We start from the raw sequence: 72,089 nt of genomic DNA on the forward strand, positions 1-72,089 counted from the left end.
TTCTGGAAAGGAGATGGATGGGTTTCTGAAAACAGGGATAGTTGGAAAATACACTTGTGTGATCTTTTGTTTCCAAATTTTAATGCATCCCCTTTCAAAAGGGCTTCTACTCATGAAATTTAGTAAATATTCAATTTAATTTACTTAAATTTAAAAAGTTAACAGACTGTTGGTGTGCTATCACCGTTAAACAGCAACTTATGTGTGAAACAGAAGAAATACCTTTTTTCCCTTCATCTCACTGGGGACCTGGCCTTGCCCTCAGTGCTGTGGGGGAAAGGGGCACTGGCATTCTGCAGGAGCCCGTGCCAGCACTTCCTCCCATCCCTCGTGGGAATTGGGCCTGGAGAAGAATGAGATGGGCTGCATTATTCTGTTTGCAGACCCTCTTTGCACCCCAGGTATCCCTTCAACTCTCCCTTTGGAATTTCCATCGAAGTTGCCGACATTGGATCCATCCTCCCAAGCCACAGACAAAGATTGGACTCTTCACCTGTGCCTTCAACACAACACACTGCAAATTCAGTATAAATGCAGTGTATTAGTGGTGAAAAATCACAGGGACTCCTTGGATTGGTAAGCAAATGCACCAAGGTGTGAAATGCAAATTAATACTGGAATGCCTTTTATCATTTATAATTAATCTATCCTGCGTCAACCTAAATATTTTTTCTGTTTGTGCAAGAACGGGCCAAAGGAAATGACTGGGGGCTTGTTTTGACCAATGTTTAACTCCAATCATAGTATTTAGTAAAAAAAAAAAAAAAATAAAAAAAAAAAAAAAAATATATATATATATATATATATATATGTATAAAAGCACCCAGAAATGATATAAGGATATTTATAACAAAATGGTTTTATTAATTGATCTGATTTTTCTTTTTCTGGTCTTTCTGCAGTGGAAAATGGTGACGTAATTCTGTGATGAAGAAAAAAAACAACCTCTATTAAATAGACAAAGATCATAAAGTCTCTTTTGCTTGAACTGCTTCAGTGCACACAACTGAAGGCCTGGCAAGTAGTGAATTCTTTCAAGAACAATTTATTTCAAAGTTACAAGGCTGATGAAGGCTTTAGAGTTACAAATTCCTGTTTTTCTTGGAGCAACATCTTTAAAGATATGCAAAGAGGGATTTCTCAGCACTATTCAGAAACTAGTCTCTAGTGATTTGCCACTTTGGAGTACAGAGATTGTTTTCTAATTCAAGCAAACATTTTGAAAAAAAAAAAAAAAACCAACCCAGAAAAGGATGTGAGAAAATGCTCATTAGGAAAACAACAGCGAGAATCTCAGCAGAAATATTTAACCAACTTACCTGATTTCACAGTTGTGATTTTAGGTCCTGGAGCAGGAGCAATGCAGAGATTTTTTATATAAGAAGAAATGCAAAAGCCACCACTGAAAAAATGAAGTTTTGAAGGGTTTGAGACAGGCTTGGAAGAAAACCCCAACCAAAGGTCCACTAAGACCATATCCCCAGGATGAAGTTACTGCTGGGACTTAAATTGTTATATGTTCTTTTTCTTTTTTGAGGTGCTATTTTGGGTGCAGCATGCTGTGAAAATATATAGGTTACCCTCACACAAACAGATATTTAGAATTAGATTACATCATAGATGGACATTTTCACAGGAAACATTTCATAGATGCATGCAGAGATCCGAATTCTCTGGTTTGCTGATAGAAGAGCTCTGTGCTATGCATAGAAAATTCCCTCTGTGTGGGTAATGTATATTTGACTTCACCTTTTGCATACTGATCACTTCCTGACTTGCAAATCCTGAACCATGTGCAAGTGTGCGTAATATGAATAACTTTATTCCAAACTTGCATGTCTTAAGCCATATGTTCACCGAAATATGAGCATAAATCTACTAAAATTTACTGTCCTACACTGCAGATCAATAAACCCTGCAGTATTTCAGGAGTGCTGGATGAATATTTTGTTTGATGGCTTTGAAAATGCATATTTCCAGCTATAATTATTTACATATAGGGTCCAGGACCAGGAGATAACCTTCAGCTTTGGTAACATTAACACTTGCAAATAATCATCACTACTCTATCACTCTCACACCCCATAATCTGCTAACATATGTCTACATTTTCTATGTGTTTATGTAGTACTTTATATGGAAATGTTTCATTACTGCCCGCAGCAACATGTGGCATTTCTTCAAGAACATTTCAGCACCTTTTAACATGGTTTCTTCAAACGTCTCTCTAATTGTGAGGATTTCATTCTGCAAATGTTATCACTGCTCAAGCAGATCAATTTTCTTAACTGCTTAATATGCATGCTCTAGGCATTTCCACAAAAATGCAAAATATACAGTACGGAATTAATATAAATAAACTACTACCGGGCTATTATGGAGCAGATTTAAGGCAGCAGGGTTGTAGATAACTCCACTTCCAGACGTGCAAGTCTTCTTATTGTGGCAACATGTCATCTAAAATTTTTGTTCAAGATATTAAAAAAAAAAAAATCCAATTAATTCTTACAGTACCATTTTCTCTAAACCAAATTATGATATTCTTACTTACCAACACAGTGACTGCTGGTGCAGAGAGGGTTCATGGTAGAAATTTCTGTCACAATTCCACATTTTCTGAGCTATGGTTGATTGTTCTCATATTTCTGGCTGACCAAGCATCTTCTAAAGCTGCACAAAACCCACTTGGGTGGAGAGATCTCCAGGCAGGCACAGATGTGGAGAAAAATCATCTCACTAATACAAAGGCTGGTGGCTGCCACTGATGCTTTTATGTTGAGTTCAGACAACACTTCAGCCTTCCAAAATTAAGGGACGTGAAGTTCTCCAGGATGAAGGGCTCCCAGACCAAGCTTCTCTCAGTCAAGGGCAGGCCTAGACTAAATTTGAAAGAACTAAAAGCAGGTGAGACCAATCCAGACCCCATTAATGGATTGGAGACATTGTGAATCTCAGGAAACCATTGCTGGAATGTGTCTTTCCAACATCCTGTTCATATTCCATCCAGGTATCGACAGTCTGGTTTGATTTTGGGGAGTGCTGGCAAGAGAGGATTGGTGGTGTACTCTTGGTTTTTACATCACTGCCCTCACCTTGGCTGCACAGAGGTTCATCAGCTGCTGCTGTTCCTGTGGGTGATGTAACAATTAATCTAATTACATAAACAGCTTTAGGAAGAAGAGCGTGGCAGAGGAGCACAGCAGAGTCCTCCAGACCCGAGCTGTCCATCCCAGCCCTTTCCCCTGCCCTGTGTGCATTCATCCAGCCCTTGGCAAGCTCCACAGAAATTTCCTCTTTCAACAGGGAAACAGAACAGAGCAATCCCTCTGAGAGGAACAAGCCAATTTCTTCAGGAAGGTCCACAGAAGTTTTCAAAGCTGGAAGAAATGCAGTTTTCCTGCTGTGAGGTTTGGTACCGATGCTGCTGGAGGGATGAGTCATTGTTTCTTTCATATATATCATCCGAGTACCTATAACTGTCTCTCATCTAAATGTTAATTGTATCCAACAGAATGACTTCAAATGAATACTCTGTCAATAACACTGTTATTAATGTTCCTTGATAGGCATGGTTGGAATATTTTGTAAGATTAGTCTAATATTTCTTACAGAATCTGCTTCATGTGTTGTGTTATTGCGTCTACTTTGGATCAAAACCTGCTCGTAAAGCCTTGGGTAGCTTTTTTTACTCTCCTCTCAAGAATTCCCACATCACCAAGTTTTGATAGGAACCATTTTACTACAGGCACAGCAGTGATCCTCATTCCTCTGGACCACAAGCATAAGTTTAGGTGTTAAATTGATATTTTTTGATTGCTCAGCAGGGCGTTTTATTGCCTTCACTCGGTGCAGCTGGTACTGTAGGAGCTGATGGCATTAGGGGGGACAGAGTTAAGCTTGCTTTAGCCATGTGAATATTCTGATTTATGCCAACTCCACCTCTGCCTCTCCAAGCGACCATGACAGGAATAATTTGGCAGCAATTCCTCGCTGTTGGCCGCTCACCTGCCTGAGACAAAGCGAGGCAGAGAGGAGAGCCCAGGTGTTTGACTGGAAAGGGAGACAGAACAGCTTTTCCGTGGTGCCCCGGGTGCATCCCTGCCTGGATCCAGGGGAGCAGCAGCAGTGCCAGGAACACCTGAGCAACAGGTGGAGCCTTTGATGGGGCTGCTTTGCCGGCAAACCCTCACAAGTTTAAAGCACTCCCAGCCCACTTTGTTTGCAAAGAGCAAATAACTGATCCAAAGGCTGAAAGCCTCTGGGTTTTTTATCTTCTTCCCTCCCTCTCATCTCCTTTTTCTTTCCTCCTGCTGTTCCCTCAGATTTAGGCCTTTTGTTTCTTCTCCTCCAGACATCTGTCCTCTGCCTGGGCTGCTGTTCCAAGAACAGATATCCCACCTCAGGTCCAGCCCACTTTGATAGCTCACAATGAGACACCAAAGCTGGAATAAACACATAGCTGGGGGGGGAGGGGGGAGGGGAAAAGAAAAAGTTAAATCCCTACTTGAAAACCTGTTTTGTGTTTTCTTATTTCTTAAAGTTATTTTTAAGTGTTTAAACCAGACCAATTATAGTCAGAAACTACTTCACTTAATCCATTCCTTTATCTCCTGGGAAAAATCACCAAAGCAATTCTCAAAATGTTTAAATCCCACAGTGTGCATAAAAGCAGCAAGTAAATCTGCTCCTTCCCAGGCAAACCTTAAGGATTTCACTGACATCTTTAATTAAACCAGCAAATAGGTCGGTTTCTCTTGTATTCTGACCAACACACTGTCAACAAGGAGGGGAAAGAAACTGAAAAGGAGGATTTGTACTGAAAAACAGCACCAGAAACATTTGTATAATCATGATCATGGACTGGAACAGGAATGTAATCAGGAATTATTAAACATTATCAACTACTTCCTGGCAACGTATTGCTTGGATAACACTCCTGCAACTACAGGAGAGTTAGTTATGAAATAATTAAACTGCAAAATTGGAAATAGAACAAAAAAAAGCAAACACAAAATGCATGGAGCTGTGCAAAAGAAAAGTATTTTTATGTCTGTGAATTTATAAAGATGGATTTAATTCCAAAAGGGAGAATTGTGCAGTTGTTATTAGATCAGTAATAAGCACAGATGGCTGCAAAGGAACCATTCCCCAACCCATCCTGCCATCTCTACCCTGCAGCACTTGTGGAGGAGAAGGAAATACAAGAGTAGGGAGCAGCAGAACTGGGAATTTAGTGGTTTTAAAGACTGAGTCTACATCGTCGTGTGTTATTCATTATCAGTAACATTCCTGGTAAATTCACCCAACACAGATTTTAAGACATGATTGTCTAAGCTCCTCTCAGAAGTTAGACCCGATGCCACCGGGCAGCTTGTCACAATCTTCTGTCGATATCACCCCCTTACAGAATTTTTTCTTTTCCTGCAGGAGGAAACTGATGTTCCCAGGGATGAAAAGGTTGCATGCAAAAGCAGGATCCAAAAAATCCTGCTCTCAGCTCTGTGGAAGAAGGATTTATGATGCTCAACTAGCAAAGATAGCAATTAGCTGGAATACTCAAGAGCAGAGAGCTTGACAATCTGATGAGTTATTCTTTTGAACTGGGGCAGCAACTCATGCATAAATTTCCTTGTAAACAATTATTACAGAAATGCACTGTAAACACAATTAATCATCTCAAGGTGTTATCTCTAGGTATTTTCCCCACAGATTATGTGCCACTTGCTCAATAAATCAAATTTTAACATAAAGACATCAATAGCTGGTATTATTAATATTCCCATTCAGCCAAACATGGTTGGGTAGAAGCTAACAAGCTTTGATTACATTTTGAAAACACAGAAAGTATTACAGAAAATGGGAAAAAGATGTGAATTGTGAAACTTTGAATGAAAATAGGATTAAAGAGGAGACATATGAATCAGAACATTGGCTCAGATAAAATATGAGTACTTTGTAATTTAAAATGCATTTTCACTGATATGAATTGGAAATAGTACAGTATGCCTTGTTAATAGGAATATTAAGTTTTACATCATCTTAGATAGGTTCTTCTTATGAAACAGTATTTACAAGAGCCTTACAATAATAGGCTGCCTAATATTTCCATATGATTTCTTCTTATGATATATCCCAAGCACATTTTTATCCATTGTTGGTAATTATCAGCCGGGGATTGGAGTAGCTGGCAAAGGGAACGAGCACATCTCGCTCCGTTTCATCTCCCACGGCCCACAGAGCACTGAACAACCTCCACTCCAGATTTATTTGAAACCCACCCCTTCACACACCAAGCCTCCTTTGGAGATCATCCTATGGACTTCGGCAGGAGTTGAGAGGAAAATGTGGCTCAGAAGAGAGGGGCGACCAAGGCTGGGTAGATGGGGAAAGGAAAGAGGAGTGGTTGGAACAGGGAGGAGGGGAGGAGGAACATAAGAGGAGGAGGATGCTGGAGAGGACCAAGAAAGATCTCTCCAGCCAGTCAGCTTTGAGTAGTTTGCAGCATGGTGAAGATAGAAGAGGCACAGAAATAGAAGCACAGAAAATAGACACTGGAGGGGCTCACAAAGGTGCCCACAGGAATTTGCCACCTGGAAAGGGGACAGGAGCAGTGCAGAAGAGCTACCAAAGGAGTTTGAAAGACAGAGGGAAGAGAAAGCATCAACATCTGCAGTTTCTGCTCAGTTATTCCTACTTACCTTCCAGTCAACTTAATTATTCCTGTTTACAAAAGAACGACATGCTTGCTTAGGCTGCTGCTGCTCTGCCCAATGGCTCGTGCAGCTGGTGACACAAACACGTCAGCCCAGTCACACAGGTGGCTTTGGGAGAAGGGCGCTTGTGCTCCGTGGTTTCCATGGATGGGAATGAGTTCTGAACTATCCCCTGGGGAAGGCCACAGGTGATACCTGGGAGCAGATCCCCTGGAAGAGATCAGAGGTCATGGCATTCACCTTGTCTTCACATGTGAAGCCAAAGACACTGCGGGAAGAGGGACAGCAGAATTTGCATCTCCTCAGGTTCCTCTGCTGATGGTCCTTTGTTAGTTCCCAGAGTTCTGTGGTTCTGCAATGTTCAGATCCACCAAAAGTAGGGAGTCAGGACCCAGGGGATCAATTCCACAAGTTTTTCCACTTCTCAACATCTAACCTGATGCAATCTTTCCTCAGATCATCCTATATTTGGAATCAAGACCACAGGAGATGGATACAGATATTTCAAAGCCTTTTCATACCAATCTGCTTTATTTCTTTCAGGTCATTAATTTAATTTGGCAGCCTCCAGCCTCTCTGTGGCAATGATCTTCAAAATTTTAAGAAGTTCGGTCACCTCTTCCGTTCAAGAAGCCGCCTGTTTTATGATCATGATGCAAGGTATTAATTTTCTATTCACTTCCTGAGCAGGATGATGGAAAGTGGCCAACAGACAAATCACACTAAAATATTGACCTCATGGTCCCCAAGATTTTTAAACTGACACTATTCACCCAGGGTAGGAATAATGAATGTATTGCATGTAGAGAGATTTATTGATTGATATGGGCAGCAAAACAGCACTGCTCAATAATTACTTCAAAGATCAGGAAGTCTCCTTGGTATATTATTCCTGGGTTGTTGCCAATTTTTGTTACTGTCCACTTCTGGTGTCCTGTACAGCCCTGAAGATAACTTGGTGTCTGCAAAACTCTCATTTGCAAATGCAAGTGAAAATCAATTAAAAGCAGGGGCACATCTGTGTGTGTACAGAAAAGGGCCATGTTTGGAGACATTTGTCCCTTTATGTCAGGGATAGTCCTTACACAGCAAACTTTATCTCACCCAGCACTGGAGAGTGGAAGGGAGGCAGCTGAGAGCCCATAAAACACGAACAAAGGGGAGCAAAATCTACTTGATGAGCCACCTCAAATCACCTTAATAAGTTCTCGTCGTGGCACTCTCTGGCACTGCTGATGTGCTGCACACCATCAGCACCGAGTGGCTCAGATGAGTTTTCTGCTTATCAATGGCTTCTTTTTCTTTCCATGTCTGGCAAATTTCTAATAGTGGCTGATTTCCTGTATGCAGATCCCATTTATGGTTTGTAGCACTGTATTATGATGAATTTACACTATCAATGAACATTGCTGAAGGGCCTCATTAACTTGTGCAGGCGGTGAATTTGTATTTTTCAAAATGCCACTCTTTCTCTAAAGAAATCTCGCTGACAGTGGCAGTCAAGTACTTGACTGGTTAATAAGGCAGCTCAAAGGAAACAGCTTCACTTCACTGCGAGTTTTTGTCCTTGTTTAATTTCTCCTCCTTTCTCGACAGGTTTGGAGGATGTGCGAAGATAATATATTTCAGTTTTTAATCTCGCAGTCCTGCTGACTACGATGATATAAACAAAAGCAGAAACACAGAAAATTATAGAGATACACTTAAAACAGAACCAGTAATAAAAAACCTGGGGTTCTGGCAGAGATTTCACTCAGGCACTTCTCTACTTGGCATAATTAGGAAGTTTCTTCAAATCCTGCTAAATCCCAGCTCCGTTTTTCCATGCCTGCAAAGTGAACAAGATAATCATGCCCATAATGCGGGGCCTAAAAACCTGAAGGCATCAGCACCCAGCCCTCCAGACAGACTGCAACCTGCAAACAGTTCAAAAGCAAGCTTGTCAGACTGGCTGCGACATATGGAGCTCCAACGAGAGTATTTCCAGATATAGGAAATACCAAGCATTCTGTAAACAGAGTCGTTGGGAGTAGTTTTTTTGCAGGGATATTTTTACGACTGGTAAGTTGCAAGAATCTGTTCACAATATCTGCGCTCTTGGTTACCACCTGTGTTTTTCTCAGCAGAACGTGGGTAACATGCAGGCTTTATGATAACAATTTTTTTTTTTTTTTTTTTCAATCCAGCACTGTGTCTTCCAATACAGCCTCAAAGCTTTGTGGAACCTTCAGGGAGTACGTGGAAATCTTGTTCTTTGGATATGACAATATTTAGCTCTCGGAGATCTTTAAACGTAGCTAAATGTTCGCGAAGGGCGTTGCGGGAGGGAGGTCTCTGGGGGTGGGGTTTTAGGAAGAATTTTGGGCACTAAGGTTGGCAGAGCTTGACCAGTGAAGCCCGGAGGAAGAAGTTTTTACAATAAGAGTGGTAAAACTCTGGCACAGATTGTCTGGAGAGGCGATGGATGCTCCATTCCTGAGAACATCCAAGGTCAGGTTTGATGCAGCTCAGAGCAACTTGATCTGGTTGGAGATGTCCTTGCTCATTGCAGGGGGTTGGACAAGATGACCTTTAAAGGTCCCTTTTCAAGGTTCCCTCCACCTCAAACCACTCCATGACTGATTCCACAATCTCTCCTGCAGAATCCCAGTGGCTCAAGAACCACTCCTGCATCATCCTGCTCATCTCACTGTGGTCTGTGCTGTAGGAGGGTGGAAATGGGATATCCCAAATATTTTAGGTATGGCTGGAAAGGCTGGGCCGGGTCAGAAAGACGTGCAGGAACCGGGGCTGACCCTGCAGAAGAGACGTGCTCAGTGTTGCCTGTGCCATATGGGCAGCAGGAACCACAAACTGTGAGGTCAAGCCTGGGAAATGGCAGCAACAGGCGAGACAAAAACGCATTTTCATTCAGTCTTAGGATCCAAATCTTAACACAGAGCGAGTATTTTCACTCTTTCTTTTAAACATACATGAACACATATATAACAAATATGTCTCTCTCCATACACACATTCCCATATAGATGGAGGTGAAATAAATCTGTAAAACATGAGAAATGACATCCACAAAGGTACATTTTTAGTAACATAGAAGAGAAGTGATTGACAGAACAAAGCATATGGAAACGAAGAAGAATCTAACCCACATTTAGATCTAAGAAAAAAATATTTGCCTGAAGGGAAAATATTAATTAGTTTGTCTACATGCAAGATAAAAGTCTGGAAGACATATCCATCAAAAGGCAGCAGAATAAACAGCAAAATGGAAATTATTTGTAAATTGACAGTAAACTTGGCAAACATTGAGGGGGTAAACAAGTTATTTGGCATGCAAAGCACTCAGAAATCACAGCCTCTGTCAGGAGGCATCTGTGCATATATTCACTTATTTGACAGAAATTAACATTTTGCAGAAATCTTTGTTGCATGCTAAAGATTTCTTCACCCTCCTTAATTATTTTAATTGCTGCTTCAAAAATGTTCCATATAAACATGAAAAAAGACATTAAAATCCACCAAGTCCAGTCCCATGTTATCAATAACACACAGTCCCTCTGTACAGGAGTTTAACACAAAACCCACGGAGACAGAAAATATTGACAGAAAAGAGCCACATTTGTTTTTTCTCGATTGAAATTTAAGAATCATGTGAAGACTTTCTCAGTGTCCTCCCAGCATCGTGAAAGGCTTCAAAAACAAAACATTGTCTCACAAACAAATTAATCTAACTGCTGAGAGGCCCGGGGTTATGGAGATCCTGGTTTTCCCATTATCTGGGGGAAAATGCACATTTGTGCACCCATAATTCAGGTGGAAAGTGGAAGTGACTGCGCCATAACCAGCTCTAATGGTGGGCACTTTAATTCAAGAATAATGCAAATTAATCTACACTTCAGATTACACTTCAATTCCCTTTCTCCCCTGCAGGGTGGGTGATGCTGAAGTCATCATAAGCCCAACCAGCAACTGGATTCTGGCTGTTTGAGGGAAAGATGGATGAGAAGATGGATAATCTGAAGGTGTTAGGTTCAGAGGAGTCCTGGCACTACCCCTGAGGTCAACAGAGCCTCAGGACACCATTAATTGCACCAAGAAAGCACCAGAAAAATTACAAAATCCTTGAATTTGGGTTGTCCTACAAGAATGGGGACTTGAGCCAAGTTCCATCAGCCTCCTGCAGCAAAACCAGGCTCTGCTGTCGGTGCACAGGTTGCCACAGGTGTTCTGGTGGCAGGACAAAGAGTTTTAGCTTGTTTTATACTGAAAAAGAAGCTGATTCCCCAAATTATGCCAGATTTCCTAAGTATGGCAGTGGTACTACACTGCTAATTATAGCCAGGGATTTATGCAAGAAGCTACATTACAAATTCAATGTAAAAATAGGTTTTTCAAATAGAATCTGAATAATGTTTTCTGCAAAATGCAGACCCACATATTGCACTTGACCCTCCCCAAGGGTAAATTCACATCGTTCCAGCAGCAGTTGGATATCAGAGGAAGCTGTAACCCTTAAAACACAAATTAATTCTCTTTATCACACTGGAGCCATAACAGAATCCACCAACAGTTTGCAAAACTGAAGAGGTCCAAAGAAAAATCACAACTTGATAGCAAGAGCTGGCCCTTGATGCACTGGCTCCTTCTCCCAGTGCCACTGATTTTTGCCAGCCCAGTTTGATTAATACAGCAGAAGCAGGAAGAATTCATTCAAACACATCCAAGCACTGAAGAAAACCTCATGTGAGCCCAGATTAAAACCCAATCAAAAAAAAAAACCAAAAAACCAAAAAACCAAAAAAAAAAAAACAAAAAAACCCCAAAAAAAACCCCAACCAAACAACAGAAAAAAGCCTCAAACTGTTCAACTTTGCCAAATCTGAGACTGTTTGCTCCTTTGCATTAAAATGAAAAGCAAGTCAAATACTCCACTTCTTCCAGGAATCCATTTCCAGGTCAGCTTCCAAAGCCAAAATGTCTTGTTTCCGGCATTATTTTTACATTGTATTGTGGCATCAGAGCAATTTGAGCAGTTGTCAGGCTGGATGCTGCTGATTCCAGGCACTCACAGCTATGCCAGGGCTGTGGCTGCTGCAACTGGGGCAACAGAAAACCCTTGGAAAGGTCTCAAAAATGCCTTTGCAACTTTTGATATCTATTTGTGATATTTGGAAACAAAAAATGTGTAGGAAGAAGTCCCAAAATACAACACGACATAATGAAATCAATGGGAAATAAAAAATAAGCCAAAAATTATTTGTATAGCCAGGACAACTCTGTAAATACTGAGTTGTAACAAGTTTCTGGGTTTTGAACGTAAAATTTCTGGACGTTCAGTGACTTTAACAGGCAGGAATTTATAATGGGACTTTGGGAAGGAGTTTAGCAGGCTTTGGGGGGAGCTCCACTCATGGATCTGAACGTGCAGGCAGCTGTAGGACACCCCTTCCTGCTAAGAGCAGTGACAGCAAACACTCACCTCAGATATTCTTTGCCCCAAAAAAACAAGTCCAGTGTTAATCCACAGGATCACGAAGGTTGGAAATCCCTTTAGGATCATGACCAGCACTGCCAGATCCACCACTGACCCGTGTCCCTAAACACCACAGCCATGTGAGTTTTGAACATTTCCAGGGGTGGGGACTCCACCACTGCCCTGGGCAGCTGTGCCTGGGTTTGACAACCCATTTTGTGGAGTTTTCTTTTTCCTTCATATCCAACCTGATTCTCCCCTGGCCCAGCTCAAGGCCATTCCCTCTCCTCCTGTCCCTGTTCCCTGAGCAGAGCCCGACCCCTCCCTGGCTGTCCCCTCCTGTCAGGAGCTGTGCAGAGCCACAAGGTCCCCCCTGAGCCTCCTTTTCTCCAGGCTGAGCCCCTTCCCAGCTCCCTCAGCTTCTCCTGGTGCTCCAGACCCTGCCCCAGCAATGTTGCCTTTCTCTGCACACACTCCAGCAAAATTACCCCTTTTATCCAGGAAATTCCTTTCTCCAGTGCCAGACCGTGAGCCATTGCTGTGTTCAAAGCAAAACCTCAGAAATTTCTCACCTTCAGAGACTCAGATTGTAGATCAGAGATATGTCCAGTGAGCTCAGGGGGAATCCAACCTCGTATCTCTGCTGGAAGGCGAGCAAAGCAGGAGCAATTCCCTATGTGAATTTCCTAAAACAAACCAATATTTGTTAAGTTTTTTTAAATAGCTGAAAGCAACAGTAGGCAAGGCAAGGTCAGTCCTCCAGGCATAATGTCCCTCACACTGAAAGTATCCCTCAGAAATTCCAAGTTGCCAGCAGCAGGAGAGCTCCTGCCCATCTGAAGGAACATCCACCAGGCAGGTCTAGGTCTCCTTTAACCATTCACAATTATATTGTGTGTTATAAACAATCATTTCAACTTCCCAGAGGATGGATTAGGACCTTCTGCCCTCACCTGGGACTGGTTGTCTTCTGCTGTTGATGCTGAGGTTCCACAGCACCACCACAAAGCAAAGCCCAGGGATGTCACCAGGCTTAGGAATTGTTTAGCATACTTTTTTTTTTTCTGAAAGGTTTTAATGTGTAATGAAAATTCGATGTGATTTTGCTGCATTTAGAAGAAAAAGGATTTAAACTGTTCTCCAGATTTTTCCTTTCTTGCAGGAAAGAAATCTGAACAATTAATTAATTTATTAGATAGACATGAGAATATTTTTTACTCTACAAATTTTGCCCTGGCTGTCACCTGGCTCTCTGCTACTCCCTGGGGCCACTGCTTCTGTCCCACCTGGCTGTAACTCCACCTACCCAATTCCAGCCTTTTCAGAGGAAAGGAGGAACTTTTAATATGCCATGCAGCACTAGCAGTTACCACTTTTTAATGAAATTCTGAGCTGACAGCTCTTTGCCCCAGATGTTTAACTCTAGGAATTGTAAAACAGCACTGGTAATCCAAGCTCCTACCTAAGTTGAAAGTCTAGGCATAAAATAATTAAACTAGTTCTTTCCAAACCTTTATTTAATGTAAGTTACAGTCTTTCTCTGCTTTCTGTGATGGTCTAAGGGCAGAGAGGTGAGGTTTGGAGGGAGTGTTATGACTTTTATAAGCTCAAGCAGCCTGGCTGGAAGGAGAGGGACAAGCTCCCAGGCACACAAGGACACACACGCTCTAAATAATTTATAAGTGTGTTGACAACTCCAAGTTGTGCCATGTGTTATTTTGATACCTTCCTCTTCAAACGTACAATGCCCCTCTCTGTCAACTCTCAAGCGCTCCTGTGCCCCAAAGCTTGTTCATTTTTTCCACCCCTAGCAGCCAGTCTAAGAAGAGATCGTCCCTCACCCTGCAGATTTGGCCTCTTGAGAACAATGTGGGCTTCTAAATGTCACCTGCCACTGGTCACATTTAGACCTTGGCTGCTTTACAAGGCCAGCCCGAGCTGTAAAGAATTTCCACTGCTAGGGGGCTGCTGCTACTGCTCTGTGCAGAAAATAAATGCATAAAATACAGGAACACTATCAAATATATAATGGCTTATAACTGATTATGGTTTTCTTTTCCATAGCAAAAATATCTTCAATTCATAAGGGAAATATTTCTATTAGTGTTTATCCTTTAAACAGGGCCAAAGAAAATATTTGGAGAGAAAAATCTCTTGAAGACACCACAGTTCTTTTGTATCTTTAGTTTTCAGCCCGTCACTCACATTGTTTCTCCTCAGTCAGCTCAACAGACTAATTCTATTTAATCCTTTTCTTTTTATATGTAAAATGATACAGTTTAATGCTCCACAGTTTAATATCTGTGAAGTTTTATCTTTATTTGTTTGGGAAATTTGAGTCAGATACTCACCTACTGTAATTTCCCAAGAACAAACAAATGAAAAAGGGCAGTCCATTTTCATGCAAATCCAGCCAGCTGTTTAGCTCGGCCTGCCCTTGCCTTCTGATGTGAGGATCTGCATAAAAACCAAAGTGGAGATATGATAAAATATAAAAGGCTGACAATAACATGCAAATCGAAATCAGTCATTGGAAAACTGTGGACTCATTGTCATCAAAAGAATTAGGTGGCAGAACAAAACAAAAGAGCCCGGCTGATAAAAGTAACTATGGCACGATGGCTTTAAAATCTACAGATTTCTTATACCACAAAGAAAATTGAAATTAAACACCTCTCTAGACTGCCTGCTTTTAATCTCTTCCTTCTAAGCTGCTTCCTGACATATTCTCTGTTAACTTTTTATCAAAGGTCATTTATAATCATATTTCAGAGATAAAATAAAAATAAAATTGCATTTATTTCCAAAGTTTTAATCAAGTGCTCACAAAAAAAAAAAAAAGCAACACAGCCCAACAAAAATAAGCAGCTGAACTCTAAGAACTGTAGTCCAGACACACTAAAATATTTACAGAAGATATTAGTGGCCCCTTATGTTTCAAAACTAGAAGTTTTGGGTATAATTTTGCTGTCATTTAGACTTAGAGTTAAATCTGATGATGAATTTTGGGTGGTTTTGAGGCCACGCAAAACAACAGCAAATCCCTGAGTTCTGAGATCCTATGAGACAAAGGTGGGTCTCTTATGAAGATTAGTCCTCAACAAAGTATTCAACTTGGTTTAAAGTTTTCTTACTAATCTTGTTCCTTCCTCATAGAAAAAAAACCATGGATTTCCAATGCAACATATTTTTCATTACAGAGCAATAAGAACAGTTCCCCAAAAATTCCAAAATATTTTCATAATTAGGCCACCCTGAGAACAGAAATTTAAGAATTTCACTCTGAAGTTGAACATGAAATAAATTTAGTTTTTGTTTTTCTTTGTATGGATATTTATATTGATGGGATTAGGGTTTTCTTTTAGAGACAACTGCAAGAATTTGATTGTAAAAAGAGAACTAAAAATAAGAAATTCAAAAGTGTGTTAAAAGGCAGTTTTTCTGTTCATGTGGATACATCCTTAGCTTAAAAACTGGGCTAAAAATTGCTAATTCCACATACTGAAATGCTCAGTAGCTGAGAAATGCTGGAACTAAAGGTCCCTCTGCAACTCTAATTTGGCCCTTGCCTGTCTTCACCATGATGTGGTTGTTAATTACTTGCTCACACACAGCTTTGAAATTTTTTTTTTTGCCAGAGAAATCCAGGCTCATAAGTGCCCAGGGATGACTGTGCATGGAAATAAATCAGGATATTTATTTTGCTGCTGTCTGTAGTTGGTGGATACAGCGTAAATCATGGAATTGTAGAATGTGTTGGGTTGGAAGAGACCTTAAAGCCCATCCAGTCCCACCCCCTGCCATGGCAGGGACACCTTCCACCAGCCCAGGTTGCTCCAAGCCCTGTCCAACCTCACAGTCAAGACTTCTTTTCTATGAATGAAAGAAGGTGAATGAAGCCAGAAAGATAAAAACCAATTTATTGGTGCTTTGGAAATATCTTTTATCTCAGTGCCTGATTATGAATGTGTAAAATGGAGCCAACCCTCTCTGAAAGGAGGAGATTCCTCTCTACTCCTACACAAACAATTAGCACAGATTTGTTCTTTGTAAAAAGCCCTGCGGAGAGGGTCAGGGCAAAATCCATGAGGAAAAGTCCGAAATTCGGACAGTGTTTGGGAAATAACACGTGATGAGCATGAGAAAGCCATACTTGCTGAAAGAGGAGGAGAGACCATTCTGTAGGATCGTGGAATCAATAAGGTTGGAGAAGACCTTTCAGACCACCAAGTCCAACCATCAGCTCAGCAACCCCACCACGGCCACCGCTAACCCATGTCCTCAAGGGCCACATCCACAGTTTTTGGACAATTCCATGGAATGATACCCCCACCTCTTCCCTGGTTCCCTATTCTAATGCTTTGCAACAAATAAATTCTTCCTAATATCCAATCTAAACTTGTCCTTGTGACATTTGAGGCTGTTTGCTCTCATCCTGTCAATTGTCACCTGGGAGCAGAGCCTGAGCCCCCTGGTTCCACGCTCCTGTCAGGGAATTACAGATCAGTAAGGTCTCCCTGGAGCCTCCTTTTCTCCAGGCTGAACAACCCCACAACACATTTTAGTGCACAGCACAGAACAAAAGTCATATAAATATATTAAAATAGAAAAAAAAAAAAAGTGTCTGTAACAGCATTTTCTGACTTTTCAGCCCTTAACTCCCCAACCTTTGCATTCCATTGCTCTCTTTCAAATGCAATTCCCCAAACAACAAACAAGCCAAGCCTGAAAAGTGTTCAGCCTGCAGGACCAGACGACCTTCCTTCACTTCATCAGCAAAACTGGGACCTCTAGACTTGTTCTGCCACCTCCTGTGCCCGAGCTCCCCACGCACTCTGTGACAGCAAACAGCTTTTTGTCCGTGCCCCGTCGCTGCAGACATGGAAAACACACAATTTGCCGGCGTTTGCACAAACATTCAGCACCGAGAAAATAATGCTCAGTTGTGTGGGGTTTGTGCCGTCCCTGGATCAGCAGGAGGTGACCCCAGAGCAGAGGGAGAAGTGTTCTCTCCTCGGCTCCTCCGGTGTGGCCGCACCACGGATGCTCCGTATGGGCGTCGCATCCGCGCTCGGAACTGCGAGGAGACGGATCAGCCTCGGTGCAGATGGACTCAGCACTCAGCAAGTGCAAACAGATTTTTAACATGCCTATAAAGTGGGACACAGGAGGGTTTTTTGACAAGAACAAAAAAAAAAAAAAAAAAAAAAAAAAAAAAAAAAAAAAAAAAAAAAAGAAAAAAGCGTCAAGTAATGAAGTACCTGCTCCAAGCCTGAAGGAACTGGAGCTGCTCGGGAAAATTATTATAATTCTGAAGACTGTGAAAGAACACGCATTCCCACAATCTCTGAAAAAAAAAAAAAAAAAGGAGGAAAAATCTTACTCATTTTAGCAAAAAGATTCTAAAAAACTGTTCAACTCACAGCTGGCATAGAAAATATCACCTCCAACATTTGAAGTCTGCCAAAACTCCAGGCGGATTCCAGCGGGGAGTTAAACATGGAGTGCTGGGCAGCTAACCCAGCACAGAGCCTGTCACTGCCACAGAGGAGATGCTTCAGGAGCAGGGAGATAAGAGAGACTGGGAATTTCTGAAGGTGAATTGTTCCCAGCCCTGGTGTGATATCTCTAATTTTGATTAGGGCTGTGAGTGCCTTGATCCTCATCCCTCAGGGAGGAAAATCCCCCTGCTGAGGGTTATCCCAGGAGGTGATGGAGAAGGGTGATTGTGGTACCCATGGAAGCAGAGCCCCCAGGCAGGGTGGAATCAGCTCAAAGGACAAGGAAGAGCCTCTAAGGTCTCCCTGGAGCCTTCTCTTCTCCAGGAGAACACCCCCAGTTCTCCCAGCCTGGCTCCAGAGGGGTTCCAGCCCTTGGAGCATCTCTGTGGCTTCTTCCACATCCTTCTGCTGTTGGACCCAGGGCTGGGGCAGCTCTGCAGGGGGGTCTCACCTGAGTGGGGCAGAGGGGCAGAATCCCCCCCTTCCTGCTGCCCATGCTGAGGAGGAGCCCAGGACACGGGGGGATTTCTGGGATCCAGTGCCCACAGCTGGGACTTGCGGAGCTTCACATCCACCACCACCCCCAAGTCCTTCTCCTCAGGGCTGCTCTCCATCCGTTCCCCATCCAGCCTGGCTTTGTGCTTGGGATTGCCCTGACCCAGGGCAGCACCCTGCACTGCTTGAGCTCCATGAGGTTTGCATAGCATGATGCTTTGGAGATGCCAGTCATGGGGGAGGGAAGGATATCCTTCCTTCCTGAGCATCCTAGAGGATCATCTCAGACCTAAGCAACCCCCATCTCCTCTCACTGGTTTATCTTTGCCAGGTTTGTGGAAGATTCCCCGTTCTTTCAGCCAGCCAATGATTTTGCTGGAGTAAGAACAAACATCACTTTAATTGTGCACAGTTATCATTGAAATTTGTTGCCTAAACTAGGATTTCAGGAATTATGACTCAAGCTTCAGGAAATAATGAAATTACCTCCAAACTCAGAAGACTTTAACAAAAATAAGTGATGAAGCCTTTTTTTTTTTTTTTTGACTCTTAGTTTATAAAACACAATGTAGTTTGAAAGCAGTAGATTAGCAACCCAATTTTCCCTTTTTTCATGGAAAACAGAGAGAGTTTTAAACAGCCAGTGGGTGTGGGTGGTTGTAATGTCCCCAGATTTGAACCCTGAAATTGGTGCAAAATTTAGCACCAAGTTCATGTCCTTGTGCACTTATCCAAACCAAGCCAGGCACCCAAAGCCTCTCCAATTATCCCCAATACCTTTGGTGACACACGGAGGTTCATCGGTGTCACAGGAGCATCATGAGGACTCGAGCAGACCAAAACATTTCAAAAGCAGCACGAGATGACACAAATGCTCAGCCCTGAAAAGAAGTCATTTAGCAATAAGTACATTTTTCTTGTCGTTGAGAGCAACATGAAAGTTTTGTGTCAGTTTTTATCCTCCAGATGTGTTCCTAATGTTGTCATCGATAGCAGCACTTAGTATTATACCATTTTAATAGAAAAAAATATTCAACTCCTATTTTGAACTTTTTAATCTTTCCCTATGTGCCAGAAAGTAGAATAACTAAAGCTTATCTATTTATGCCTGTGCCTAAATCTTCAATGCATATATAAATTTAAATCTCATTACACTATAACACACTGCTTTAGAAACACGGATACATTTTAAGAGTCTGCTACACATTTTTATCAAACAGAGGGACTTAATTTTTATTTTTCTTCCACATAAAGCCAGCGAAATCCTGCATGTTAATACTTCAAGAAAATAAACTTGTGTAAAGATTTGCCTATCCAAAGTACAGTATAATTTAAATTTAAATCCCTCAGAAACCCAAAGCACTGTGTTTATAATATGAGAACAGCGGGCAGTCATGCCCTTGACTGGAGGGCATGTCAGCCAGTCCTCTCCTTCCCTGCAAAACCATCAGGCTGGCAGTAGTGACAGATGAACAGCTTACCATTAATTTCTCCTCTTTCATGCCTTCAATCCAAATGGTGCATATTCTCCACAGGGAGGCATCAAGGTCTTTGCCTTTATTTCTCTTGCATACTCACACTGACTTATAAATCAAGTGCAGATAAGAAGAGAGGGCAAATATCAATCTTTTTTTTTTTTTTTTCCTGGCCAGTGCCCACTGGCACAAAACTGAGCTTTGACTGAAAGGTTCTTCAAATCTTTCTGTGATTCATAGGCAAGGGAGTGCTCGGCGAGGACAAAACAACAAAGGAAATTTGAGAGAGAGGATTTGTATATCTTGGCTTATAAATTAGAAGGCTCCTCTCCATGATGTTTAAATATGGGTTCCCAAAAAAAAAAAAAAAAAAAACAAAAAACAAAAAACCCAACAACCCCCCCCCACCAAAAAAAAAAAAAACACCAAAAAACAAACAAACAAAAAAAAAAGAAACAAAAAAAAAAAGTGAATCTAAGTTGTTATTACTTTATTGAAAAAATCTTTGTGGAATATAAAGCAGGCAGTCACTGGAGCAGCTCTAATCAGCATGTGGTGTTTTCCCCAAACAGGCTGACTTTTGGGGGGGCATCTCTTTGCCACTGAAGCAATTCAATCCTTCAAAACAAAGTGTCTTTTGCTGTTACTTTGCAGCATTAATGATTAGGTTTTGTCTCTCTATAAAAAAGAAAAAATGTAAGAAAACTTATTTCAATTTTAAATACAAAGAGCCAGATCTACATCCTGTGCAAACCAGTGGAGCTCCACGGGCTCTTGTGCAGCTCTGCTGATTGACAGTCAGTGGAAAATTGTCCCCCAATGTTTTTTAATCTCAGTGGTTTATGAACTTTATTTTTTTTTTTAAGCTGCTGCTGCATCTTTCAAAGTTCAAAGAAAAAGTATTTTTATATATTGTTTAAACCAAGTTTCAAAAATCATCTTAGTTTGCTGTGATTTGGGAGGCTCACTAGAGACTTAGATGCTAATTCTGGAACCAACCTGCCAATGCAGTGAGGGACGTGGGTCTTCTTCCTCTGGCTCTCTTATTTTCTTTTGGTGCATTACTAGAAGAATTTGCTATTCAGTTGCAATAAATTGATCTTGCATTTAAAACATATATTAAATCATTGGTGTGAGTGATGCAACATTATTACATGTCAGGAAAAAAATCTATATTATGATGGTTGTTGACAAATGATAATATTATTTTCCGGCTAAGCATGAGGTGTTAATGCTGCTAAATGGCTGCAAATGTTGATGTTAAAGGCTGCCTGCTGGCCATTTCCAGGTGACATATCTGGGGATTTGGGGCTATTTCATTTTCCAGCCTTTTTTAAGGCTTCAGGCCCCATCCATAAATTACAGCTGATGACAAAAGTGGAAGCTAACAGTGGCAAAATTAGGCCCACAGGCAAAATAATTATATATACAGCCTTTAGCAGTGAGGGAGAAAGCCATCAATCAGCCCCCAATTATTCACTAGTTAATCAGCTCTGCCCTTCCTTTATTGAAGGGTTACAGTGTAATTAAGTTGGCAGCATCCTTTTAATTCATCAAACATACAACACATGGCGGTGTTTGCAGCAATCAGGGGACAGCACCTTTGTGTGCCTGACCTCGCACTGCTGTAGGAGAGGGGGAAAACTTCAGAGGGAAGAGAGACAATTTCTGGGAGAGCAGCGCAGCCCCCAGCCCTGCAGGGTGGGCAGGGCTCTGCAAGCACGTGAGGAGCACGTGCCTGCACCCAGGGGTGAACCTGGTGGGGGCAAGCGCTGCAGAAAACTTGTGGTTAATGGGGTTGGTCGCTCACCACCCTGGGCAGGGGGTTCTAGACCACGGCACTTATGGATGTAACACCCTCGTGCCTCTCCCCAGCAATCCTGCTCTGATAACGAGGGCCAAGCCTCCCTCTGGGATCCCCGGATCCGCGGTGGTCCCACCACCAGACACAGGTTGGCCCCTTCCGGGCCAGCAGGGCAAACAGCCAATGGATTATTTTCTCCATGAAATATTTTTGTGGAAACCGCATTTCAGGGAACCACAAAAGCAGTTTTTTGAAGGCAGCATGGAGTTTGTATCCTCTCTCAAATTAGTGACACTGGATTTTGATGTTATACAGCAGATTGGTATTTTCAGTAGCTTTTTGCCTGTAAGGAAGCGTTTGGACATTGATTTTTGTTTCATTAGCATGGAAATGACTCAAACTCCTGCACTTTTCTCTCTGTACTAAATTTTAACCTGTGGATGCCCTCAATGGCTTTAATTTCTGTCTTTGTATGTAAACCCCAGTAATGCCATTTGTTGTGCATGTCGTTTCCTTCCTATATTTACCTGACCATAAATCTGCTTTCCTGCCACATATACTTCCTGCTCACGGCATCCTTGGAGAGGTTGAACGTCCTAAGTGTCCTTCCTACCTTGCAGAATAGACACAGAATTATTTATTCATAAACAAGCTCCGTGTTTCTAACCTGCTTGTAATAATGAAGTTTTATACAATCATCAGCTCTACCGATGATTCAGGCAAACAAATCCAAACCCCTCAACATCTGCACGTGCTGGGACTCTCAATGTTCAGAAGCTTTGGCTTTTGGACAAAAGTCTTTTTTGCTCTCACATGAAAAGTAAAATACCATTGTCCTTCTGGACACTTTTGAATGGTTGTTTTTCCTCATTAAATTGGATTGAAGACATTGGGGTTTTCTCATTATTTAGCAAAATAGCTTTCCCGAAGACAGGAATTATAATGATATTTCATCCTGTTTTTGTGGGTTTGGGGTGTTTTTCTTTAGAGGAGAAGCACACACACGCAGGAATTATAAATCTACCCACAAATCTCCAAGATACCAAGAGCAAAGTCTTGGCCAAGTCTGGCCAACAACTTCCAGCAGCTTGAGCAGTGATCCCACCTGGATCTTGCCCTATCTATCCATTTGCCCATTACCTGGACTCTCACCAAAGACTCACCAGGAAGGTTTGACACCATCTGTGCTATTTCTCCCTTTCAGCACTTTTGCCCCACCAGACAGTCCAGCAGCTTCACAATGTCCCACGTTCTCTGGATCGGGGAGCTCAGAGCAAGCACAGAGGAAGGACAGAAGGTAGAAATGTTGGCCTCCCTGGCCAGGAGCTGTGCTCATCTTGTCAACAACACGGGCTCCTCCAGCACCTGGGGGAACCCGATGTTCTGAAGTCACTTTGGCTTTTTCAGCCACTAAATATCCATCTGGACAACTGTCCTAGTCTAGGAGTGAGCTTGGTTTGCCAGATCCCATGAGAGAAGACCTCTCACTGACAGCCACAAGCAGAGATTTCCAATTCCAATCTCCTTTTTCTTCCTTTTCCTCCCAGTACTGGAACCTGAACTGAGCCACCCAACATCAACATCAGCTACCAAAGAACCTGCCCCAGCAAAGAAATTTGTGCTAAATAACAGTGCTATTCTTGCTAAATACACCAGTATTTGACTGTTTATTTGTCTGCTGGTTGTACTCACGCATCTCTTTACTCTTGGGGGATTTTTTTTCATGACAGAAGCTCGGGCTGCACAATTTAGATCCTGCATTATCTCAGTGTCAATAAGTATCATCTTCTCCTAAAGAAAACACGTGCCATATTGCAAGTCAACCTCAGTCATAACTCAACACAATCATGTCATAATATAATTTTATACAATGAGATTGTATCTGTTGTTATTGAGGGTCATTGAATTCCGTCTGTCAGGGTGATGTTATTGAATAGGTTCAAGTAATAGTTTGTGCTGATTATCAGAAAATATGTTTAAAACTGTCACTATGTTTATATCTTTCAGGGTTGCATTTGAATTATGCAGATAAACGGGATCAAGAGGTGTAATGCAGCAAAGAACAATTCTTGATAGGAGCTGCAGAATTAAGTTTATATCAAATTTTCTGAGAAAAAAGGGACTTCATACATGCTGGTTCTGCTTAAAATGTAAAAGACTGGATATAAAAATAGCACATTTAGATTTCTTGGTGTTAAGCCTAAAGTACATTCTTAAAGGACAAACAATAACCAAAAAAAATCTTCAGTGTGCACGTGAGCAAGAACAATATTTTACAGTTGCAATAATTTGATTTTTTAAAAAAATAGTCCCAACACATCAGGTCAAGATGGTCAGGGAAAACACCTTCTGTGGACAAGATTCATATTAAAAAGTTGCCAGCTGCAATTTTAAGTCCTGCAATAAAAAAAAAAAAAATGTAACAGTGAATAAGAATGTAAACCACATCATATTTTTTTCCTAACTACCTAATTTTGCCATTTTAATATACAATTTAAAATTCATTGCATCGTGGTTAATTACATAAATTATCCACTTGAAAAAAAAAAGACAATCCAGTGTGTCTACTGGAGCTGAACACGACAGCCCTGGTTGCAATTGTATATTTTTGAAATTTGAATAATTTGAATAATGTTTTGTTCTCACATATTTTCCATTGCAAATATTTTACTCATGTTCCTATGAACGCATTCATTTTTTCATGGACAATTTTTAAGTAAGAAGATAACGAACCCTAAGAAAACACAGCTTATGTGGGAATTTATTCTCTTGGTGATTTGGCTTAGATTATAGTGAGGTATAGCAAGAAGAAGCACCAGCACTGCCCCTGGGGTTTTAGCTAAGACTGAACTTTGGTTAAACTCACAATTTTTCTGTAGGTGGTAAGAATAACACCCTCTTGTCCAGAAGAATTTGAAGAGTCCTCTCTAGCTGCTATTTTTTAATGATAACTCTTCCTAAAATTAAATTATGTATTACATTGCTTAGAGAAATTAAAAATAAAATATGAACGTTCAGTCACATTCAGGTTTTATATAATCAAGAATAGATCTTGCTTAAGGTCTCTGGATATTCATATTTCCTTATGCAGAACATCAAAGGACTTCAACTGCACTTACTCATAGTCCCCAAGATAACTTTGGAACTAAACACATTTTCTGTGGTAGAGATATTGGGGGTAGAGTGGAATTAGAGGACAAGATTCCTTGGAGCCAAACTCACGACTCCTCTCTCCTCCTCACAAAAACACATTTCAGCCACCTATCAATAGCCCAGAACAGAGATTTTTTTTTTAATAGTGCAAAAACAAAAGCTTTGATCAGTCTGGAAATCGGATATTTGGAATAACCCCTGAGCAGAAACAAGCACTGAAAATCATGCTTTTGCATAGACAAGAAAATCTACTTTAAACTTGGCTTTCTAAGCAACGCAACTTGAAATAATTGAGGAAAAGTCAACTTCCTTACAGAGAAATGAGAAAGGGAAAACCAGACTTAGATGTGGAAGGGGATTCTTTGCTTTGATTGGCACATGAGGTGGAAGGTGATCTTCAAGGTATGAAGGGGGTTTTTACACAGCAAAGTTTCCTACTTGTCCCATTGAAAAAATACTCCTTTTTCAGTGATCTGTACCAAAAACCAGACTCCAGGAAATGCATTTGTAAAAGGATAAGAGCTACAATAACTGTGTGGAATGAGCGTCTCAACAGCCCAAAGTTACACCACGCCATTCCAACGTGGCGTGATCCATATCTGGGAATACCAGACATCAGCAGAACAAGAGGAGACAATGAAAGAAGGCAGAAAACTTTGCATTCTTACCACATAAACTCCAAGGGGAATATTAAGTTGAAAAACAACATTTTATATAAAATATTTGCACGGCTCTTGAGCGAGGATTTTTCTTTGCATTCACCCTGCAAAAGCGTTGCTCAGCCTAATGCATTAGATTCATTTATTTTGTTGTGCAGCTAATGGGATGAAGATAAAGTGACTTCCAGGCAGAAAACCTTGTTAATCAAAACCAATTTGGGCCACTTGTACATGTTGTTCTGACTTCCTGAGTTGGAACATCCATTTTTTACCAGAAATGCACATGCCTGCAATGAAAAAAATGAACTGGAGTTTGTGCTTCATCTTTGGACAGCTACTTAGTCTATGTAAATGCTTTTATCTGAGATATCACCTATAGACAGATTTTTCTTCCCTCAAACAAAAGCCCTTTATATTTGGGAAAGACTTCTTTCTATTTTAAAGGCTATTTCTAAGATGTATTTATGAGTGGATTCAGTCCTTGATATATTTTGCAGAACTTTGAGTAACTTGATGGCCTACTGGAAGTCAAATCCACATCCTGGAAAGAAGAAAACGGAGGAAAATTTCCTAAAAGGTGTCTAAAACAGAATATGGATGTTTGTGACTCCTTAATGCTTGGTAGCTTGATGGTTTTAATATGTTATTTGCAGAAACAAGGTGCCCCCAGGGATGCAGGCATCAGAATGGAGTAAGTGACCAATAAACATTTTGACCTCTTGCCATATTTTCCACAAATTATTAAGAATATGTGCCAAAATAAAAGACACAGGAAGCGAGATAGTTAATATTAAAAGACAAGGCAACAATTACTAATGAAGCGTTTGAATGTTTGTGAGTGAGAAGGAAATGTAAATTTACCAGGGACATTTATTAGCAATAGAAGCAGAAAGGTGTTGAAATATTGCATTTGTGTAAAAAATGCTTGACAGTAGCTCCCAGCACTAAATCTCTCCCCACTTTTACACACCAGGGCCAGGATTTGTCTTAATTTCTCTTTACCCTGTTTCTTGGGAGGTAGAGAGGATGTACTAAGGCAGACCAGTGAACAGCAGCAGCAAATTTAACTCCTTTAATCCTCCCTGTGCCCATTTTTCTTTGTAAATTCAGACAAACCACTTGTCCAGGTTTGACTAGACATGAGTGAAGCTTGTTAGAGCCAGGGTTTAGGCCTCCATCTATTTATAGTTCCTCAATACTGGCTTAAAACCTCCCAGAAAAACTAAAAATCTGCTTGAAGAGGGAGTAAATTAAGTCAACAGAAAGTTTTGCACAGTTTCAGATGAATTATTAAATCACCTTCTGCGGTGCACAGCAAGAAACCCAAAACTGCCCTTGGGATTTCAAACTCCAGTGAACTTGGTTAGTGCTCTGCATCCCTAAGAAGCCTTGCAGTCAGACCAAGGGGCTCCTTTGTGGACCTTTTTTTTTTTTTTCCATGCACCATCTGGTAAACACATCCCTTTTTATCCCACTTACTTTTGTTTGCATGGTCCATGTATTTCTTTATCTGTATTTTCAGATGCTGTTAGACTCCCCTCAGTATTTCTGAGGAAAGTCTGAAACTCAGTAACTCGGTATTCCCGAGGCAACCTGCAATAACAACCAGCTCAGGATTGCAAAGGATCCTCGGTCAGGAAAGGGATTTCGTTTCTAGCGGGCAATTGCAAACAACAAGGGAAATATTATTTTTAAAAATTAAGATAAATACCTTAATGGTGTACTATTAAAATAATGTGCCCAGTTTACACAGATCTGAAAAAAGAGGCTCCTATCAAATTTTCCCTCTTCAGGGAGACGCTCTTGTTACCCGCACAGGAACATTAATCACACTGAGGCTGCCTGGTGGAGCCACACTGCAAAAACGGTCCCTTTGTCCCCATCCAGCCAAAGTCCCTTTTCCTCACACCCACCAACTTCCCCCTCTGCTGCCTCCCAGCTCCTCCCAATGGCCACTTCATTGCGGGGATGCAAGGAATGGGAGGCAGCTCTTCCTTCTCTCCTGAGCTGCAGTAATTTACTCTTACGTCATCTCCAAACCTCTGTACACATCTGTAAACGCCGTGAAAATGCTGCTCCTGGAGCCACCTCTGCCAGCCCAGCACGGTGCAGGAACTTCTCTAGAGCAAGGACTACAAGGCCAATAATCACCAAATCATGGAATTATTGAGGCTGGAAAAGACCTTTGAGATCATCGAGTCCAACCTGTGACCTGACTCCACCTTGTCACCCAGACCATGGCACTGGGTGCCACATCCAGCCTTCTCTTAAACACCTCCAGGGATGGGGACTCCACCACTTCCTTGGACAGCCCCTTTCAATGTCCAATCACCCTTTCTGTGAAGAATTTCTTCCTATTGTCCAACCTAAACCTCTTCTGGGACCAGGTTGGACCAGGTAGAGAAAAAATCAAGAGACAGACCCAAGAATTGCATTTCTGTGAGGAGCTGCACGTTGACCTCAGGCAGGGAGCGGTGTAAAGCCCGTGCTGTGGGTGATGTGCCACCACCAGGAGCAGACCCAGGTTTGTGGGTCAACATCTTGACACAAAACTGCCGTGGTCGAGCCTATCACACACTTGTACAGCTCTCATTTAGCAGGTGGAATAGCAAAGAATATAAATAACCAGCACTGAAAGCAACAGTCCTGTCCTCTATTCTGCAGGTCGCGCTACTTCTCTACCCTACGCTAGGCAATGAGAAAATAATGACATGCAATATAGTTAAAAGTGAATGCCTTCATCCTTTTGTTGTTTATCAGTTAACAAAATGACATTATAGAGATGCTTTATGTATTTATTGAAGGGCTGGGAACATCTATCAAAGCTCATTTTAGCTATTGTTAACGGCATCAGACTTGTTCTCTTCTGCCACGAGCTGGAGCAAGACTGTCAGCGAGAGATGACTGATATAGGCAAATGATTTTGCATCATTTGAGATACATACAGAAATATAATCATACCCAAGGTCAAACATTAGAGAAAGGTTGGGCATTTGGGGCAATGAAAGCAATGCTGTCAGATATTGAAATCTCAGCAGGAGATTCAGCTCCATTAAAACTGAATACACAATTACTTTCAGCTTGCTACTTTCCATGCATGTATAACTAGTTTGTTCATCTTGGTGCCCCCTGCGTTAGGCAGAAAAGGTAAGATTTGAATATTTGGAGAAATGGGGATGGTACTTCTTTCACAGGAGTGATAAAATGACTTTATAATACCCATGCAACTAGTGCATCACTTGAACAATTAATCTGCCTTGAAGAGCAGACCTCAGTGGTAGAAGGAACTGGCTCTGCCCAGGTATCTTGGAATTCTCCACAAGTATTTGGCTGAATTTACGTGGGTGGCCTTCCAGAAGATGCTCCTTTGGTGGCCAGGAAAGGAACACTGAGGTGCCTGCCAAGCAACACCAATGGAATTGCATGAGGAAGAAAGAACCAAAGGAAAGAAACAAGGGGAGAAATGAGAGAAGGATCATTTCAAAAATGAATTGTAAGTAGATATTAAAAACAGCAAAGGAGAAAGGTGGTGGGAAGGGTTTCACTCAGATTGGGAATTGCACAGGAAATTGCAATTGGGAATTGTTTTGAAATTCAGCTGTTTCCAAAAGCTTCATATTTATCCATAAATTGTGCAGGAAGGAGAGAAACTCAACGTGCACGTGGCTATTTGTGCTACTCTCTGTCACTGAATGCAGCCCTGAGGAGACACTTCCAGCCTGAGACATGCCCCACCAGCTTCAAACAACAAATATTTATTTTAAAAATCATCTTTTTAAGGGATGTTTCCTCCAAATCTGGACTTTTTATCCAAGACAGCACTAGCTTAAGTATCATTCAGGCATATCAGGCTCTGAGATCAGTGACAGAATGGTATTTTGGGATCTCAGGATCAGGCTAAAGTGATAAATCCTCTGATCTGGCCCCAGAAATTAAATAATTCTTGTAATACTGGGAAGATTTTACATTCGTATGTACTGTGAGATCAGCACTGAACCTCAAAAAGTAACAATATCAAAGTTTTGAATTTTATGGAAAACTCAACCCTCTGATAATTTTCAACTTACATTTCCACATTATTGATGTTATGAAATTTCATCTAAGATTGAATTATATGGTTATAAACTTCCTTGTATTGATGTCAGACACCAAAAATATTCAGTTTATCTTATCTGCGTCCTTTATAGCGTTTTTTCTTGATCGGTTTAGGGTTATGAGTACCCATGTGATGTGTAGTGCCAGAAACATATAAATAATTGCTTTTACTGTCTGATTTTGACACAGTATCATGCAGAGTTCATGCAAATTAATTTCTGATATTACATTCAAAATTTTTCATTCACACAGAATTTTTAAGGAGTAAAGACTAGTAATAAATAATATGGATTAATACTGAATAGATTTGCTATTTATTGAAGTTACAATAAATAAAAAATATCCATGTTGTGCCCTTCAACTCTTGGAGTGCGATGAGGAGTAAGATGCTGATTTACATTCCCAGCTCCAAATACCAAGGAATTGTTGGGAATGTAATTTCCCATTCCCTGTTAACACATTTATTTTCTACTTGCCAAGACTGTGAGGCACTGACTGAATAAAAAAAAAAAAAAAAAAAAAAAAAAGAAAGTTTTAAATGTGGGATAAATGAGAAACACTATTTATTTTTTTTAGAAATTTCTACCTTTGCAGACTTTTATCTCCTTGCGGTTGTGGAGCACCAGGATTCCACTGGCACACGGGGAATGTGTCACTTGCCCAGTAATTCTGAAATTCTCACACCTTTCACATCAGCCTCCTCCAGGGAGCATCTCTGGGCTCAGGGCTCCCCAGGCATCACCTGTCCCAGGTGGGACCTGAGTTGTCCTCTCTGGGGTCTGGGGTGGGAAGGCTGAGCTTCCCTCACACCCTACTGCAGACCCTGCCCACGCTGACCCCGTGTTTCTTTCTGAACTAATTATTACAAGGCACAAAAGTAAACATCCTGTATAATTCTGCCCTTTAAAGGCAAAAAAAACACTGTTGTGCAACATCTCCTGGAAGAACAAACCCTCTTGGCCACGTCCCCCAGCAGCAGCACAAGAGGAACTGGCACACACTCACATCTCCTGGTTCTGGGTGGTGTCTCCAGCCACGGCTGCTCCAGCCCATCCCCTTCTTTCTTTGGGAAGCCTCTGGAGATAAAATGAAACAACAATGAAGATATTAAATTCTTTGAGGTTGTTCTGTTCGCCGGGGATCTGAGTCACGTGTGTAAACACGTGTGCATGTGTGCACACACATGTGCAGGAGAGGGATCACCCAAAGCATTGGTGGAGCAGCCTCTTGCTATTTTTAATTTTATTTTTTCCTGCTCCACATGTCCATGGTGTGTAACACATCTCAATGGTCTTTGAAGTTCTCATGCTTTCAAGGTCTCACATCTGTCATGCTATCAGTATCCTGCCACAGATGAAAAGAATATAATTATGGATTTAGTGTAATCATTGATTTCTGGGCTCCAAACCATTCAAAGAAAGGTCACGAGCCCACACGGCTGCCCCTTAGGAAAAGGATTTGCATACGACTATTTTATTTAGCTGAAGACACCCCCAATTAAATGTAGACTCTTCTCTTCGGGCTCTGCACCTGAGGCAAGTGGAAGAAGACGGATCAATCTCTCCCTGTGCCAACTGCGCCTCGCTTGGCGGCAGCGCTGCCGCTCCCACCTGGCAGAGGCGGCAGCGGTGACTTTCCGCTCACCAGCCCCTCTCATCCAGGAGGCAGCAGCATCTCCCTTTGGAGAGGTGCCACGGCAAGACGTGGAGGACGTGCATCCGAGGAGCTGCACTTTTGGGGAGGTGGCAGGGTGCCAGAAGATTGTGCCTGAAGCAGGGGAGCTGCTGTCAACCCTTCAAGCGTTTAAGTTACTGCAGCTCCGCCAGAGCCGCAGTGCAGATGTAAAGACATAATTTTGCCCACAGTGTTTGGATTAGCAGTAAATCTACTAATCCAACACAATATCCAAGGGGGCATGGCTGGATCTATGGGTTCATAAATTCACACCACTCCTTTTATTATTCCGGGCCCCAGATGGTTTCAAATGGGCACGGGCATAATGAGATCTTGGAAGACATTATTATATTCTTAGGTCAAAATTCTCAGTCCAATCTCTTTTATCAGGCTCAGAGCCTTTGTGTCCCTGAAGTGCTAATACTGTATGCTGATTGACTGTGCAGGCGTCGGTGGGAGTTCACATTATTTTTGATACAATTATTATTGACAGCAAAAACTCCACCAACAAGAGAAAAATCCCATTTTTATTACTTATGGTATCACATTGCCCGGAATATACAATGCCTGAGACCTTCATTATGGTTATGTTTTCATAACAAAACAGATGAGAGGGGAAAAAGAGGGCAGGATAAAAGTATTATTTTAGTAACGGGAAGACAAAATATGAGCTTGATCATAAAGACCAGTGAGCTTTATAAATGCATCTTTGAACTGAGAGAGGCTTTTTTTTTTTTTTTAAATAAATGGTTCTTTGAACCTGGTGGTTGTAAGGAAGTGAAACAGAACAAACTTTGAAAAGTGTGCTTGTCTGAGGCTCCTTACACCATATCTGGCTGAGAGTACAGGTGGCCAAGCACAGAAAGTTCCTGCCAATTTCTAAAGTTACACTTTTATCCACTAAACAAGCATCCTGATCCGGGTTACCAAACAGGGCACTCAACAGGAGCCTCCAAGTGCATGTATTAAATATCACTTATTCCACAGCCTGGGCCATCCAGCCTAGTAAAGCTTGATCTAATACTGTTTCACCCTTTTCCTGTGCTCGCTGGATTTTGGGTAATGGACCTTCCCAGGAGACTGCTCTCAGAAAGTATCTTCAGTAGAAGAGTTGATGCACATGCTTCTATTTTAAAAAGCACATGTTCAGCACATTTCACTTTTGTGAAATGGAATATGGTTTAAGTTTGTTTCAATAAAAAAAAGGGAATCTGCTGGAAGGACTTATGTCAAAGTGCAAAAGGTTTTGTACACAATGAACAGATTTTTTTTCTTGAGGGCCAAAGAGGAGACACTAAAACGAAATCTCCCTGCCACAAAAGCAGTTGCTGTTTTACACACAGAGAATCTACAAGGCGGCTTGGTATGAATTCTCCATCTTTGTATTTATTTTGGATTAGACTGATTTAATCTAAGAGTCACATCAAGAAAACCAGACCTTGTCTTTAATGAGAAACTTAATATGTATTCACAGTAAACACTTTAAATGTCAAAGTTTAATGGACAGTATTCAAAGGCCATTAATATAGTAATGTGATTTTATATCAACATGGTTGATGAAGAGAAATTCTTTTAAAGACACTCTTCAAAAAAAATCAATATAAACTTTACATAATAACAATAAAAACCCCCTACAGTGCATCTTAATCCAAAGGAAGGACAGTAACAAACCCCTACATAACCAGGAGATCCAAAATCAAGCCTTGGCAATGACTCTCAGCCTGAGAAAAAGGGCGAGTTGCATGACTGCAGTGCCTCGTACCAGTGAGAACTATGAAGAGAACAAATTTATATTCTTGTCCCAAGTTCATGCCTAAACCCACGTCAGCATCAACCCCCCCGAGCTCAGCTCTTCCCTCCTCTGTGCTTTCCTCCTCCAGGTCCTTCTCACCCAAAGAATATCCCCACGTCACAGGACACAGACAAATGCACCCCCAGGAGTCACTTGTGCATCATTTGAAAGTTCTGCACAGCAGAACTTGACAGAGGAAACTTGCTCTCTGTAAAAAAATGTCTGGAGTCTCCCATCTTATTAACAGGAGCCTCTTCCCCAAATTCCATCCCACTTTCCCAGAAGTGTGGGGGTTGTTGGGATAGAGAGCTCAACCCAGCAGGCACAGAGTCTTTAGCTTGATTTTGCTGATTAAAAACAGTATCAAAATCTGCTTTTTTCCCCCATAACTCCCTGCAAGGTCTGATCCACCCTTGGTCCAAACACATCCAAGATGTTCTACATTTCTGTACACACTTGCTGTCATAATATCACATTTTATTTACAGATCTACAGTGGACACTTAGACCTTCTCAATAGTATTTAAGGAGTGTTTCCATAAAGATCCTTGCACATATTCCAGCATGATTATTGCTCACTGAAACAGAGGGTGGGAAAGCTTTGGAATGCCTGAGTGAAGATTTGCCTTGATCTGGAAGAAACTGCTTCGTACATCAGTCCCAAAATCAAAGGCTGTGACATTGTGATGTTTATCAGAAAGAAGAAAGCCTGTTCAAGCAGCCTGAGTTTTTATTTGCAGCCACAGATATATTTACCAATTTATAGATAATTTTATTTAATTGCATTTAGAATCAATTAAAGCAGTTCATTTATATGGAACGATGTAGCAACGAAAAGCTGCTGCTTACTCATTTTCTATGCTGAGAAATTTTCCCTTTGGCAGTGGGGCTGAACTTTAAAAGGAAATGATAATAGTTACATTCATGCAAACCCAGAAAGGCACCAAAATAATTCCTTTTCAAACAGATTTAGGGAGATCAAAACCTCTGGTTTATGTGGATTCAGTCTCTGTAACAAACTAACACGATGCCATGTTCTTTTTATCTGGGCATGCAGACAATACAGAAATGGGGGAAAGCAGAGAATTTCTTTATCCAAGTGTTGTTACTGTATGGAGTCCCTTAAGGAAAAATGAGCAATTGTTGCATATTTATTTAATTTGCTGAGTAATGACTGCATATATACTGTTTCACTTTGGTTACATCTCTGCTCCAGTCTGAGCTGCTGACAAGGGAGAAAACACCACAGACCACCCCCAGTCATGGAACTTCCAGAATTATCCTTAAACAATTCTTAGAGAACAGTGAAAGGTACAAATATTAATTGGTTCTGACTTATTTTGCTCCGCAGTGTGCACCTCTCTTGCTTTGCTGCCAGCTGCTAATCAAGGATGGAGCTCTTTGGCAAAGAGCGGCGGCAGCAGTGGAACGGCACAAAAGCAGCGCCGTACACGGGACCTGGCTCTCTGCTAATCCCACTCAGATCGGATCCATCTCAACAGAGTTTGCACTGGCAGGTGCCCAGGGAGAGGTGAGGCCCATGCACTGCACATGGAAATGAAGAAAAGCCCCAAAATTCTGCAATTGATACCCCCCAGCCAGAGCAGACACTTAAAGAGATGCACCATCGATCTGTTGGGTACACCTCGAGCTCTCCACTCAGATCTTTGAGGTAACAGCAGAAATGCCAACTAGCTTAAAAAAAAAAAAAAAAATATATATATATATATATATATATATATATATATGCAAAGAAAAGAAAAAGGATAATAATCCTTCAATGAGGATTCAACTTTGTGTTTGTGGAATCCTTGAATCTTCCTACAAAACACTTGCTAGCCAAAGACTGACAATACTCTGAAATTTAGCCCAGTCAAGACTGGGCTCCTAGAAGTTGTTGCCCTCTCTTTGTCCTTTGGAAAGGAATTCGTGGCTACTGCTCTGGAAGGAATTTTTAAAAAAAGGCATTGATTGATCACAAAGCAGAAATCTGTGAAATCCACAAAAAGTACAAAAGCAAACAAACCCATAAAATTTACTACTGCGTTTTAGTATCTGGATCCAAATAGAAAGAGTGCACTTGATGACATAGCATTTGTAAAGATGCTAAGAGGAGGTGCAGTGGCATCTCCAACATTAAATAGCACTTTAAATAAATGCAGGCAAAATATTCCAAATAACCTTAAAATACTCCTTAGCAGTTATCCTCTCAAACTGAAAATTTGTGTTTTTCTGATTGGCTTTAATTGCCTTGATGGGGAAAAGATAATCCAGAAGTGATTGTTCTTCACCTCTCCATTTATTTTTATTCCCAGCACAAGCCAAAGGATTCACTTTGGACATCTTGGAGCCACAGGAACATCTCAGAAACCTGAACAGCCCTTGCTCTTCTCCCTTGTGCCCGGGGACACATGGGATGTCCCTGAAGCCAAAAATGGGAAGGGAGAGGTCAATCCCTATCCTTGCAACTCCTGCTGGGCTATTTTGAATTTCTGAGGATCAGCTACTCAGTTTAATGATGTTAAAAACATGATGAGAGAGGTCCATGAGTACCATATCTGCTCTCTGAGCAGTGAGAACTGAAAGTAGCAGGAATCCAGGTTTTTTTTGTATTTAATATATTATGCCATGTCCTCTGGTTTTAGATCACAAAGATTACAGGATTATCCCTCTCCCAAACTTGCAATCATCTTCTCACATGTGATATTGTTAAAATTGCTTTCTGGCCTCTTTTCAAATGGTGGCTGCTGGATGATCCGCTCTGAATTCTAAATAAAGTGAAACTTTAAATATCCCGGGCTCTGTGCTTGGAGCATTCAGCTTTGGAATGTGCCAATTCCATGTGCTCAGGAAAACAAAAGTCCTTTTAATTAGCAGGTGAATCTATAAAGTCAGTGCTGTTGTAATTTCTGTGTGAGAGGGAGTTTTGCTGGGTGCTCCAAACTCTCTGAGAGCATCACATAAACACCAGGTGTGATGAAGGGGGGCACAAGAAACTGGCTCTGTTTTTATTTCTGGGATCTATTGCTACGTGGCACAAGAAATGCATGGAAATGTCTCAACCCAAACACTGAGATTATCCAGAGCTCCCTGATCCCTCTGGAGACAAAGCAGCAAAGTGAGAGATGCCTCATACAACACCCAAAAGGAAAGGACTAGAAAGCAGATTTGCTGATAAAAAAAAAAAAAGAGATGGATAAAACAATGGATAATTAAAGCCAATTTGAACCTGGATTTTCTCATGAGAATTGCCATTCTATCCACAGCACTGAAGATGGCTGAACTAGAATTTTTTTGGCTGGTCGGGTTTTGTTTGGGTTTTTTTTGTTTGTTTCTTGGTTGGCTGGGTTGGATTTTTTTCCCCCTTGGATTCCAGCTGAGATGATTGGCATCTTCCTTAAAAAAATAGTATTTTTTTCATGATTTCACATTTCAGTTTTTCTTGCTTTAGTCACAAACTGCTCAGGCAAGTAAAAGTAGCTCGAAAACCCTTTTCAGCCTGAACAACTAAAAATAAATCCTTCCCTATTCAGCAAAACCTGAAGTTTTGAGGTGCTCTAATTTGGAGAAATGTTCCTTTCCCAGGTAAACTCCACCAGGACACAGCAATAGCTGAGTTCCTGTCCCAGGAATTTGCCGGAATGCTGAGGAATTTTTAGGGATCTTTCTCTGGCCAAATTTTTCTCAAAATCATCGAGCTGCCATGGCTTCAAAACAACCTCCATTACCAAAATTGGAGCAAATTCTGATTTTACTGCTAATGTTTTTCAGGAGGACAAAGGATTAAAGCAATTTTTATGCACATGGACATAGGGAAATTTCATGAGCCAAATTCTTCCATGTCTCCTGACAATTTAAGTATTTCACCACTTCATTTGACTACAAGACATCCAGGTTTTCCAGCCCAGCTCCTTTTGTGCTCCAAGACTGAGTAAGTGGATCCCTACCCTCAACTCCTCACATTCCAGATGTGGCTGAGGGTAGTTCACATCTGGATGATTTAACCATCATACTCCAAAATGAATAATCCAACCTAAAGCTTTGCCATGCCAAGAACCTGCAATTGTCTCTTGAAACCAAAGTTTTAATCACTGAGATCCAGCAATTCATGTGTCTTCATTTATTTCTGACATATATATGTATATCTGACTTGTAAAATTTATTGGGTGATAAATGGGATTCAGTTGTTTATAAAGAATGTAATTTTCCCTTGAAAGTTTCCTCCAAGTGCCTCGTTGCTTTGGAATTATTTTTATTCCTTGCTTTTTTTTATTTTTTTTTTTTTTTTTACTTGCTAAAAGACTAAGCATTATCTACTAATAACATGAAGATGCAGAAAAGAAAAGGTCAATTTAATTGGAGCTACTATTTCCCGGGGTTTAAAAGGAAAATGTTGAAGCTAAGATGACATTGACAAATTGCTACTATTTATTTAAATTGTGTAATGCAATCTACCAGTAGTTCTATAATCTGCATGTTTGAAGCAGTTGACCCGTCCAACTAATGCAAACAAATTAGCCTCCTGGGTCCTCCCTAGATCCTATAAGCCATTAAATATCCTAATCTAACATCATTTAATACACAAACTCTCTTAGTTAAAGTGTTACAGTGAATATGTGTTATAAAAATTACAATATACAGGGTCTAAGCACACCGAAGCCCAGGTCAGTAAATTTGTCTTTTCTGTCATTCATCCCATTATTTATTTATTAATTTTATTATTTATTGGTTATTTTACCACAGTCGGGACACACTTTGGGTTTCCCTGTGCCTCCCCCTGCCATAACTTCATTGCCATGGGGTCATTCCCTCAAAAGTCCAGCACTGGTTTAAATGTTTAAAGTTCACGAGTTCCTACCATGAATATATTGTATAAATTTCATCCCAATCAGTAAATTGGTCTCAGGGAAGTGTTTGCATATTAAATGTTCCTAAGGAAATTAAGGCTCTATTATGCCCATGATACACAGGCTACCAACAGCTCTGGTTTTCCCCCTGATTTATAGAAATGTCAATCCTCAGACTGCACAGTTCATGCAAATAAACTCACCTGAAGGAAATGGGATTGTTTGTCCCAGTAAAAAATGAATAAAACCTGGTGTAATTAGTAAAGCAATAATTCCCCCAGGAACTCAATTCTGGTGCTTTGTGAAGAGGGAAAATTGCCTGTTCTCCATTATGATAAATACACCAATAGAAACCCACATAATTATTATTTTATCATACTCAGAGGTCTGTTCTGGAATTTATCCATGAGTAAAGTCCACCTCAGGCAGGAGCAAAACCAAGAGACATCTGAGGGCTGCCACGTCCTCCCCTTGATTTCCCCTGCCCTTGGATCAGCCCTTTAAAGATCAGGGAGTCAATCGTGTTTCATAAGAGCAAGGAGATAGGTAAAGGTAGCATGGAATGATTAAATCAATCAGGAAAGTAATAGTCCCATAACCAAAGGAAAGTCAATAGGTTATGTATCACTGGCAGCCCATAAAGTCATTATAGCAGCTTATGGGACTGAGTCACACAATTAATTGCCAAAGAAAAATCTCGTGGTTGCAGTAAAAAAGTGTATTTTTAGCAAATTGATACAAGAAAGCTGATCCTTTCCATGGACTTTTCTGGAAGATAACTAAGCAACAATAAAAATAACCCCACAAAACTGAATCCCCTCAAATTACCAAACCATGTGGAAGAAGCTTTTTCCAAGCTGTTACTAAACTTCCTTCTTACAAAATATGTTTTAGGTCAAAAAAGAGACCTTATAAATTTTACAAGGAACAAGCTGAACCTGTTTTTCACAATGCAAAGAAATAGATGGGATCAAGGACCACCTATAGAAATTGCAAAACTGAGGAGAAAAAAAGAGAGATTCTGCAGAAATTTGGGAAATCTTGCTGCCAGAGTACAGATATTAATAGTTTCACGTGCCTGGTTGTGAAAAGCACAATGGGTTTGAAGAGCTCTCTGAAGAGATTTAATTTCAATGAATGCAAGAGCAAGAAGGAGCTGAGCAAAGTGCTCTGATTCAGAGCCTGTGACCTTTCTCAGCAGAGTCATCAACAACTGCTCCACTTCTTGTATGCACAACTGCAGAAAATAAATCCCTGTTATTTTAAAACCCTGGTCAATAAATTACAAAACCAAAGAGATTTAGGCAAATGCGATCACGAGACCCCAATCTCTGCCTCCTGCTGCAGGTGTGATGATTTTACCTCAAAGGGGGTTGTTTTTTCACTACAAAAATTACCACATATTTTCCTTTCTCTGAGGAGTAATTAAGTGACTCATGGATGAGATCTAGAAAATTGATACTTGTCAGAGGTAAAAACAATGATCAGTGGAAGGGGTAAGTTTATCATAGAATTGTGATTTTAGGCTTTTTTCACATTCTTTGCCTAGTTTGGAATTGTTCTGGTTCATAACAATCAGCTATTGTCAGCTGCTAATTATTAATTTCTCTTGGCTTAAGATCTTTTAAGTTGAAATGACATTGAAAGGCAGTTTGAAAGGTAAAGTCACTCAACCTTTTCTGAATTTTGGTTCAAAACCACATTTTTTAATTGGACCAGTACCAGCTGGTAGTTCAATTTTCCCTTTCTATATCATATTGGAATACCTTGGACCTGCATTAAACATCCCATTACCCTGAGAAACCCAAATCCCTTTGCAGGTTACTTCAACCTGAATTTAGGATTTACAGAGAAACATTTACAGAGAAACAAATCGACATTACCATGAATGATAACATATGAGGTATTTTAAATGAATAGTAATTAAAATTTAGTAGGATGATAATACGGTAATTAAATATCAATTGTTTGCGCAGGACCACTTATTGAGTTTAATAAGTATGTAAAAGATATTAATCTAGTTGTCATGCAATTACCTCATTGAGGGGGAGTGGGAATATGTGCGTGTGTGTGGGAAGAACAAATCATGAAATGCAAAACTCAGTTTTAAAGCTGCGCTAAGGTTATGACAGAACCAAAGGAATTAAAAAAAAAAAAAAAATGGATTGCTCTTCCTTTTCTCACTGGGGGATATTCAGGGAGGTGCAGTGGGGTGAGCTGTGGGCATTCAAAGGGCTGAGGAGGGGATGTGCTCAGGGAGCAGAGTCACAGGATCATGGAATGGGTTGGGAGGGACCTTAAATCCCATCCAGGGCCACCCCTGCCATGGGCAGGGACACCTCCCACCAGCCCAGCTCGCCCCAAGCCCTGGCCAAGCACAAGAAGCCACGGCAAACACAGCTCTCCAAATGTTCCATTTAAAAAAAGCATCTGTGCATTTATTAGAACACCTGCACATCATCAGGTATCAACCACCACACCTAAACCCCCTCTTCCAGCTCTCAAAAGAATTATTTGGGCTTCCACCTTCCATGGGCTGATGTTGCATTAAGTGCTCGATACGTGTGAAGGAAATCTTTGGCCATTTCCCTGGGATTTGCACATTAATGAAGTTTTCTGCGAGGTTATTGTGACAATTGCACATGTCCTTATCAACTTCACCCCCCCAAAATTAAAACAGGCACTTTAGAGATCATAACTCCAACCTGGCAGGTTTTGAAATCAGAAGATGGGACAGTCCCCACATTTTTCTTATAAATTATCCATCCTTTCTGCAGCAACTTTAGAAGCAGTGCCAATTTTTTTATAGCTCAGAGCAGTTATAAAATATTAACCATATCAGACTTGATTTTTCCACAGCCCTGTGTGGAAAAAGGCAAGGATTTTATGCTCCTGTGTTTACACAGACATTAGAAGAAGAGAAAGGTGTTAGGAAGTTTGAGTTCACTTCCCTGCCAACCAAGGAGAAGGGGCTTCACCTACATTTTAACCAGCAGGAATTTGACAAATCTGTCCACAAGAAGTCAGAGAAGAGAAGCCCTCACTTTGTGAGGAGAGTTGTCTTAATGTTTAACAACCCTTTTTATCCAAAATCTTTGCTGCAAAGGAAGCTAATTCCTTCTTTTCCTAAGCCCAACAGAGAGAAAGAGATATTGACTTTTCTGCCAGCAAACCCAGCTCCTTCAGCCCTGTCTCCAACCCAATTTTCTGAATCTTTCATCAGTTTTGGTCCTTCTCAGAGCTCTGATTCCTGCACAGCATCCTTAAAGAACTGTCTTTTAAATGGGATCCTGCAGCACCCAGAGCCTCTCCTGCCCCCGGGCTTCAGAAAAACAGCAGAGGCAGCATAGAAAAATGCTTTAAGCACAAACAGAAATGAACATGAGGAGAGGCTTTGAGACAAATGACAGGGGACAGTGTTACCCCCTCGTGCTGCTTTGTGAAGGTGCCCAGATTGAGGAGCTGAGGGCAGAGAATGGGCAGCAAAAAGGGTTTTCTTCTCTCAACCACAGGCTTTTAGACTATCAGAAAGCTTAAAACTAAGAGAGAAAGGAAGAAAAGATGAGTGAGGTAAAAATTAGGGTTTGAGGAAGAAAATGGAGCCAGGTTTGTGTGAGGACTGGGGTGCCAGCAGTGGGGTCATGGCAGGACAGCTCTGTGGAGCCTCTCAAGGGAACTTCTCTCAGCCTCTGTTTTTTCCCTGCCAATTGTCCCTGCAGCCATACTTCAACACATTCATGTTCTGGGCCTCTTTAATTAATTAAAAGGAGACAATAATTAATGCAGCAACTCTTATTCTGGTTTAGGTTATCAGAGAGGGGGTGGGAAGGGGGGGGGGGGGCAAATGCACTTGAAATTGAACTCTTGGGTGATACAAAGCTGCTGCAAACCCAATAAAGACGTAACTCCAAACAATTTTAATACAGTTCTGTATACCCCCAAGGCAGCTGCAGGATACTGGTGAGTCCCAGCCACAGAAACAGCCGAGCTGGAAACCTTTCTGGCAGAGAAAAATATTCTCGAAATATTAAGAGCTTCTGTAGGCTCAGATATGTTGATGGCTCACATCATTTCTGCAGATCATACCAGTAGATATTGGGAAGACTTGCTGTGCCATATGTGCATCCTTCTTCTCTTTCAAAGCCATCAGTTGTCGAAGGGAAAAAATAAAGAGTTGTGTTTGGGGGAGAAAAAGCAATATGCACTGAAGCTCAAAAGCAGGCACGCGTTTGAAGTGTCACTTTTGGTTTTTATCACCATTTTATCACCACTAAGGGAAAGTGCTCTGCAGCTCACAGAGCACTGCCTCATCCAATAACCCGCTCAGAGCAGCCTTTTTAGCCTGGTGATAGAAACAAACATAGGCAAAGGTAGAGGCAGATGATTAAATGGGCTGAAAATCCAGCCTGACACGTTGGTACCAATTGAACAAAACTGGGGTCGGGGGAGAGGTACAAGAGCACGAACCAGAGTTTAAATTATCCAGCCTAAATTCCTGCTTTTCACAGTACACCCCCAGCTCCTGGCATTGTATCACCTTGGTTTCACATCTCTATTCTGCCGACTGGGCAAAAATTCCCAATAACAAGGGTGTAGATGAATATTTCCACCATTCCAGGATTATGCAGGAGCTCAAAAAGGCTCCTCCAGCATCATCCCCACATGGGCACTGCTATAAAATCCCGTTGTTGACTCAGACCACTGGGCCAATTCCCTGAAAGGATTTCTTAGGAGATGTTGCTCTCTAATATCTCTAAACCTACTTAGAGATTTTTTATTCTTCATTTGAAGATCACTGACCTGGTGCAAGAAAATATTTTCTCTCCATAGGAGGCAGACCTCTTCCCTTCCTGTGACTTTCAAACCACCAGAACTTTGAAGAGTTACTGTGCATCTTTTCCCACTCTCTCGAGCACCCAGTTCCTTACCCAGCCAGACCCCCTGACGTTTTCAAAACATAAATAAACACTGTATACATTCAAACTCTCAATTTCCATTTATACCTGTATATGTTTTACAGATTTCCTTCCCAGCCCACTAAAAGTATATTTTTGCCAGCCTCTGTAAGCAGTGATCTTTAAGTCTCAGAATTCAAATGAACAAAAAGTGATTTTTGTCCTTGATTCTGCTGTTCTTTCATATTGGATCAGTGTGAAGTTCTCACACACTTTCAGCAAATAAAAGCTTATTCCTAGATTTATCACAGAATAGCAGGAAGTTGACCTTCCAACTGCTCTGACCTGGACTTAGGAATTTTTTTATTTCATTACATAGATATTTGGGGTTGTAGTTACACAGAGCAGGGTGGGCCAGGTCAATCTGGTTGGGACAAAAGGCTGGGGGAAAGCTGGAACCTTGCTAAGCTGTTTTGGTGGCAGTCATTTGGACATTCTGTAAAATCAAGGATGGTAGAAGAACCGTAAAAAGGTGAATTCCAAGATCTAAAGAGCAAATTTTCACTGGACTTGAAATCAAAGTGATGGAATCAAGTCATGGGCGTTGCACATCCAAAAGAACCAGACTCCAGCCAAGCTGGAATACAAAGAGAATACAAAATCAGCTGGAAGGCCATTATTTGTCGAGGCATCACCATCTTTGGACTTTGGAAATGTCCTGCCTTTCTGTGGGAATTTCCATGTATGATAATGAAGAAAAAAAAACAACTTTAAAGAGAGCTTCCAGGAAAACAAATTAAAATGTTGTGGTTGTTTTCTATTCTAGTGCCTCTCCCTCCCCAGGGCTCTGCCCACACAGCTTTTTATATAAAATATTCTTGTCAGGATGCTCTGGAATGGTCATTACAGCTTCCTGTGGGGTCACAACAAAAACATTTTTAGAATAAAGGGCTCACAGCATTCCCAGGTGGGCAGTGCTGGAGCAGGAGCTGCAAGACTGGGTCTGGTGAGGGACCAAAGCTGGGATGGGTCAGGACACCAAGGAATTGCCATGAAAGACTGGGATCCATACAATTTCTCCAGCTATTCCAAGCTGCCACAATCCCCTCCACATCATTCCTTACTCCTCACAGACCAGGCTAATCTTTCTTTTATTCACATTTACAAGATCTATAATAAATATACTCCAACAACTAAAAAGGGTCTGATCCTGCTTCCCCAATAGCAGTGCCTAAAGCAGCAGATGGACTGTGGCTGCAGTGCTTCAATATATTCATTATTTAGGCCATTAATTTCCTTTGCACTGAAAACATCTGGCTTCTGATGCTCAGGGGGAAAAACAACATGACCCAAAACTAGTTTAAACTACAGGTTCATCTTCTAGGAGGGCAGGTTGAATAACAAGCCAGTAGAAAAAAGGACAGATTTTTTACTATTGGAGAGGATGGAAGGAGGTATAAATCTTTTCTGTGCAACATCCTTGAAGTGATTTTTGTCAGGAAAGCTCACTGGATACAGTTTTCTAATTGCTGCCTGGAAAACCCATGGGAAGAGCTGCTGCTTCTCCTTTTTCCTCGGGTGTTTCTCACAAGCAGAGCTGTACCAGTAACTAAAGCTGTGGAGAATCCCACACGGGGGCTCAGAGCATCCCCCGTCCCCAAAAACCCTCTCCCCAAAAGATTCCAGCCCCAAAAGGGATTCCCACACGTTCCTGCTTCCCTTGGACCCTTCCCCACGACACCAAATGTGTTTCTAGCAAAACCAGCAGTGTCTGCTCAAATGTGGGTTTATAAAAAGATACTTTTGTGGAGATTGCTGAGAAACTGGGGAGGGATTTCACACATCAGGGAAGGCAAATCCCACCTAGTGAGACAGAAAGGTGTGGCACAGTAGCCTCTAGAAATAAAACAATATTTTTCTACAAATAATTTTTAATGAAATGTTTTTAAAACACAGTGAAACCAACTATTTTCAGGCTCTGACACAGTAATTAATTATCTTATGGCAGTGTCCCGTGTAAAGGGGAACTAAGGTTTAGTTGTTTAATAAACTAACAATCCCAGGGGGAAGCTGTTAACCTGTTTCCAGATGATTATGATTTCTTAAACTCTCCAAATTTTATGGTCCCAAGTAGGAAAGGCTGGAAGGAATAACCTGGTGGAATTAAAGAACAGGGAACAGGCCTGTTTCCTCCAGCTCCTCATCTCCTTCACTCACCCCAGTGGTCAGAAACATGCCAAGATTTTCTGTGTTCTCATGCCAGGATGAGCTTTCTAAAAATTACATTTTTTTTGGACTTTTTACCTCTCAAATGACAGGGGTCACACAGGTCTGTAGACAAATCAGAATTTCAGAGCCAACGTGTGCTTTTTCCACACAAATTCATCTTCCAAGAAGTAGAAACAAGCCTTTGAAGAGAGGTGACATCTCCAGCCACATGCTCTGTGTTGAGGACTGTACTTATAAACCACCTTCACCCACCAGGGTTTGGAGAGAAGGGCTCCTAAAGTTTAACAAAAAAAAAAAAATTAATCACTGCTTTTCATTCCTGGTTTTGCAGCTTTTTTATCTTTTTAGAAAATACCTGTTCATTAAACAGCACGGAAAAAAAATCCAGATAAGCCAAACTGTATTTCCAAGCTATCATTTTGCAATGAATTGTCCTCTTTCCGTGCCTGAAAGCTTCCAAACAAGGACTATGAAAAGGTTCTCAAGTGTTTGTGGTTACAGATGAGCTTATTTTTAAGCTGCTCACAAAATTAGAGAACTCCACTAGGCTGTAAAATAATTATTTCTGCAACAAGGTGGATTATGCATAAGAAAGATTTCAAAGGTTAGATTTTACTCTAAGAAAATGCTGCTTTAAATGTGAAGCTGCTCTTCAAATACAGCATCACCCCAACATTGGTGCTGTCCTGAACAGATAATTCTAGGAATTTCCTGCCCAAAATGTTTTACCTTTCGATTATTGGAAATTAAATTCATGATGATAAATTGAGACAACATGGAACAGATGATGGTGTCCTGCTAAAAGCAGAGGGAGAACTTAAAGAGCACCTCCTTCTGCAGTGGCAGCCTTTAAAGTCTCTCATAAAAAGAGCTGTACTTTTGGAATTACAGATTACCAGGTTACTCTCACCAGAAACCTGATGTCCTCTGGATTCAGCTGTAACTGGGACAAAGACACCTCTCTGAGAATTCAGTGGGCAGCAATGAAACAGTCAACAATGCTGCACTAGTGCAAGGGAGAAGCAGCTCTCATTAGATGCCTATCTCTGCATGAATAATGCACTATTACCTGTTTGGGTTTAATTAAATGTAATACACAACTTTTTCTTGTAATGACTACAGGTATCCATACGCCTCTATTATACTTGACTTCAATAATTCATTCATTTTCCTCTCATCCCCCTCATTTGGACAATTTATCATTTTGCCAGTCTCCTAATGTTAGTAATTCATGAGAAAAGTTTTTATAGTGTTTTCCAGGCTGACTGGGGTTGTTAACACATTTACTGCAGACCTTCAGCACTTCTGTAAACTTGCACTGAACACAGTAATTCTGAGTGGATAACTACATTTAGAGGGAAAATCAAAAAGCATCCTGACATGATGAAAGGGTTTTAAGAGGATTTAGCCTTGGATTACTCAATTCTTGTGTAGAGATTGATGTGCATGTTGAAAATCCCATTTCTTTTCTATTGCCCCTTCCCAAAAACCAGGGAGAAGAGGGCTGAAATACTTTGCCAAGCCTGGGACAAAGAGTAACTCGCACCTGGACTGAAGGCTGGGATTTGCAGCAGATGAAGTTGAAGAGTGCTGAAGTGAACAGCCCTGGAAGGGTTTAAAAGCTGTGCAGATGTGACACCTGGGGACATGGGGCAGGGGCAGCCTTGGCAGTGCTGGGGGCGTGGTTGAACTCCATTATCTTTGAGGGTTTTCCTAAAGAATTCTATGGTTTTATAAAACATTCCCTTGCTCCTTTTATTCACGTATTTTTGGTGCATAGCCCTCGTTGATGGATTCCACTCATTTTCAGTCTCTGGGCATTTGGAAATCTGGCTACTCTCAGACTCCTCAATTTGGAAACTCTCCAGAAGAGCTTTTTCCCTCTCTCAAGACTCACCTATTCCTTCAGGAGAGGTACCTATATCCCTGTGCTCCTTGTATTCAGTAAAATCTGCTTTGTTTTGGGATCCCAGCTGCAGGTCTGACCCATCCAGCTCCCCCACCCCACCAGATTTCTGCAAAGCGAGGAGAATTACATCTCCACACTCTTTCCCCAGCATCTGCAGATCTGATTTCCCTCTGTAAATAGATTATATCCAATATTTATAAAAAGATTAGGCTAATCTGACATTTAATTAATGGAAACGGCAATGTTTGACTTTTTATTTTAATAAGCAACACCCTTTGTTCCCACAGAAATCATTACTAGCGGTACGCTCAAAAAAAAAAAAAAAAAAAAAAAGAAGAAGAAAAGGCAGAAAGATTTAACAAAAGGTTCCATTAAATTAGAAAGCAATAAACAAACACAGCCAATTTATGCATCGGAGTCATTAAATGTGTATCCTCTCCACCACTCCCTTCACAGACACTACTTAGGGCTGCTGCAATGGATCTGCAGGGAGCAGTTACCTTAATTATAAAATGAAACACCTCTGCTAATGCAGTCTTGGAGCCTTGTTAGTTTACACCCCAGACATGTGGCTGCGAATGGGCTCCAAATGCTAATTCCAGGGATGCTCCGAGGTGCCCGGCGTTCCATGACCGCGCTGCCTACGGGGCTCCCTGGGTTTTTCCCCCCCTCCCTCTCGCCCTTGGGGTGGAGATAAAACGCAGGAACTCTTCGGTCCGGCTCAGCGTGGACTTGTGAATAGTTCATTCATGGGCGGCCATTTGGACAAGCAGGCTCTTTATCTGATTATCTGCCCTCATTGTTAGAGCCGTGCCTCGATGTGATGAGCCTTGCAGGAAAAATTAAAGAAGATGTAAACAGTAAATGCAGACATTTTGCAACATAGCTAAAAATAAATTGCACTACAGGCAATTATGCAAGTTTTACTGGATACATTAAAAAGACATTAAATGCACAGCTGTTTTAAGTGTCTTTTAAGCTGATAAATTAACTGTCTAATAAATTGTAAGATTTGTCAGCTAATAATGCTATTTTATCTGCTTTAACATATGCCTTCCTAGTTCATGAAGCATTATTGTAAGTGCCAAAAGGAGATAATGTGCATTTTACAGTGTTATGTCTTAAGTGGAATGGATCATTGGCCATGAAGAAGTGTGTTAATAAATCTCCTAGGCTTTGTTAATTGCACTCAATGAAGTGTCACTGTTAAAACACAAAAGATGTGATAGAGAAAGCTGAACATAATGTCTTTCAGTTTTACAATTAACAGTTCACTAGGCAAATCGACCAAAAAGACCATAATTTGTTGAAGCCTTATTAACTTACATTTTCCTAGTCAAGGTCATAATTGTGAATGGCTCAAAGCTATCTTTTAATGCTCATCAAGAAGAGTAACCTTGCTGGAGAGAATGAACTTTTCCATCTCTCAGCAGCACTTATCCCTTGCTTTGCAGGTAGCAGATAAATAAAGCTGAACTTTGCTGTGCACCCCCAATGAGCACCACTCCTGAGCTGGGAGATACGACTTCAACCAGCTTTCCTCCACAGCAAATAGAAAAAGTGACAAAAAATTTTAAAAAAAAAGTTTTTTAAGGAGTGCATAAAGCTATCATAGCTGTTGTCATGCAGAAAGACTGCTCTTAATTTTAATCTGAAGAATTACTCATCAAGATTTGAGGTTTTTCCCTTGGAAACTGAACCCAGCACAGAAGACAAAACAAATAAACCAACACACTTCAAAAACAGCTATCAGAAACAAATACAGTCACTAAATACCTTTCATGAAGAAGAGCTATTTCCATAATTCTTATTAAATATTGATTATTGAACACATTAACACTTGTCAGCATCTCATCAGACTGGCTCTACTGGGCTTTGTTGCACAATCTTCCCACTTCAGACCGTTTTGTGATAATGTAAAGTATTTTCTCCACCAGGGTAATCACAGTAAATACCAGTGGTGATGCCTTGGCACACAAATACAGATATATGATCACCAGCTCCCTAATCCTCACGAAGCAATGAGAGCACATGATAGAACAATAATGACCAAGCGTTAATTCAAGCCTGTCATTTCTTCCTGAGAGCCTCAAGATGCAGAAAAACGATGATTTCATGGGAATCACCATATATTCAAATCTCAGGTCACAAGTGCCACCACTTTGAGCACTTTAAAGTGCTCAGCACTGGTGGTTTGGTAACAGTTGTGACACTGGGATGCATAAGATGCTGGGATATATAAAATATACATTAATAAATCATTCCACCAGCATTGAAAATAACAAAAGGTGCCCACTTTGCTGCTCTGAGGTTGCAGGTTCCACCCTGAGCCACGCAGGAGCTCAGAGCCTGTTTCTCCTGATTGCCTGTGACTGGACAAAGAGCAGGTTTCCCACTCCAGGACCAGGCTCCTTGCTGAAGGATAGGTTATGGAAGAAGGCAGAAGTTGAACAGAATGAGCATCATAGACAAGTATGTCCAAAAAAACATAATTTGGGATGAGTCTGAAAGATTGCACTAGCACAAGACTTACAGGGAAAAAACAGCCATCAGAAAACAAAGATAATTCCTTCCCTTCCCCACAAGGCTCTGCTTAACAACAGGATTGTTTAAACAATCATAAAATCCACGTCTGGTTTATGCTGGAAAGGACCTTAAAGCTCATCCAGTGCCACGCCCTGCCATGGGCAGGGACACCTTCCACTGTCCCAGGCTGCTCCAAGCCCTGTCCAGCCTGGCCTTGGACACTTCCAGGGGTGAGATGGACACCCAGAAGTGTATGTCTGTGTTAGAGAACACCTACAGAAAATTATAATATTTGACTAATACATGTGAACATGCACCTGAGAAATTTCTCCAGAGGAAAGAACTCATCCAGCCAGACAAGGGAAAATGAACATAATCACTTGTGTCCATTTCAAACTCCACAGCTAGCAGAGGGCAGGAATTCTACTTAAAAACTGTGCTGTGAATGGTTTTCACAATTTTCTATAAATTAATAGAATCAGTGGAAGAATTGGACTAAAACTTAATTGAGAACAGTATCTGATATAAATAGAGATGTGCACGTACACATGTAGAGAGTGAAATACAAAGGTGCACACATAAATATATTTCCAACTCCCAGTTACCCCACAGCTGACAGAAGCAATTTCCAGAAATCATATTGAGACCACTGACACCAAGATAACACAAAATAGCTGAAACACTGTGTTTTATAAATAAAGAGATTTATGTTTGTGCTACAATACCTCAGCTACATAAAGAGTAATAGCTACGGGTGCCACCCTGGGAAGCCCTTAAGGATTTGAACATCAGCTGGCTCACTTTCTTCTTCACATGGTTATCAACCAAAGGGCTGGGACAGGAGCACCTCAGGAATTCAGGGATGTGCTGCTCTGCTCCCAGCAGGATGCATCCCCTCGTACAAGGCTTGATATCCCGGCTCAGTCATGTCCCTGCTCAGGTACAATCTTGTATTTGATCCTTTAGGGACAAGCAGGGGAATGCTGTGCTCCCAAGGTACACCCAGACAACTCCACCCCTCTTACAAGTTCTTTTCTCATGGTTTTACAAATCAGGATGCTGAAGTCTGTTATTTGTCTTTGTGTGCTGTTTCTAGAAACGTGATTAGCAGGAATGCCCTGAAGGTTTAGGGTTTGATTTCCTGTGTAAATCAAGAAGGCATATGCCCATCATGAAAAGAACTGCAAACTTTGCTCAGTCTGGGGTTTCACACAGAGCTTTAAACCATCTAATCAGGGTGTGCAGTCAGATTCCAGCCTCTTTAGAGTGCAACTGAGTCCAGTTTTGAGATCCTGGATTTACTTTATGATGATGCAATTTGATGAAGGGTAGGCTGTTGCTGTTCATAGACTGTTACTGTGAAACCAGGTGAACAGAGCTGGTTTGGCCCTGGCAAATTGAGATCCCTCAACACCAATCAATGCTTTGGGAATCACAGTGGGAAGGTCTCAGCTGTTCCTTGTCAACCCAAGCCCCACAAACACCTTCAAAACCATACAGCACAAGTTTTGCAGAGCTCGGGGACCGAACCTCCTATGAAATGTATAATAATCCCCTCCTCCAACCCCAAAAGGTTTATTTTGAGTAGCATGATCTCCTGAGATAATACTGAATTGCCATTATTCAGCTTGGAGGAGGTTTGCACAGCCAGACACATTTCCTGGGCCAGTGCCATGGCACCCTGGCCACTGCACTTGGGTGGAAAGGTCCCCGTGGGTCCCTGGGAACGGCGCTGGCTCCCCAGCGTTGGAGACACCCGGGCAAGAGCAAACAAAGCAAACTTCAAGGTGTTCTGCTCTGCTTTTTGTTTTTTCTTTAAGTTGGGTTCAGCAGCTCTTAAAGAGTTCTTAAATCACCTTGAATTTAATTTCTCTAAGCCACGTTTAAAGGGAAGAATTACCATCTGTCACAGTTGGTTAATCAGAATCAGCGCGCTCCATCTCACTCACTTTTTATTAAAAAATAACCCTTCAGCTACTAAACTTTCTGAGATCTTTTCCACAAAGATGTAAGCCAGGCTTATCCCACAGGAGCTATTGACACCACTCACAGAAGTTAACCAACCCATGAACAAGCACTGGATGCTGGTTTATACAATGTCACCACATCATTTTTATTACCTGTGCCTATAGCAGTGGCTTCTTTTTTTTTATTTCTTTAGTGAAGCTCAGGAAATATTAACATGATTCAGATAAATGTCCACCCCATAAAGAGAGGGAAATTTCAGAAAGTACAGTCACTGCAAAAATATTAAGATTGTAAAAATAAATGTTCTGCTGGTGTCGGTTTGAAAACAAAATACTCCAGGAAAAGAGAAGAAAATCCAGCCCTGCTCGCTCCCAGATTAGTGGATGTGAATGAATCCAGAGAAATCTGAGCATTGGCTTAACCAAGCATGGCTAAAGCTGGAACAGTAGCAAGAAAAGATTGCAATTTTCTCCAAACTGTGAACAAAAGGTCTGAACGCCTGCAAAAAGCAATGAATCCTCTTCATTCACCGAAACCAACTAAGTGGTAACAAATTGTGAGTTTCCAGTTGGAGACAATCGGGCAGGAATAATTATGTGGGATGCTAAAGGCTGATTTAACCCTTTCTTCCCCCATTTCTGGGGGGTATCACAGGGAGAACAGCTCTGAGCACGCCCATACAACCAATTCACTTTCCCACAGAAAGTTCATCCTGCTGAGGGAGCAGCTTCCCACAGATAAAAGACAAATTAAGGCTACGTGAGGCCTGCCCATGTTTGCCTGGTGGCAGGGAGAAGTTGTTATGACTTAAGCAGGTACCCGTCTGAGATATAATAATAAATATAAATAAATAAATTCATATAATACATATATAAATAATATACCTACATGTAATATAAATATATAAAGTTATCTATAATATATAATAATAAATATAATTGTATATATAATATTAATTAATTAATTAAAGAGCTGAAGTTTCTTAACCAAGCCTGGAGCACTGTGAGGAACAATAGGAGCTGTAGCCTTTTCTTCCTCTAACATTTCAATCTATCATTATTTAATTTAAGAGCAGCTTGGTGGGAAATGTAGTCCTTAGGCCAAAAAAAAACCCTAGACCAATAAAAATTTAAAAAATAAAACTTTACTCAGAGATGGCACAGGATGATTTCAAAATCTTTTGTTTCAGATTATATTGAAGCATTGGGGGTATCCCACAAGTCTTTTGAGATGCTGTTGGATTTCACATTTAAAATGTTGCATTACCAGCTTCTAATAAAAGGTTAGCAAGGAGTACAGATAACAAGAGTTTTTTCTAGCACTTTTTTTCTGAGTAATTATGTTCACCAGCCAATTGTTTCACATGCATCTCTTTGAAAGCACATTTTGTTTTGACCCACCCTTCGCAGCCTTGCGGAGAGGAAGAAATGCTGAAATTATTTGCAAATGAGAATCATCTTCACATCCAGAGACTGCAGAACAGGCAGAGTAGAAATGCCAATTCCAACAGAAATTGCTCAGCATAGGCATGTCATTAAATTTCTCACTGAAACAAAAAGAAACCCCACAACACCATTTGAAGCAGGAGAGACCTGACCTTAAAACTTTGTCCAAAAGCTACATAAAGTCAGGCCTGGGTTCTGCAGGGGTTCTGAATCCCAAAATTGCTGAAATTGGAAAAGTCCGACCTGTGCCTGATCCCCACCCTGTCACCAGCCCGGAGCACTGAGTGCCACCTCCAGGGATGGGGACTCCAACACCTCCCTGGGCTGTTCCAGTGTTTAACAACCTTTTTCATGAAAAAATTCTCCTGACGACCAACCTGAAGGCTATGCTTAATTTCCTTTATTTATTTATTTCTCTTCCATAATGCGCCCTCAACTCTGTCACTGCTTCCCTCTCAAACTTGGGGAGAATTCCTAGGTCTTGAATTGAAAAGAGTCTGTAAATCAGCATTGGTGCATTATTACACTGAGTGCAATAATTGAATCATTACAATATAATTATACTGTCATAATTTCATATTATTATAACAGCAATATAGCAATGCTATAATAACATCATATTATACAATAATAAAAATATATTTTAAGATTGCAGACTTTAGTAATAATAAAATAATTACAAGGTTAAACGCCTGCAGGGTAAAAAGCTCATTGAAACATCACCTTGCAAACCCTCCCTGCACAGCTAAAAGCCAAGTTCTTCCCAAATTCCCATTTCTGGCACTATTACTTTCTTATCCTCCTGTAGTACAGACCCAGGTGTTATTCACACCTTCAATTCACAGAGGTGATTTATTAGGAGATCTACTGGAATGCACTTGCCAAGGGAGGATGGGGAATTTACCTTTCCCTGATTATGGCCCATTCTTTAAGAGCTCAGTAAATATTTTCCTCATCCCTTTAACACACATTTGAAGGATAAACAACCCAAAGGAGGGAAATCAGTCAGATGAAAAAAAAAAAAAGGCCATGCAGGTTTCCATCAGTCTAAGTGTATATTTTGGCAACAAATAAAACAGATTGCAAGAATTGCCAAAAGACAAATGCACAGATTTGAGGGAAATTTGTCTATTAGTCTGCTCAGAGCATAGGACAAGCAGCCTCCTCACTGAACTACGGGATATATATGTGAACATTCTGTACATAAAGGGTTATAAATAATAGAAAAAAGGGGGTTTGTGGTTATTTTAAATGAGATAAAGCTGAGCCCACCTTTGGTGCTTGTATAACCTCAGTATTTTAGCACTTAACAACTTTTTTGCAAATGTGTGTGCAGGGAAGCGAAGCCCAGCCCTGTCTGCAGGGTGTGGAGTGTGAAGGCAAAGCTGGGAACACCTCACTGAGGGGCCCATGGACCAGGAAAAGGCATTTTCTGGCCAAATATTGAAAACCAGCCTTTTACACCTGCCCTTATCCTCTTTTTCAAGCCAGCATTTTCACACACACTCACATGGAGAACAAACTCACGGCTTCTGCCCACCACCCAAACTCATCCCATTTCAGAGACTTTGTTTCATAATAGGGATTAGCAGCAGTAAAACAAATTCTAACCAATCTTTTAATGATCTTAACCCCTTCTGAATCCTCCCTACAGGATTTATGCTCGTTATTCTCTATGATACGCCCCACAAAAGCCAAGCCTGCCTCCTTCACACTCTGGCTAGAGCAGCTCTCCTGGTCTCTCATCCTCTTCTCAGTTTTTATCCAACTCTAACATATTTTGAGGCAAACAGCATTTTGGTCTAAGGATGTAAATAAGACGCAGATATTGGCATCATCTTTCTCTTTATGTTCCTTAGGAAAATAACCAAGTGCTACCTTCACCCTTACTGTTGAAAAACTGCAGCAAGGGTTCAAAGTGGGGTTTTTTTGATTGCTTATTCATTCCATCAGAACCAGAAGATTTCTGGCTCAAGGAACCAGGATCAAAGAACACCAAATCATCTGCTTGGTTGCAATCGCCATCGGAATTTTATTTCCTTAGAGCACAGGAGCACTTTATAACATCACAAAACATTATGCATGGACCCCAATGAACATAATCCCAGAAATCTCACATGAAACTCTCTGTGTCAGACTGAAATAACAGCAGCAACATGCCCAAAATAAAAACTCAGGGTTAAACAGCAGTTCTTGACTCTTGGGTCTAAGCAGATGAGCAACATCCATCCATCCATCAACCACTCAGAATTGTTGTCATCCTCTACTCATAAGCTTTCCCTAAATCCCTGCTGAATGCAGTGGAGTTGTGCTGTTGGAAACACAAACCTGGAGTAGCCACCACCCAAACCCGGCCACTCCCCAGCTCACCCCATCCTTTTGCCCCACTTGCCCACGATAATCTCCTTCCAACAGACCATCGCGGAGGGTTAGCAAAGCTCTTGTTACCTTCTGTGGGAATTTCAGCCCCAAAGTGTTTAGGAGCTTAAAAACCAGAAGGCAAACAAGCCTAACATTCACCACAGAGCTTGTAGCAGCCAGCAGGATTTACCATGGGTATTAAGGAGATTGTGGTGTGCATATGCCAACGCCACGGCCTGCCGCCATCCCGCTGCTCCCACCACACTCCAACCACCCCTCCAGCGCCGCGGGACTCGGAGCTGCAGCCCCCTTTGTTTCCGTCCCTTGCAAGAAAAAACTCGAGTTACTAAAATATCCCCCTCTCTCTGTAAAATTTTTTTTTTTTTTTTTTCTGCTATATTAGGTTGACACATCGGTGTCAGAGCGAACCCTCCGCTCTCCAGATGCTCCGCCCGCTCCCGCAGCACGCTGCGGAGGGGAAGGTGGCAGGGAGCCAGCTGGAGCGCTCATCCTGACAACATATTTTTGCAGATTATGCAAAAGCGGCAACATTTAGCTTTAGAGGAACATCACAGCTGTTCCCCTTCCCCTGTCAATCCCAAGCTCAAACCCGCAACAGGTTTCATTTAGGAAGGGCCAAAAGTGCTCCCAAAGTGGCGCTTTCCGCACGCGCGGCCGCGCACGGGGAACGTGAGAAGTTGAAGAGCCACCCTTCAAGGACAGAACCAACTCTCCCAGCCAGCAGAGATATCACAGGCTGCCAGGAAGGGACCAGAACAGAAAACTGATCTTTGTCATCACTTTAGGTGCTTGTGCCAGATTTGCTTCTTGATGAATTATAAAAAAAAAAAAAAAAAAAAAAAAAAAAAAAAAAAAAAAAATTTAAAAACTACAGTATCAGGCAGACTTCATTCATTCATAGTTGTACAAATGCTCAGAGCTCAGAAGGCTCCTGCTCTAAGCCAGAGGATGAAATGGAGCCCTTTGACAACAGAGGCACCTTCCTGGCTCTGGCCAAGCTTCCAGAGAGCACAGGAGCACTCTGGAGACAGAAATCAGAGTGAAGCTCCCATTAAGAGAGTCAGGGTGACTCAACAATGCACATTTAAGAGGATATTTTAATTTTAAAGCAGGAGTGAGCATTACACTTGCTGGTACACAAACTATTACAATGCTCCAGTCATCCATAACCTGTAAACTCTTTGGTTCATGGCTCATTTTGGACCAAGTGCCTTCACATGGTGCTAAAACCAGATTTTTGCCCATCAGCAGGAGGCTCATCTACTTATTAATGCATTGCTCCTAACAGCAGTACATGATGATTTTTCTAACATATTTCTAAAGGCCCATATGGGGAAAATAACTTGTGAAAAACTTGAATATTAAGCCCATAAATAAAATTAAACTTGACATCTTATTGCACGATAAACCAAATGGAGGTGACACTGAATGTGTAGGTGTGTTCAAAGGGAACAGAGATGCAGCAGAACGAGCTGCATTCAAAGTCCCAACATTCCTCTAAACACCCTTTAAAATAAGCAAAAAATTCTGCCCCAGCTTGAGACAGTTCCTACAGTAACTTTTCCCCCTGTGTAGAGCCTACAGAGCTTCCCATGCAGAAACAAGAATTACAGTCCCCACAAAACACCAAAAAATCAAATTATTGTGAAAACTGCAGAAAAAAAGTGAGATCACAGCCTCAGTTTCCTTAGGTATAAACCTGTGTCTTCAGTGGGACTTCACACCAGGAGTTTATTTACCCAAATTGGGGCAGAGGAACGTGGGTCTGGGTCCTGCCGTGCTCCCCCTGCTCAGCTCAGGCTCTCCAGCCATTCCTGCTGACACAGCTGAGCCTCCATTCCTCTCATTGATTATTTTTTTATTGTCCATTAGTGCCATTTCTGGATTTCTGACACAAACTACCACCAGGTCTCAGGTTTATGGCATCTAACAGTGCTCAGCTGCCATGGGGGACAAGACCACTGAAAGGGAGGGAACTGTGTCTAAAATCATTAAACCAGAGCAAACCTTCATTGATCTTTTAATCTTATTTTTGTTATGATCTACCAAGAGACCTGTGTAAAAACCACGAGCTATTGAAAGACTGAAAAATATTGAAGGACTTGAAGCTTTGTGGCAGAACTTCTTTCAGTGAACTGCAGAACAGGAAGGACAATCAGAGCCTCCTGTGTAAATCCAGAAAACCTTTGGTCATGACAAATCACTTGAATGGTGCTTTTTTTTCCTCTAATAAGGAGTTTATTCCATGGTTGATTGCTCCTGGCAGCCAGAAGGCAATGGCTGCTTTAGAGAAACTGCTGATAAATCTGAGCTAAATGCTTTTTAGGGTCCCTTCCAGCCCAAACCACTCTATGAAGAAAAGCCAGTGACCAGGGATGAGCTCTGCTCACATAATAAGGTTGGATTCACATGAAAACCCACATCATTTTTTGGTACTTTTTAAACATTATTTAGGTTTGATTACATTACTCATGGCAAGCCTAGGGTTTGTCAGGTGATACAGAGGCAGAGCTGCTCCTGCTCCTGCATTTCAGCTACATTTGCCATTCCACAAAACCATCCGACCCCACTCAGCGGAAAGAGGGCTACCCAAAAAGCCAGAAAGTCACAAATTAAACTTCAGTTCTCCAAGGGTGTTTGAAGAGAGTAGAAGGAGTGGCTGTGAAATGGAGGAATACACAGGAGGGAAGAGGGCTGCACAAAGGTTTGGTTTCTGTTGCAAATTTTCAGGATTATTGGTGTCCCCACTCCTCATCGAGCCAGAGCATTGCCAACAGCTGCATTTGATGGGCAAGGGGAGTAATGAATTCCTTATCACAGAGAGACGTGAGTTCTCAGATCTAATCTTCACTGATATTGGCACAGAATTTTCACAGCCTCTTCATCTACCCATATTGAAGTCATAGTTTTAAAATAATACAGAAAGATTTATTTTTATTAGAGGCTGTGAGAGCCCAGTTGTCAGCTCCAGTTTGCCCAGCAATGGACATCCAGAAAAGGTGGAGTTCAGAGCCAAACCTCAGCACTGATATCCAATGCAGGTGATGTCAAATTCCTCCTATGAGGCACAAAAAGGCACCAGGCTGGAAATCTTGTGCTAAATAAACATGTCACTTCAACAGCAGCAAGCATGAAACACGAGCCTGGCACTGCACACTTCTAATACATGTCAAGGTGTGTTAAAGGACTCCGTGCAATGATTTTCTAAGGGCTGATATCAAACACCAGGAAAAAAACCATCTCTTCCCTTTATTTGTTAAAACAGCCAGGACTGAAACACCCTGTGAGCAGATTTGAGGGGTTAAATTGTTATTTCTGCTCAAATGTGTTGCAAAAGGCATTTGAAGAGGCTGTTTCGTGAAAGGAATGGAGGTGGTCCGTTTTTTTTTTTTTTTTTTTCCTTTAATTGAGAGTTAAAACTAAAAATTCCCATATACTCTCACTTCCCTTTAGAGGTCTGCTGGGCTTGGCTTATTCCTCTGCTTTGATATGCAAATGGGCAGCTTGCTTTCCTGCAGGGGACACTGGCTGGGGGCCAAGGAACACAGAGGAGATGTCCTGTCAGGAGAGCAGCCCGGCCGCCTCGAACGCTCCTTGGGCAGCGCCGGAGCCAAGCCTGGGCTTTGGCTTCAAAATAAAATACCTTTGTTAATAGTTTCTCTTTCCAATATAAATGTTTATGTATTTACCCTTCAAGTCATCTCTGCTGGCCAATGGCAGGAGCACAACAGTTGAGCTGTTCCTTTCGGGCCAGAGCGGTGCTAAACTCAGATTCCTCTTTGAAGACACTCTTGAAGCTGCCCTTCATTAAAATCACAGAATACGGGTTACTTAAGGAGCATTTAAACCATCCAGCTGCAGTGAACAGCCTTATTTGTAGAAATGTGATAAACTTATTTCTACTGGGCAGTTTTCTCATCAGTTTTCCATCTGGCCCATTTTGGGTACAAGGGAAAGCCCATTTTAGTTTCTGTGTCCTGGTCCCTTTAAGTTCCTCTCTCTCACTTTGTTTTTCTGCCTTTTCTTTTAACTGACATAATGGAGTACCTATAAAAAAAGATTAAATGGGACCATAAAGTTTTATTAATGCCTTACATCACTGATATCGTCTCTGTATTGATAGTTCCACTTCCATTATTGCTACTTAGGCATTTAATTAGTGATTCATACAGTATGTTGTAAACTACAGTATTAGCGTTAACCATCTATATAAAAGCCCTCATTATGTAAAAACTCTTCCTGATATCATAATTGGAGTATAGTTATCCACTTTAACTGACTTGAATTAGATTATTATAGATTAATTTATAAAAAGTTACTTGTAAAGGACATTGAAGATCATGGAATATTAAGAGTGGAACTTCATTACAATAAAATGGACTTCAAGAACAATGGCACTGTCTGAATTTTATATAAATCCATTAAAATCTTCTGGTAATATGAACAATAACTGTGTTATCTGGCAACTCAGTGATACTTAAGGATGGAAAGACAGAAGGTAAAAAAAGAAGTGTGCAGAATTAAAAAGGGAGAACGTGCACTTAGATCCTGGATAAAGCAGCAGAGAGATTAATTGCTCTTTGCAGAGGAAACTGGAGCAGAAGATATAACACCACCTCACATGGAAGAAGTGCATGGATAACCAGATTGTCCAGAGCGTGGAGGTTAAATATCAGAATTGGTTAAGATTGATATGAACTCTTGAGAAAGCTTTGATCCAAATGCAGTTGTTCTTAAATCACTGTAAAAAAAGAACAGAATTTGGACTACCTCTCCAAAAAGCCATTCATATTTTCTTCTCTTTGCTGTCACCATCTACATTGCTCCACTCAGCTCCTGAAATTACCGGTCTGGAGCCCAGTTTGCTGACCTGGCAAAGGAAACGCTGAGTTCGGGCCTCAGTTTGGTCCCTGTGCAAGGGAAGATGTTGAAGTTCCTGTAAATTGGGTCTTCCCACACATCTCCACTTGCCAGTGGATCTCTCCTGGTGAGCAGAGGATGCAGGACCTGTTTTTCTGCCCCAGCTCTGTTCTTCATCCTTTTCGTCTGAGGCATCCACTTTTGCCAAAGCCAAAAGGTGAGCAGATACCACTCTGCTCTTTGCTGCTTTCCCCTTACTATGGGATTGCTCAGAAAATCATCTCTACTGGCTTTACAGGGGCTTGGCACCATCAAACCCAGTGGGAGGATTTCAGTGAGCTCCTGGAATTTGTTGCTGCATTTCTCTGCAATCAGCCCAGACTTTGGGGTGGGCAGAGTCACCTCTCTCTGCAGTTTCACCCTTTTCAGAAGGATTTCACTTTTCCTAACAGATAACACATCCAATAACATTCTCTCAAATTTCCCAAGTCCATTTCTATATGGTTGAGTATTTGCCTGCCTTCCAAAGAAGGGCTCCTCCCCATATTTCAGATTTAATGGGCACAACATGATATGGGACAACAATACCACATTTGTCACTGGATATGTGCAGGGTCCCTGAGTGGCCAAGCTGCATTTCCTCTGGGATGCAGGAATTTCAGGAATCATTTCACTGAGTTAATCAACCAGTCCATCCAGCCTCTCTACAACCTGTCAGGTGAAGATGATGGTCAGTGGGAAATTTCTTTCAGCACACACCCACCCCAAATGGGCCAAGAGAAGCTTATCAAAGCTGTCAACCTCTGCACTGATTTCCCATATAATACAGAGTCATGTCAGAGGTTCAGACTACAGCTTTTATCTGCTTTTGGATCATTGTGCACTAAAAAAAAAAAAAAAAAAAGATTAATATGTAAAGGATGCCAAATAACCTTCCCTGGCACAGTGAGGTTTTCTAAGTGTATCCCTGTGGGACAAAACTTCCTTAGGAGCTGCTTCAGGAGGAAAGGTCATGGGGGAAAGCTCCAAAAGAGAAAATGAAAGACAGAATTCCTCACTTTATGGTCACAGAACCAGACATGGTTTTTCAACATCAACCTGCACACCCACACACCAAGGGGAACCCCGAGTCAGACCTCAGGGGTTTCTGTATGGCTCCTGCTGCAGGAGGAACAAATCCTCCAGGATTTGGGGTGGTGGCTCCAGAGGTTGATGCACAGCTGGAACAGGACCAAACAGTGCTAACAAGGGCAGTGAGCAGAAGGGACAGGGCTGGAAGAGCACTTGTCATCTCAGGCCACTCCAGAGCTCTAATTAACACCCGGTGCTTTTCCAAAACTCATTTCCCTGCCCAACAGCCCCTTTCTCCTTCTGCTTTTGGCCAGGTTGACTAAAGGCACTTCCATTACATCCCACCTTTATTAAAGCTGTCTTAAGCCACACTTTCTTCTGTCTCTGACATACCTCAATCCCCAAAGTTTTGTTTTAATTAAACTAATCTGACATCCTTTCCCAGCTCCCTCTTTCCCTTTTCTTCAACTATTCCAAACCCCTATATTTTTAAAAAACCTGAGTGCAGCAGAGGGATTAGAATCCAGCTCTCCCTGCCCATACTGTTTCTTGCAGTCTCTCTCTGGCCATAAATTTTGTAGGAGAGCAATAGAATGCAAAACACATTAGCAGTAACGCTCCGAAATCCCTGTGCTACAGGGTAAATAGGAAATGGAACAGCACATTTACAATTTTGGCCAGCAAAGTACCAGCACTATTCATTGATCTCATTAAAGACCAATCTACATTCAGGGAAGAATAAGATTGATGAGCTGTTGGACTCTTTAAACACAAAAAAAAAGTTACCAGCTACATGCATGTGTAAACAGCCCAAAGAGAGGCACGAGGGGCTCTCTGCTCCTTCAGCCTAATGGCAATAATCACTGGGTAATGGAAGTGGAGCCTCCTGCCATTCCAAGAATTGGATGTGAACCTGCTCTGCCACTTTGGAATAACCAGTGCACAGAAAAAAAAATGAAATATTGAAATTTCATTTATCCTGGAAATTTATCATTTCACAGAATTTTTTTTTTTTACTGTAAAAGGGAAAGATAAAAATACTTTCCTTTAGATATTTCTCATCTTTCACTAAGCATAAACAGGTCTAAACTGCAGCCTCTTCACCCATACTCAGATATTATATGTGACTCCTCCTAGGAGCCTGAATTGTTATCCCAGTTCTGCCACAGCCTTCACTCCCTTTGGAAAATGTCTTTTTTTTCCCTCTAATCTCAAGTTTCCCCAACTGAAAAATGGAAATGCTGATACTTGCACAGCTTTGGAGCCCAGAGATGTAAAGCACTCCATTGGTGCAAGGTATTACTGTGTTGATGATGATGAAATAAGCTTTCATACACCACTAAATTATTCAGGAACATCTACTTTGGTTTCACCCCTGGCACTCCCAGAATGCACCTCCACTGCCATTACTCTGCAGGGAACAGCAGTGGTGAGTAAATGCCTATGAAACTCATATATTAACCTCACTTGGTGGCTGGAATATTCATTTCTTTTTGAGTCATTTCAAGCAAGAAAGGAAAATCTTCACTCTTGGAAATCATCTTTAGCTGACACATTAAGGAGCGGAGCTGAACAAATAATTTCCAATGAATAATGTGATGAATTTATTTTCCTTTTCTCTGTCCCCAAGCAGACTGGGATTTCCTCAAATGTATTTGTTATTCAAATGTATTCCACAACTATCCTTTGCAGTGTTTTTCTTCTCTGTTTATCGTGCCTGAATGTGCTTAATATCCTTCTTTCCTTCTGCTTTCAGCTCTGGGGTTTTTCTGGGGTTTTGGGGGAGCAGAGTGTGGGGGATTGCTTCCATTGATCATCCAGGTTTATTTTAGGGATGCGAAAACATCTGATTTGCAACGTCCTGATATAATAACAACATATGATGGCTGTGCATGCCTGTCCAAACCCCCTGCCCAGGTTTTTGGGGGGATTTTGCAGTGCCCTCTGTGTCTGGCACATGAAGGAGCAGGTGAGACATGACGTGTGTCCACCGTGCTGCCCAGGAGCTGCTCCTCTCCCGGCACCTGACGCGCGGCAGAGCCCTGCAGCTCCAACCACCCGAGCACAGACTCTGTGACAGAAGGAGAGGAACTGCTGAGGAATTTTTTCTCAGTTTGGACAGCCTCTTAATGTGTTAAGAGAGACATCTTGTCAAGGATATTTTCAGTTGTGTCGTTTGCTTTATCCCAAGCTCTGGAGTTGGCACATTTCGGAGCCATCCTAATGTATTAGCAAAAGTATGGCCTTGGCTGTTATCCTTAACTCTGCTGTAAACCTGGCACAGGGCTCTTCCCTCTTCCCACTGTAAGCTTTGCTCCATAAAAGGTGGATTCTATCACTTTTTGAGAGCTCTTCCAAGACCCCCTGACCCAGGTATTACAGTCATTTATAGGTACAGAGCTGGCTCAAGGAGACACTTCCCAGCAATGAGTGCCCAGAGATGTATTTCCCGAGTTCAGTGAGTAAATCAAAGCTGGAGCTTGTACATTCCTGCTTAAGAAAAGTCTGAGCACATGCTGCATATTTCAGCTGATTTTAGTACCCTCTGATGTGTCCCATGGTGGCTCCTCTCTGTACCCAGAGATATTTGAAGTACAGGATTACTTGTTTTCTTCCTGTGACTTTGCTACTGAAGAGCCTGGCCCCATGCAAAGGGAAATAAAGCAGCTAATCAATACTCTGGGATTGTGATGTATTAACAGGCATCCCCAACCATTAGCAGAGAATTACCCATTAACAGATTAATAATCAAAGAACAGCTGGAAAAAATATGTTGTTATTGCTCGTGAGGCAGTGGTTTTTTTCCCCCTACAGCTTAATTCAAAATAAGCAGCCAAATTTCAACACACTTAGAGAGTTTTCTTCCAGAAAACTTCATCTGCCTTTAATTACATGAATGGATCCTCAAGAGCCACCCCTATCAGAACCAATCCTTAGCAAAAATTGCCTCTTTGGTGACTGAAATTGAAATAATTCCATCATTTAACGGAAAGAAGGGCATTTCAGGCAGCTGCTGGCCCATGCTCAAGGCAGTCTCCCTTTTCCACGTGCTGCCAGAGAAGCCACATCTGGTTCTGTGAAAACTGGCTCTTTGTACAGGCTACACCATTCTTATTTCTTATTCTGACCCCCCCCCCCCTTTTCATTTCTTTAAAATCACACACCATCAAGTTTAACCACACAGTTCAGAATTTCATCAAGCCATTTCTAACCAAGAAGTCACCCGGAAATATTTGGGGGGGTTCCAAACCTGTCCTATTGCATGTGCCCCACCTTTAACAGGCACCAAATACTCATGAGCGACTGCCTGAAACATCATTTCTATAAGAATTTTCCAAAAATATTTTCCTTATTGAAATAAACAGAGACTTCAGTGACTCCTCTCTGCCTTTCTTCCCAGCCTCCACACCTCCCAAAGCCCGGGGAGTGGGAAGGAAACGTTTCTTTCAGCGAGATGCTTGTTTCCCCTCGCCTTTGAATTCTTAAAAGAAGAATATTGTTTCATACTCTTCCAAATCTGCTCTGCCTTCCCCGACTCTCACCTTACCTTCTCTTCCTCCCTCTTCTTGATGACTATTTTCTTTCTTCCTCACTGTTTTTCTTTCCTCTCGTCCTCTCCTGCCTCTGCTGCTCTGGTTTCACCATCTGGTTCTGTTCTCCTTATCTCTCTCCTTCCCTCTGCCACAACCCGCGTTTTCCCCCTCTCACACCTTCCCCACCCTGGTTTCTCCTCTCCTTTCCCCTCACTGCTTTCCTGTCTTATTTCCCCCAAGGTTTTCAAAGGGAAGCCCAGCCAGGGCCAGCTTTCCCTTCCTGCCTGCTGCTAATTGAGCAGTTCATGAATTCCCACTTCTGGTGACGGCTTTGCAACTTTCCAGCTCGCCGTGCGACGAGGTGGGGACGGCACCACACAAATCCCAACCAGAAAATTATCCTGGAGGCTGAAAGTCACAGCTCCCACTTGGGTTTTATTTTATTTTATAATACCACTTACTTTTTAAAATTTCTTTACCATTTTCTCTGTTTCTTAAACAGGCAAGTTGGACTTTAATATGCAGTTTTCAAATTCTTATCAAGAACCTTTATACATTTTCAATGCTGAAGCAACAAGTAACTAAATTGGGAGCCTTTTTGTTTCCTTATCGAGCAAATCTATTCCTGAATGCTAACAAGCAGGTCTTTATATACTTTGTCCACTTGATAATAGACTAATAATCTTATCATGATGTTTTCTTGAACTTGAACTAGGTGCACAAAGTTAAGGCTGGAAATGTGGGAAATTACTAAATTATATAATGTGGCAGAGATATTACAAGGAATTTCTTATATTGCGCAGCGAAATATTGCCAATTATTGTAGCTGTCAATTTAACAATAGGCTTATTCACTATGGTGTTTGATTAATGTGAAATTATTCAGTTGGCTACCTTGTAGTTGGCCTATTTTTGTGTCCAATTAGTATGCTAATAATGGTAATTATGTTCTATACTGCATGTCTCATCACCTAGAGGGTTTTTAAAATGATAAAATAATGAGAATAAACAAGCTGATGCTGACATTCACTGGGCCATTCTAATTACTTACTGAGAGCACACTGGGGAATCAACACTCAACCAAAGAAAATGATTCTTGCTTACTTTGTTAAAACTACTCTTTTCAAAGAGCATTAATAGTTTGCTGCTGTTTTCTTTATTACAAGGGACTGCACTATTTTCCCTTTTATTTGTCCTGTTAATGTACAGTACCAGGAAAAAGAAAAAAAAAGATAATTTGATTATGTTTGACTGAAGCGATAACTGTTTGCAGGGGGTGTCAGAAAAAACAAATAACTGTAATTGCTGAATTATACACCTTTGTAATGGCTCCCATTTATTTCTTGCCTGTGTGATAAACATACCATCACCTTTCTCACCACTGGAATGGGGCATTTTTCCAGTGCTGGGCTTGCTGTGGGATGGAGAGCTGCCAGGGATGGACCCGAAGTGGGATTTCCGCGGCAGCTGGACCCGCTGCCTTCGCTCCCCCTCCATCCTCTTCCTCACACTCACACACTCCTCAGGGTTTGGGGCTTTTTGGCTGCTTTCAAAGATAATGCCCTACAATTTTTTTCTGATAAAAGCTTTCATGTTGCATAAGGGACGTTATCAATAAATAATAAATAATAACACATTCTTATTTACAGGCTCAGCTTTAAAACGATGCCTGGCACCTTGTGAAAAAATGCACAGGGTTTGAAAACCCCTGTCATTTCTTAGTCCTCCCTTATCCTGCAGTAACAACATCCCTTTTCACTGGCTGCTCCAGAAACACCGGCCGAGGATGGGGCTCAGACATCTGTTGCACTGACACCGGAATAAAGAGTCAGGATTTTCCAGCTTCAGCACGAAAGGAAACAGAGCCGGGCACAGAGGGTAAAGCTGAGCAGAGCTTGTGGGAATTCTGAATCCTTTATGGAGCAATTTGGGACTCATACACAGATCTATTTGTTTTTTTTTTTTTAATGGAATTCAAGTGATAAATTATATAAAAGAAACAAATATAATAAAAGGAAAAATATTATTTGGAAAGTCACTGTTCCAGGTACAAGGGAAGCTGTACAAAAACTTAGGCTAATGGGAAAAATTGAAGGAAGCTGCAGACCTGAGGCAGGCAGCTGGTCAGGTATGCCTTAACTCTCAGATTAATTGATTGTGCAGAAGAGGGATGCTGAAATACCTCCAAGCTTCACAATTCAGGCTGCCCTGGGAAGCCTATTTAAAACTATGAGCTGTGATTAAAAAGATTGTTTGAATGGAAATCCCTACAAAGACAATATAAAGGGAAAAAACCCTCCATTATAACAACACTGTGTTTATATGGATGCTGATATTTTACTCCACATACAACCAAGCTCCAGGACAATCCATCATAAAAGCTGTGCTGGGGGATGGCTGGAAATGCTGTTTGCCAACACGGAGCAGGGGCTGGTTTTAATAAAGGATGTAATACGTGACATGTTAACAGGGAGTCATTTGTGCACCGTGTATTGGTTACTCCTGTCCTGTCATTTTGAATTATGTCTCAATATATCTCACTTGCTAAAGAAACCAACGGCCAGCAAACAAAAAGTTACTGTAATCCGGGAAAAACAACAAAAAATTATCGAGATAAGGAATTCCAAAAGACTTTTTCTTTGCACTATGACATATCTTCAACTTAGAAATAAAGTTGCAGTGCTAAAGAGAAAATCCCTGGATGTGCCTGTTCCCCGTTCCCACCCCAGCAGCAAAATCTCACCCTCGTCTCATGGACTATGAGTTTAAATTTCTGTTTGGTGAATAATGCCTGTGTTTATTTTCCACCCCACCGTAGCAATCAGGGAGGCTTTGAAGAGGCTCAGGAACATTTGGAATTGCAGTTTGAATTCTGCAGCGTCCCTGCTGGTGCGGGAAATCTCCCTGACACTTCCTAATTATTTCGGACATGATTTTTTTTTTAAATTTCACAACACCAGCTACTGAAGAAAGGGGAAGCTCCAAGAATTTATCTGAGATCAGTGGTTATTTGCGCCTTCTGTCTGTCAGGGAGATCATCAGTTTTTACGCCACAAACTCCTAAAAAATGATCCCTCTAATAATTCTGGAGACAAATTCTGAGCAGCAGCTTCACTCTGAGGAGTGTTGAGAGAGTTCAGCGTGGAGTTTGAGTCACCAGTGCCCAAGATAAATTCAGCAGCCTCGTGGCAAATATAATCTTAAACTGTTTTTAAAAGCAAGACTGAAGGAGCGAGGAGGTAATTTAGAAGTGAAAGCTGGTAGTGCAGGAGCTAATAATTAACTGCTGTACAGAGGTGATCTGGATCAACTCATCTGTAAATCCTGGAACTTTTAGTAAGAGTTGTTATAAATGACAAATTATGCCAAACTGCAGATACCTTCTACTTGATAACCACAGCAATTACCATCTCACAGTGAATTCTAGGCTGATATCTTTGATTTAGCATGGAATTTAGCACTATATACATCATTAGCTTTGTAAGTCTCTCCCAAATTAATAAGCCATTAGAGAGAACAAATAAGTACAGCCAACTAATAATAAACATAAGTATGTGCACTTGTATATAATGCTTATATAGACATTCTTTATATAAACATTCTTACAGTATGTTCATCTTTAAGGAACAGGGGCAAGATCATAAGTAAGGAAAATCTTGCTCCAAAATCTTCAGGTTTCACTGCAAAGGTGAACCAATAACGATTGGTAGGTACCCTGGATTATATTGTTCAACAGGAACAGCGTCAGAGAGCTGGGGACTTTTACAGATGGGTTAGAATCTGATAAAGAAAAATACAGAAAATGTGAACTTGGTAGTTCTGATACTACAGATCTCAGCAGCTGCAGAAGATTGATGTGCAAAATCCAGGCTGCTATCTTGGCATCAGCTGCTGCTATAAATTAGAGATTTTCAAATACTAGCTAGCAAGAGTAGCTGATATTTCTCACAACTGATCACTATTTGCTAAAACTTCATAGATGGAAGAGAAAAACTTCCTGATTTTTTTTATTTTACCCTGAAAGAATTACGAGGGGAAAAAAAAGTATTTTGCTCTTTGTGTTTGCTGAGCACTGCCTAATGAATTATCTCAGAGCCATATTTTCTTTTTGTTACCCAAGGGTGAGGTTTGGAGGGTTTTTATTACTTATTTAAATTTGCATTGATGTTATCAGTTGAACTTCTGAGTACTTTTACAACTAAGATAAGTCCTTCCATATCTTCCTCTGAGTTTGCTCCCTGTTAACAATTTCCCTAAAGTAAAAATATGGGGGATTTCAAGGGGGAAGGGGGAAGAAGGGAAAAAATAGTTTGGAAAACTACAGAAGTAGCTGAGAGTGCACACAGCAAACCTTGAGAGGAGAATTTACCTACAGACCATCACTGCCTGCCATGACTGCATTAAACCAGGACATGATTTAACTAATTATTTTCAAAACAAGGTATCCATGCACCTTTTAAATCCCTCATTCTCTTTAGGAGGGATATTTTGGGTTGAATTAACCTTTCTTGTCGGTAGTGAACATCTCTGTTGGAGATACAGGGAAAACATCTGAATTTAACACCCTCTCAGCTTTTCCAAATTGAACAGAGGAGTTAGAGCAGAGAAAGTAAGAGACAGTGGGTTGGGGCTTCCCTGCTCCCCTTTTGGACTAAAAATCAAAGGAGAGATAAACCAGACTTTTTGGTTTTTATCAGAGTTTGGATGGGGCAGGACAATGAGGATGTGACCTTCATCCCCAACCACCAGCAGAACTGCAGCCAGTCACAGAGACATTTATATTTTATGCCATTTTAAGCCTGGCCTCTCATGTATTTTTGCACTCTAACATCTGATTTCCCAGCACATGACATCAGCAAGAAGTGGAATAGATAAGTATCTTCCACCAAAACATAGTTCAGTGACCTAAATTACATATTCAGCACTGGGAACGCTGTGAGTCCTAAATCTCACAACCATCTCTCTGGGATCAAAGGCTGTTTCTGCTACAGCAGCATTTTTGGGATGAGGAGTGATCCCTTCCTGAACTCAGTCTCCCATCTCTGCTTCCCAAGATCAGCCCTAGCAGCATAATGGGAAGGGCAGTGCAGATACAAATAAATTACACAGAATCCATTAATTAACAGGCAAACTTTGGATGTTTTCTTGTGCAAGAGTAATGCAAACATCAGGGCATTATGTTCCTTCACTGGGTTGGTTCCTTTAGAACTGTAATTAAATCATAAACCACACTTTTGAATAAGTATTAATGTATAAATTCACTCCTGATTCATCTGAACCTATACTGCTCACTTCAAAATGTGCAGCATATTATTACAGTTAATCACTTAATTATTAGCTAGTGTTGGGCTTTTCTCCTTTCAAGTCTGAAGATGTAATGCACTAAAAATAACATTTTCAGTGGACATAGAAGACAAGCTCCTGGCCTCCACCAACACCTCTGATATTAAGATACTGAATTGATCCTTCAGGATTTTGGAAACATTTAGTGCTGTCCCAGCCAAGCCAGTTGGTTTCTCACCCCTGCAACACGTCAGAGGTACAGGAGGGGGGTTTGGAGTTGTGGTGCTTAATTCCCCCTGCCCTGGTGATGGGTTTGGTGGATGCCCCAGGACAAAAGGCTCCAGACTGACCAAAGGGGGCTTTTCCAGATCAGCTCTGCAGCTTTTGGGCCACCAGGTGAGTAAAAGAGACCAAGGAATGTTGGTGACTCCCAGCCTTAAGTCACAGACTGATACCAGCCCATGCTCTACCTGCAGATTCAGGGCAAAAGCCCTGACAAGGAAACCTGGATAGAGCAAATTTGGATTTATTTTAATTTTAGACCATATTTGTTATTAACATATTTCTGTCTCTTGGTCTCATTGGTTTCGTCTTACAGGAAATATTTGGTCAGTTGGGAAGTCTCCCGTATTTTCACCCTGCCCTGAAGCCCAAATTCTCTCCCCTCTCGCCATCCCAATCTGTGGTAATTAATTACACAGTTAAAACCTCAACTGCTCTTCCTTTGCTGGAGCCAGGCAGTGATTCCCACTACCCAGAGCTGCTCCCAGACACCACTTCAGTGCCAGCAGCTCCAACCCATTCTTGGCTGGGAATTGCTTTGCCAGGGGAAGCTCTGCAGCATCCCATCCTCCCTGCCAAAGTAATTGGGGCCAGGCAGGGAGTACCCAGCACTCAGAAACCTGGGACTGCACATGCCACTGCAAAGAGAAAATAAAGTGTTGCAGCCATTAGTGAGTTGTCATTAATTGTTCTCCTGGCGAATGGATGAATGAGGAATCTTAGAGGGAAGAATTCCCATCTTCTCCCAGTAATAATTATTTCTGCCAGCCTGACAAGGCATCTCGAACCAGGAAATCCACACAGAAGGGAACAAATCCCTGTTTTATTTTGAGTGTTGTTTAGGCTTGGATGGCACTTCAAGCATGTGCCATGGGTTCAGTGGGACCTGCCAGGCCTGAGTTTTATCCCCTGGCAATTCCTTCTCACGCACAGCCCGTCTGACACAGGATAAACAGTTGAATAAAGACTCCTTGCATTATGAAAAGCCCAATTCTCAGCTATGACAGCCCTCAGATCCCTACAAAATCCCTGTCCAGTTGAAAACAATCTCAAAATGAACAAGATACAGCAAAATAAGCAGAAATTCCTTACACAGCAGTTCATCTTTTATAACCAACCACAGTTTTCCCCTCTTAGTTTAACACAGAAGGATTTGTAACCCTCACTTTAGGGACAAGATAAAGAGCTTTTTTTTGGGTTGGGAGAACCCTATCCCCAAAGATTTACAGTTATTGTGGTTTATTGGATGGGAATGGCCCAACATTGATAATTTTCTTGGAAGATGTTAATTAACAGATCAATGCTGTGTCCCCAGCTGACCTTCAGATGAGTTTTCCAAGGGCTCTCTCCATCAGCAAAGCACAAAGATCTACACATGACATTTCACCTGGCTTTTGCCCCAACAAACAGGAAACTCCAGCTGCTAATAAATGCCAGCAGTGAGAAAACACTGTAAAATACTGGGGAAAGACCTCTCCTCACCTGAATATTTCACATTAAAAAAGTCAAATAGGAAGTGGAACTAACGGGTCAAAAGTGTAAAAATCTCCTCTCTGAGCATCTGCTTGAGCAAACCCTGGGCCAGGCAAGCAGAGAGATGATGTTTTATTGTTTGTGGCCTGCTCTGAGAGGTGGTTCAGGGAGCTGCAGGCCCAAGGAAGGGCATCCAGCAGCCGTGTGAAGGACGTGTGTTTACAGCTATATTGAATATTGATCTATGCATACTCCACTGGCAATAAACTTCTTAATATGTACTTGAAAATCCCAACTCATACATCCTCCCCGTGAAGGCTCAAGGGCAGGGGGAGGTCTGATTGCTCCACAGAAGTGAAATTTCTTGGTGTGTCTGTTGAAGGAGTTAAACAGGGCGTGATACATGATCTGCCCTGAGGAGAGGAAAGCCAAGAGCAATTCTGCAGGTTGGTAAAACCTACAATAGGAACGATTGTGCATTGCTGAAATTTAAAATGGATGCACAATTTTTTTTTTCAATTCAGCACTTATTCTACAAATGTTTTAACAACTACT

General features: G+C 41.4%; 2 long non-coding RNA genes across 4 annotated transcripts; one reads left to right on the forward strand and one right to left on the reverse strand.

The window, feature by feature from the left end:
• Window positions 1-228: 228 nt before the first annotated feature.
• LOC128814581 (uncharacterized) lies at window positions 229-3,048 on the reverse strand. 2 transcript variants are annotated; one of them, XR_008439416.1, is made up of 4 exons: window positions 2,552-3,048; window positions 2,368-2,457; window positions 1,320-1,402; window positions 229-343 (listed from the first exon to the last, which is right to left on the reverse strand). It is a non-coding gene; the product is annotated as an uncharacterized LOC128814581 (long non-coding RNA). The 2 variants fall into 2 exon arrangements; XR_008439417.1 differs by lacking the exon at window positions 229-343 and adding an exon at window positions 875-922.
• Window positions 3,049-3,205: 157 nt separating this feature from the next.
• LOC128814469 (uncharacterized) lies at window positions 3,206-5,567 on the forward strand. 2 transcript variants are annotated; one of them, XR_008439389.1, is made up of 4 exons: window positions 3,206-4,149; window positions 4,323-4,403; window positions 4,658-4,743; window positions 5,428-5,567. It is a non-coding gene; the product is annotated as an uncharacterized LOC128814469 (long non-coding RNA). The 2 variants fall into 2 exon arrangements; XR_008439390.1 differs by having other exon boundaries at window positions 4,352-4,403.
• Window positions 5,568-72,089: the final 66,522 nt, after the last annotated feature.

The sequence above is a fragment of the Vidua macroura genome, chromosome 14, assembly GCF_024509145.1.
Source record: "Vidua macroura isolate BioBank_ID:100142 chromosome 14, ASM2450914v1, whole genome shotgun sequence".
In the NCBI taxonomy this organism is placed as follows: domain Eukaryota; kingdom Metazoa; phylum Chordata; class Aves; order Passeriformes; family Viduidae; genus Vidua; species Vidua macroura.